The sequence below is a fragment of the Selaginella moellendorffii genome, unplaced genomic scaffold (genome assembly GCF_000143415.4).
Source record: "Selaginella moellendorffii unplaced genomic scaffold, v1.0 SELMOscaffold_6, whole genome shotgun sequence".
In the NCBI taxonomy this organism is placed as follows: domain Eukaryota; kingdom Viridiplantae; phylum Streptophyta; class Lycopodiopsida; order Selaginellales; family Selaginellaceae; genus Selaginella; species Selaginella moellendorffii.
Window position 1 is genome coordinate 2543969 of NW_003314267.1, and position 66733 is coordinate 2610701.

General features: G+C 47.0%; 12 protein-coding genes and 1 pseudogene across 17 annotated transcripts; 10 read left to right on the top strand and 3 right to left on the bottom strand.

The window, feature by feature from the left end:
- Window positions 1-362: 362 nt before the first annotated feature.
- LOC9636040 lies at window positions 363-2478 on the top strand. The gene is made up of 2 exons (XM_024670872.1): window positions 363-1073; window positions 1131-2478. Exons 1-2 carry the CDS (start codon window positions 363-365, stop codon window positions 2469-2471), a joined length of 2052 nt encoding a protein of 683 aa, XP_024526640.1. The 3' UTR covers window positions 2472-2478.
- A 762-nt stretch (window positions 2479-3240) lies between these two features.
- Window positions 3241-4668, bottom strand: LOC9634904 (probable tocopherol O-methyltransferase, chloroplastic). Its single transcript, XM_002965927.2, has 7 exons — window positions 4365-4668; window positions 4146-4315; window positions 3993-4097; window positions 3823-3933; window positions 3667-3759; window positions 3497-3599; window positions 3241-3438 (listed from the first exon to the last, which is right to left on the bottom strand). The coding sequence occupies exons 1-7, from the start codon at window positions 4528-4530 to the stop codon at window positions 3323-3325; spliced, it is 864 nt and encodes a 287-aa protein (XP_002965973.1). The 5' UTR covers window positions 4531-4668; the 3' UTR covers window positions 3241-3322.
- A 1401-nt stretch (window positions 4669-6069) lies between these two features.
- On the top strand, window positions 6070-8123 carry LOC9636041 (pentatricopeptide repeat-containing protein At4g02750). The gene is made up of 2 exons (XM_002965581.2): window positions 6070-6145; window positions 6403-8123. Exons 1-2 carry the CDS (start codon window positions 6070-6072, stop codon window positions 8121-8123), a joined length of 1797 nt encoding a protein of 598 aa, XP_002965627.2.
- A 2329-nt stretch (window positions 8124-10452) lies between these two features.
- On the top strand, window positions 10453-11859 carry LOC9634906 (pentatricopeptide repeat-containing protein At4g14820). The gene has a single exon (XM_024670750.1). It carries the CDS (start codon window positions 10453-10455, stop codon window positions 11857-11859), a length of 1407 nt encoding a protein of 468 aa, XP_024526518.1.
- A 1675-nt stretch (window positions 11860-13534) lies between these two features.
- Window positions 13535-14984, top strand: LOC9634907 (bifunctional dTDP-4-dehydrorhamnose 3,5-epimerase/dTDP-4-dehydrorhamnose reductase). The gene is made up of 2 exons (XM_002965584.2): window positions 13535-14129; window positions 14353-14984. Exons 1-2 carry the CDS (start codon window positions 13653-13655, stop codon window positions 14800-14802), a joined length of 927 nt encoding a protein of 308 aa, XP_002965630.1. The 5' UTR covers window positions 13535-13652; the 3' UTR covers window positions 14803-14984.
- A 4507-nt stretch (window positions 14985-19491) lies between these two features.
- Window positions 19492-20857, top strand: LOC9636042 (phosphatidylinositol-glycan biosynthesis class F protein). 4 transcript variants are annotated; one of them, XM_024670207.1, is made up of 9 exons: window positions 19492-19602; window positions 19662-19712; window positions 19783-19825; window positions 19883-19937; window positions 19994-20042; window positions 20101-20168; window positions 20236-20344; window positions 20400-20533; window positions 20604-20857. In XM_024670207.1, exons 1-8 carry the CDS (start codon window positions 19504-19506, stop codon window positions 20499-20501), a joined length of 576 nt encoding a protein of 191 aa, XP_024525975.1. In that variant the 5' UTR covers window positions 19492-19503; the 3' UTR covers window positions 20502-20533; window positions 20604-20857. The 4 variants fall into 4 exon arrangements, with proteins under 4 accessions (XP_024525975.1, XP_024525974.1, XP_024525976.1 ...); XM_024670206.1 differs by having other exon boundaries at window positions 20619-20857; XM_024670208.1 differs by having other exon boundaries at window positions 20640-20857.
- On the bottom strand, window positions 20749-22594 carry LOC9634909 (histone-lysine N-methyltransferase family member SUVH9). 2 transcript variants are annotated; one of them, XM_024670204.1, is made up of 5 exons: window positions 22476-22594; window positions 22011-22398; window positions 21704-21955; window positions 20990-21501; window positions 20749-20937 (listed from the first exon to the last, which is right to left on the bottom strand). In XM_024670204.1, the coding sequence occupies exons 2-5, from the start codon at window positions 22011-22013 to the stop codon at window positions 20910-20912; spliced, it is 795 nt and encodes a 264-aa protein (XP_024525972.1). In that variant the 5' UTR covers window positions 22014-22398; window positions 22476-22594; the 3' UTR covers window positions 20749-20909. The 2 variants fall into 2 exon arrangements, with proteins under 2 accessions (XP_024525972.1, XP_002965975.2); XM_002965929.2 differs by having other exon boundaries at window positions 22011-22402.
- LOC9636043 (peamaclein) lies at window positions 22253-22987 on the top strand. The gene is made up of 2 exons (XM_002965586.2): window positions 22253-22349; window positions 22584-22987. Exons 1-2 carry the CDS (start codon window positions 22253-22255, stop codon window positions 22808-22810), a joined length of 324 nt encoding a protein of 107 aa, XP_002965632.2. The 3' UTR covers window positions 22811-22987.
- LOC9634910 (14-3-3-like protein 16R) lies at window positions 22888-24280 on the bottom strand. The gene is made up of 5 exons (XM_002965930.2): window positions 24167-24280; window positions 23563-24041; window positions 23319-23441; window positions 23127-23243; window positions 22888-23050 (listed from the first exon to the last, which is right to left on the bottom strand). The coding sequence occupies exons 2-5, from the start codon at window positions 24037-24039 to the stop codon at window positions 23012-23014; spliced, it is 756 nt and encodes a 251-aa protein (XP_002965976.1). The 5' UTR covers window positions 24040-24041; window positions 24167-24280; the 3' UTR covers window positions 22888-23011.
- Window positions 24281-24404: 124 nt separating this feature from the next.
- Window positions 24405-27458, top strand: LOC112344814 (pentatricopeptide repeat-containing protein At4g39530-like). Of its 2 annotated transcripts, none has more exons than XM_024670201.1 (2): window positions 24405-24512; window positions 24571-27458. In XM_024670201.1, exons 1-2 carry the CDS (start codon window positions 24471-24473, stop codon window positions 27436-27438), a joined length of 2910 nt encoding a protein of 969 aa, XP_024525969.1. In that variant the 5' UTR covers window positions 24405-24470; the 3' UTR covers window positions 27439-27458. The 2 variants fall into 2 exon arrangements, with proteins under 2 accessions (XP_024525969.1, XP_024525970.1); XM_024670202.1 differs by lacking the exon at window positions 24405-24512 and having other exon boundaries at window positions 24594-24671; window positions 24734-27458.
- LOC112344815 (pentatricopeptide repeat-containing protein At1g11290, chloroplastic-like) lies at window positions 27417-29825 on the top strand. Its single transcript, XM_024670203.1, has 2 exons — window positions 27417-27582; window positions 27644-29825. Exons 1-2 carry the CDS (start codon window positions 27503-27505, stop codon window positions 29706-29708), a joined length of 2145 nt encoding a protein of 714 aa, XP_024525971.1. The 5' UTR covers window positions 27417-27502; the 3' UTR covers window positions 29709-29825.
- Window positions 29826-63084: 33259 nt separating this feature from the next.
- Window positions 63085-64073, top strand: LOC9636044. Its single transcript, XM_024670639.1, has 2 exons — window positions 63085-63388; window positions 63435-64073. The coding sequence occupies exons 1-2, from the start codon at window positions 63115-63117 to the stop codon at window positions 64049-64051; spliced, it is 891 nt and encodes a 296-aa protein (XP_024526407.1). The 5' UTR covers window positions 63085-63114; the 3' UTR covers window positions 64052-64073.
- LOC112344951 lies at window positions 64036-64800 on the top strand (annotated as a pseudogene).
- The last annotated feature ends 1933 nt before the right edge of the window (window positions 64801-66733 follow it).

Consider the following 66733-nt stretch of genomic DNA (forward strand, 5'->3'; position numbering starts at 1 on the left):
TCGTCAATCCAGCCTCATCGGCCATACGCATGGATCAGCGCCGCGAAGCAATCCATGGCCTCGTCGAAATGCCCGTGGCGGGCAAATGCCGCGATGGCGCTGTTCTTGGCGGCTATGGCGGCCAAGCACGACACCATCCTCGAGGCTGCCGCATCTGGCGTACATTTCCAGTAGGAGATTGGCGATGAATGTGTTGGTGGTGTGGCCATCGTGATCTATTAGGGCGTGGAGCTTCCTGCCATCGCCAAGGCTTCACTAGGCAGCCATAGCCATAGATCCAGCAGGTGAAAATTTATAGAAGCTCAATATCTTTCTTTAGCTATAGGTTAGTATATAGTTTTTCAACGGTTGCCTTGTCGACAATGGCGGATGCGGCAGTGGTCGGAATCGTCACTTTTGGGGAAGGCCGAGTTGCGTACAAGACCCTGAAGTCGGCAGAATTCAAGTGTGAAGATTTGGTGAAGCCCGATGCTGTGACGGTAATCCCCTATCCTGGCATAGGTCCAGTAGGTTTGCGACCAGGAGGGGAGATCAAGTTCATTGGCAGGGAAGCAGTGAGGAAACTATTGGAGATGCATGAAGTGGGAGCGCCAATCTACGTGACCGGAGCCAAAGGCATTGGCAAGAGCTGCACACTGCGTGCGATAGCTGCCGCTCTCATTAACCAGAGCGAGGAGAACGAGAAGATCATCTGCATTTGGGACATGAAATGGGCGCTCTACAATCACATGGAAGCTCTGCGGAACGCGCTGTTATTTGCGTACTGTGAGGACGAGGCAGCGTGCAGGACGATTTCGCAGCTGACTTCTGTACAGGAGGTGTGTAATTTCCTTTCCGACAGGCGGCACCGCAGCGGGGAAGTTTTCTATTTCGTCATCGATCGTGCAGAGTCGCTTGATAGAGTGCGATCAAACGGCGAAGAAATGGAACACAGGAATCAAATGAAAGCACTGTTGTGTAGAGTTGTCAGGCTTGGACGTTGTTGCATATATGGTGTCTCTCCAGCTGCAACAGACATTGGTGACCGCTCCCTGCAGCAAAGCCAGTACCACATGTCGTTGGGGTTTAAAGATGTAAGTTCTGCTTGTGTTTCACAGTTTCTGTGGTTCTCTAAACTTTTGTGTATGTAGGCCTCTTATAAAGCCTTCATGGATCAGTCCGTCCTTGGCAGCCTCTGTCCCGAGTGGAAAGAAGAAGTTGATATCTACGGGGGCAACCATCCGCTCTTCCTTTCCACTCTGGACGAAGCATGCAAAAACTACGCTGCTCGTATCAATCCGCAACCGACGAAGAAAAGAAAATTGGGTGGCTTTCCGGATGCGGTGAAACCTCCAGATAATTCAGAGACCCTTGAGTGTCTCCGAGACCGAGAGGACTGGGATGCGGTTCTGCAGCTGTTCATGTGTTCAAGTTCTTTGTCAACCATTGCCAGTGACTGTGCAAGCGTGGTGCGTCGGTGCGGTTTAAGCGGAGTTTATAACTTGAGCCAAATGATGCAAGCGGATAGGAGATATGTGCTACTGGACAGCCAGCGGCACGTGAAGGACTACTGCACTCCGTATGTCAAGAGGTTGCACATCGAAGGTTTCAGGGAAGCCGAGCGAGGCAGTTTCAATGGTGGTGCATGGGTTCCATATTGCGACTATCTGCTGAGGAATCCCACGGGTATCAACTGGAACGAGATGGGCTGGCTATGTGAACATTTGTTCTCGGACGCGCTCACGCACTGTGGTGGTATGGTTGTAGACGACATCCATATCCAAGGCAACATCAGAGTCTTGCCATTTTCTTCTCCTCCGAACTATGCAGCTTGGATTGGCGACATTCAGAACAAGGTGGTGGATGGAATTTTCTTCCTTCCATTCCAGTGGAACTTGCATGCTATTGACGGGGCTCTTGGGTTCAGGGATTCACAAGGCAGGCTGCATTTCTTTGCTCTACAGGCTACAACGAATGACAAATCCCACAGGCGCAGTGTTGGGGAGTTCATGAATCTTGGAGTGGTGGAGAAATGGATAGCTTTTGAGGAGAAGTCATCGGCATGGGAGCCCAAGGACGACTGGACGTTGCATTTTACATTTGTCTGCTTGAACCAGTCCGCCCCAGTCTCCGTGGATCCAGTGATTAAGCGTCTTCCAAGTGGGAAATACTACGGCATGGCTGGACACACAGTTCATACAGTCACGTTTCAGGATGCTTTTCGCCACACCTTCCAAGACAGCCTCGGGGAAAAGCTCGAGCAACTCACAAGGATGCGAGAGCCTTTGGCACTCGCCACAGGAGGAGCAGTAGCAACCACTGTATCAGTTCCTAAGTCACTCTTGGAGGAAATCCTTGACTATTCAACAAGGGAGAAGTTGGAGACAATTGCGAAGGATTACGGGATGGATCCAGCGGTTCACAAAAAATTGAAGAAGGCTGAATTCATTGAAATACTTGCACCCTTTCTACATGACAAGGTTAAAATATGATAACATGTACCAGCCGTACATCATTTAGTACGAAAGTAACAATCAACACAATCGACCATGTCAGACGGAAGTAACAGGCAAAGATCATCGAGGCATTGGCCTTGAGTCGTATGGCCAAGAAGTGATTGTTCACGTCTCGGCAGAGGAGCTGTGCATCTGGTAGAGTAGTGTCCCTCGAGTATATTACCACACCCAGAGCCCCTCCCTTGCGGATCCTCTTCCTTGTGCCACGTAACCTTGGTATTGTGGCAGTCCATGGTGATCCGTTTCCCATGTTTCTGCTATACATATCACGTCGTGCATCTGATACATAAAAAAACCGAGACCGGAGTGAGTCGGGAATTCTGTTGCATTCCAGAACAAGATGCTTAGACGCGGTCGTTCCATGCTAGCAGTGAGCCCTGGAGAGTCCATTATGGTGTCCCATAATCATTGAGCGAGAGATGGGACAGAATTTTAAGTGATTTCTGATAGAACAAAGAACAAGGAGAAAGTCCACAAATGCAACACGCTCTAACTCTAAGCATCTTGTTCCATGTTTTCGCCGCCTAGCGCCTATTGGGACCTTCCTTGCTGCTTGAGAGTTGTGTCGTGGCGTTTTTGGTGCCTCGCGAGATGGTGGCGGCCCTGATTGGTCATCTCCCTCGTCGGTGTAGTCTAGAGATGGGTGGTCGAGCAGATTGTAAGATGGGCAGGCTGGTTGGATTGTAAACACAATCTAATTTCTACAAGGACTGCATACCTTCTTCATAAATTTGGATGAAAGATCTTTATAATATTAAATACCAGGAAATTTTTATTTAAAAAGAAAAACAGAACCAATGCTTATGGAATCCAATGCTCCCTTATGATCACAGCTCTTTCTGTCCCATCACCACAGCATACTTGAAAATGCCATTCTTGAATCCTTTGTCCATGTAGAAGAAGTGATAAGCCAATGACAGACTTGTCCGCATATGCGCCCACCCTGGAAAGCAAGAAATAAAAACAAGAAACCAAAGTTGCGTAACAAGATCTTTATGTACCTGATGTCAGGAGCTTGAATGCACCTCCCAATGTAAAGAGCTGGCCCGTGAGCATTCCCCAGAATGGAAGCATGTGTCGAGTCCAATCTTCCACCTTTACTTCCTACAGATAAGATAATACATAAGATCAGCCATAGAGTCGAAAAACATTGAAGAAACCGAACTCTTACTTGCAAGCCCGCATTGCGTGCTAATGTTTCGTACTCAGAAGTGGCGCACCAGGGTGGAAAGAAGTAAGCAGCACAGATCTTATCCAAGAGCGCCTGCAGCCATATGTTATGACAATCTTTTTAAGAGATCAAGAAATATCTAGGAACTTGGCTTACTTGCTCATGCTTCTTGAGTGAAGTTTCTCCAGGCTTCAGTTCTCTGTGGCACCAGCTCACAAGCACCACCCGACCTCCGGGCTTGGTCACGCGTGCCATCTCTTGCATAAGCTGCAATCGCGTGCGGGAATTTAAACAAACTCAGATGAAAAGATTATGAATTCTTCTACCTTGAGTTTGTCCTCAATGTGCACTGCGCATTCCATGCACCAGACGAGATCAAACTGGCCGTCTTCGAACGGTTGATTCAGTGCATTTGCTACTTGGAATGTCACCTGTTCTCAAGTGTTAGAAACCGCCCCAAACAACCGAGTGGAATCTACCTTGTCTGAAACTCCTTCCTCCCTCGCGATGGCTTTGGCTCTGGCGATCTCGTAATCGCTCAGTGCTATTCCTTTCACATTTGCCGAGTACTTCTTGAACAGATATCGAGAAGTTCCCCCAAAACCGCAGCCCACGTCCAGTATGTCTCGAGGACGGCTTTGCTCATCATCTAGGAGATTGTAATAGAATAGAGAGGGATACCATGACCAAAAGCTTACTTGGTACTCCGGCCCAAGAGAGGACCTCCTCGATCATTCGGACTTGTGCCACTCGAAAGTCCCCAGGCTTGCCCGCCTCAAAGTAGCCCGAGTGCATATGCTCGCCCCACACAGCCTCATACACCACGCATCCCTCGTCATAAAACTCTTCGATCTCGCCGGCCATTGCAGGAACAGAGACGCTGGCGCTTACTGAACACCCGCTGCTCAGCTAGGACTTAAAATTCCTTCTTACTGAGAAATCATGAATATTATTGATGATTAAAGTGATCGAAGGAGGCAAGTCTCCTGCTGCCATGACCACAGCATACTTGAAAACGCCAGTCTTGAATCCTTTGTCCATGTACGAGAAGTGATATACCAAGGATATACTTGTACGAAGATGTGTCTATCTTGTTTACTTTTGCAAAAGTTTTCTCATGTCAAAATCTTCAACGCGCCTCCCAAGGTAAAGATTTCTGCAGTGAGAAGACCCAAAACAGAAGTATATAATGTGTCCAATCTTCCATTTATACCTCCTGGCACACAGTAAATTCTGAGATTACAGCACAAATTTGCATCGATTGCTATAATTTTGTATTTAAATGTCTGGCAAGAAGATATGCTATCCTGATTCACTCTCTCTTCGCTTACCTGGCAGTGACGTGGCAGCGCTTTCATTTTGTTACTTGCACTTAGCAAAATCTTAATCAGCGCTCGCCCTAAATGTTTTAGTGGCCAAATTTCATGAGATGTTCCTCCAAATCCACATTGGCCGGCTTTGCTCGTCGTCTAGATTCACACACATTGTAAAAGGGTGTGTCTCGGAGCGATCGAAATGCTTACCCGGTCCTCCTGCCCAGCTCCTCGAGCATTCGGATTTATGCCGCTGGAAAGTAGCGAGTGTTGCCAGCATCGAAGTAACCCGAATGCATATGCTCACCACATAGTTCATACACCACACATCCTTCATAAGCTCCTGAGTCTCCACAGCCAAAATATACCTAGGTAGTAAAAGAAACTTGCGTTGTTTAGAAATTCCCCAATGTTCTTGTTGGAGGTTCGTTTGCGTGGCTCCACTTCGTTGTAGTTCTCCCTGAAGTTCCAGACGCGTTTGACTGCGGTGGACACATCTTCGTCGTTTGGAACGTTGAGGTTAGATAGTTTCATGGGGAAGAGGTTCCGCGAGTGGAGCTTGTATAGTTGCCACTCCGCACGTTACTCTCCGCCATTATCTCGCGAGTGGTGTCCGCATCCACCAGTTCCGTATCACCATCTTTGGATTGGGTGGACTCTTGGAGGCGAATTGGGAAGAAGTCTGCTTTGGTGCCATCCTTTAACTTTTCTCGACCCTTGTGAAACGAGCAGGTCACTTTCGTACCAGAAGCACACCAGAAATGTCCTGCCAGATGAATCTGGAATTTTTTGCAGTGAAATTGGGTGATTAGGAATTTGGCAAAGTCCTCTGAATCGATGTTTCCTGGGACGTCCACTTTGAGCAATAGTGCTCCCGGGTTCCTCCGGGGGAATGAATGAGTAGATCTGGGAAGCCTTGGAAGGCTCTACCTTGCAGCGGGACAGATCTAGGGGGACACGGCTGCTTCCAAAGGTTTTGCACCATTCTTCTCCAGTCATCGTGCTGGCAGCTTGTGCGAGCCAATTGGAGATCGTCATCACTGCCTCCTATCGACTCACCTTGGCCTTGTCGTCAGAACCTTGGTCGTGCATGGTTGGCTGTGGAGGCGAGCGGAAATGGTGGTGTCGGCGTGGCGGCGGTGAACGCGAGGGAGTGGTGGCTCCTGGTATCAGCACGTCGTGAAGCAGTATCAGTGGGGTGCCTCAGCCGATAGGGCAGGGATAGCCTCCCGTCCAGGCATCTCTTGGACGGGAGCGGGACGACGACACAGCAGAGTGAGGATGCCCTGGATACTGATGATACTGTGAATTGCTGCGGGAATATTGTCTGGGATGAAAGAATGAGAGAAAGAGTCAACTCAGTCAATGAAAGTCAATAATACTTCTATTGACATATCGACATGAGTTAAATTCATAAATTCAGCTATCCGGCTAATATCATGGATTATGAGAAGGCTACCTCAAAGTTTGGATGGATCTGTGAGGCAGCTGCTGGAGCTCCAAGATCAACCACAGACTTGCTCGATCTACAGCTCCATCCTGCGGCAATGCATCGATTCACGGGCACCGCTGGGTGTCGGCAGGGTTGTGCACGATCACATCGCCAGCCACGGGCTGGATCGGGGATGCTTTCTCGGGAATTTGCTGCTCCAGATGTATGCGGCTTGTGGTGGATCTGGCGCGGACGCCGAGTCAGTGCTGGCGAGACTTCTCGAGCCGGGTGTTTTCTCGTGGAACATGGTCATGGCAGCATATGCCAACAAGGGGCAACTGCAAGAGGCTCGGCGGATCTTTGAGCTCTCGCGGAGGAAGAATGTGGTGTCATGGACGATCGTCATGGCGGCGTTCTCTCAGAGTGGTCGGATCCGTGAGGCTGGGACGATGTTCCAGGCGATGCCGCAGCACAATCTCGTCTCCCGGACGGCGATGATCCGAGCTCTTGGCCAGAGAGGGGATTTTCGATCGGCTCGGAGACTGTTTGAGACGATGGAGGAGAGGAACTTGGTGTCCTGGAACACTGTAGTGGTGATCTACGCTCAGGTGGCGATGGTGGATGCTGCGATGGCCGTGCTAAGAAGAGCTCCCGGGTGGGATCTTATCTCCTGGACAACCATGCTCGCAGCCTTTGCCCAACGAGGAGATCTTTGTAAGGCGAGAGAGATCTTTCATTGGATGAAGCACCGGAGTGAGGCTCCCTGGAATGCGATGATCCAGGCGTACGCCGAGGCTGGCGAGATCGATCGCGCGAGTGAGATGTTTGAGGGGATTCCCATGCGAGACATCATCACCTCGACGACGATGGTGGACGCGTATGCTCAGCTCGGGGATCTTGCTGTTGCGCGAGCGATCTTCGACGAGATGCCCGAGAGGAATTCGGTGACTTGGTCGGTGTTGATCTCGGCCTACGGCAAGAACAACGGGAGAGAGTCGCTTCGTCTGTTCCTCCGGATGGATCTCGAGGGGTTTCGAGCCGAGGAGATGACCTACGTCGCGGTCCTGGATGCGTGCTCGAGCGCGGCCGCGGTTGCCGAGGGCAGGATCATCCACGAGAGCGTTTTGGATCGGGGGCTGAGCAGGGACTTGCGAATCGGGAGCGCTCTCGTCGATTTCTACGGCAAGTGTGGCCAGCTCGAGACCGCTCGGTTGATCTTCTCGGAGCTCCCGATCCAGGACGTGATACTCTGGACAGCGCTGATCACGTCGTATGCTCACAATGGCCATCTCCCGGAAGCTCTGGCGATCTTCCGCGAGATGCTGCTCGCCGGGATCCTCCCCGACTGCGTGACGATCGTGAGTGTTCTCTCGGCTTGCAGCCATGGCGGAGTGGAAGGCGATGGATGGATTCACGTCGTGCGAATGGCTTGGGACTACGATCTGGAGCTTTCGCTGGCTCACTACCTTTGCGTGATGGATCTTCTGGGACGATCGGGGAAGCTCGAGCTGCTGGAGGATCTGGTGACAAGCATGCCTTTCGAGCCGGATGTTGTGGCATGGACGACTTTGCTCAGCGCTTGCAAGGAGATTGGAGACGAGAGACGCGCTGCTCGAGCTGCTCGAAAGCTCCGGGAGATGGATTCCAACGCCATGGCTCCGTATGCTCTGCTCTCCAACATGCACGCTGGTGTGGCGAACGCGGAGGATTGATCGACCAAAGTTTTCTCGTTTGCTCGAAGCTACTCTTCAAACTATGCTTTCCAGCATGGATCCACGAGAGCGGCGACGGAGGGGCGGTCTTCGCAGAAGCGTAGAAACCTCACGACTTTTGCTCCGTTCTTGCTCTTGAAAACTTGCTTTGCGATGTAGTCGGATCCAATCTTCAAGCTTACACCCGGATTCCTGGACTAGCTTGAGGTGTTTGATCTCGTCCGCGAATACATCGCAACATACAGCAGAATCCGCCACCTCCGCCACTGCAGCTCGGACATGAGGCTTCAAATCTTTCACGCACGGCTTGACAACGAGGCCTGGCAAGCCACCACAGACTTTGAATCGAGCTCTCCTGTTCAATCCAAAACCCAGACCTCGGTTGCACTGCTCCAGTTCGTCCAGAGACCAAGCTTCCAAATGGCAGATTATACCAGTGTCCTTCGCGAAGCTATAGTACGCGTCTCGGTATGGAGGCGCCAGCTGAAGACTCCTGGGCTGCTTTCTCGATGATCCATCAGCCAGACTGTTCCCAGCTCGGGAAGCCGTAGCAATTGGCAATCCAAACTAGAGGGAGAAATCGAGATTACGAACGTCCATGGTGTCGCAAGAATAAGGTGGTCTACAGGATCAAGAGAGAACTGGTTCTACTACTTCGATGAAATCCTCCAGGAGCTTCGTCGATTTCTTTCTAAGATCCCGACCTTAGCAGGAAATGTCCAAATTCTTAACTACCAAATTTGAACAAAGTCCATATATGGCTCAGAAGCTGTGTCTATAAAAATTTAAGGTGTAAAATCCTTACCTAGGGATTAAGTAAGCATGGCCGCGATGAGTTTCCTCGATATGCACACGTCGCCTATGCAGATTATCATTGATTTGCTAGAGGTTTTAGCTATGAGATTAACTCACAGGATGCGGGTTGCTCTGGTTTGGTATGGGAAAAAAACGGGGAAGACTACCGATGAGATTTGGAGTGGTCTTAGGATGCAAACCGCACTCGAATTGCCGGCTGACAGCCAAGATTGGGATCTCATAACATATGAGCGTATCCTCACCAAGATTGGCAGTGATCCAGCTATGGGGAAGACTTTTATTTATGATCCTCTCGAAAGCAACAGGGATTGTTTGGCCCCTCGCCTGGAAGATCAGCCCAAAGTTGACGCATCTGATGAAGCTAGTTTTGTGGTTGTTGGTTCGACGGAGCCGCCCACTGTTGATTACCTGTGTTGTTTATCGGTGTATGAGAAGGCGAGGGATGCTTTTCTTTCGGCCAGGCTTGGGAGCTACAACTGGTTCATGGCGTTTATGGCGATGGCGGAAGCGGGTGTTCTCCTGGAGCACTTTAAGAATGCCCAGGATTCTTACGGATATAGCATCTCCAAGCTGCGGCGTGCAATGCTCTGGGAACTCAGTGAGGATGACGACGACGACGATGACGACAATAAACATCTGCTGTCTGGTTTCCTCAACAAGAACTTTGGCTGGGAGATGGAGATGTGTGATCATGGAATAGAAGATGAGCTGCCGTTCAAGCCAAGGTCTAGGGCTACCGCGGGTCCTTGTTGGAATTACAAGATGATGACTTGGGAACCACGGATTGCATCACCACAAGCTGACGACGACTTGCCACGTCCAATCGTTCTGCCGTATGTTCACCTTTGTTACAATGCAGTGGAGAGTGTTCTTGATCAACGAGAAGAATACATGCAAATGTTCTCCATTCCATTTGGGAAGATGGTGGTTGACCTGAGCGGGGCTTGGATGCTGAAAACGTTGGACTTTCTGCAGGAGGATATGGAGAAGAAGCACGAGGAGCACAGGGAATCTTTAGAAAATATGGAGGAGTGGGTCATGTTTGATGATTATGATCGAGATCACATAAAAACTCTCCGTTCAAGGTTTAACAAAGGAGTTTAATACACTGTTTTATTTTACTTTAAGTTTAATATATACTCATAAATAGGACTACGTAGATTTGTGTGAAGGCTCTGTATAAAATGGCAAAAAATGCGCAAAGCAGTTCTAATTAAATACCTTCTCAAATCCCTTTTAGGGCAATGTCATGCACGACGCCTTGATCTATGGCTATGGCTGCCTGGTGAAGCAGTGCCACAGCCTTGACGATGGCAGGAAGCTCCACGCCCTAATCGATCACGATGGCCACACCACCAACACATTCATCGCCAATCTCCTCGTGGAAATGTACGCCAGATGCGGCAGCCTCGAGGATGCGGTGTCGTGCTTCGCCGCCATAGCCGCCAAGAACATCTTCTCCTGGAACATCGCCATCGCGGCATTTGCCCGCCACGGGCATTTCGACGAGGCCATGGATTGCTTCCGGCGGATGCAGTTCCAAGGGATCTTGCCGGACGATTTCACCCTCAGCTCGGTTCTAGGTCCGTGCTCGCAGATCAAGAACGCGGCGAGCGAGATCCGGGGGATTCACGAAATATTTCTCCAGCGCGGCGGATGCGATGCAGTGGTGGCGGCAGCGCTGATCCATGCATATGGCCGATGCGGCCGGATTGACGAGGCGAGATCGCTCTTGTGCCAAGAGCAGGAGAGCGACAGCGATGTGTGGAATTCGCTCATGGCTGTGTGTTCTTGGAATGGGGAGGGGAGAAGGGGCTTGGAGATTTTCTGGAGGATGCATCAGATGGGAGTGAGGCCGGATGGATTTAGCTTCAGCACTGCGATTGGCGCGTGCACGGCGATCGGCGATTTCGCGCAGGGATGGAGCATTCTTGGCCAGATCCGTTGCCTGGAGCTGGATCGAGAGAATGAGATCCTCGCCGTGGCGCTGATCGAAATGCTTGCAAAGAGCGGGAAAATTCAAGAAGCCTGTAGCGTCTTCCAGCACGTGAGAATCCCAAGAACCCTAATCTTGTGGAACGCGACGATCGCGGCGCTAGCGCAGGGTAGAAGAATCGGTGCTGCGCTCCGGCTCTTCGAGATGATGCGCCGGGAGGGGGGTCTGGCTCCAGATGCCGTTTCCTGGACGACGCTCATCACGGCGCTGGAAGATCGCGAGGAGGAGGCGTTTCAGCTCTTGCGCAGGATGGATTTGGAAGGTGTGAAGCCAGACAGGGTCACATTCGTCGCGGTCGTGAATGCCTGCTCCAATTCCTTGAGTAGCGTCCGGGCAATCCACTCCAGGATTGTTGGATCGGGCTTTTCATCCTTCTTGGAGATCAAGAACGCTCTGCTCGCGAAATATTCTCAATGCGGTGGTCTCCAGGAGGCCAGGTCGATCTTCTCGAGCAGCGGCCAGCACAGGGACGTGATCTCATGGAGCTCCATGATAGAATCGTGCGCCCACCACGGCCGCGGCGAAGAATCCCTCGCTCTCTTCCGCCGGATGCAGCAAGAAGGCGTCGATCCAAACGCTATAACTTTCTTGAGCATTCTCTCTGCGTGCCGGCACTCTGGATTCCTGGACGAGGAGGCGCTGCGCTGCGTGGGAGCGATGGAGGCGGATTATGGGATCCAGCCAGGGCAAGAACACCGCGCTTGCGTCGTGGATCTTCTTGGAATAGCTGGGCGGTTGAAAGAGGCCGAGAATCTCATCACCGCTGATGATCGATCCCATGGGGAAGTGGCATGGACGAGCTTCCTGGGAGGTTGTCGCGTCCATCCGGACGAAGCTGGAGCGATCGAGAGAGCTCAAGAACAGGTCCAGCATTGCGAATCGTCGGGATTTCATATCCTACTTTCCAACGTCAAATCAGGATAAAGTTGGCAGGTTCTAGGGTTTAGCAAGAAGAGGATGAGATCTGGTTTTGTATGTGACTGGTGAACACTGCAGAGTTGAGTAGAGATTTCTGTGAGACTTGCCATGAAACATTATTTCTTCCCAGACGAGGTAATTGATGAGACTTGCGATCAAAACACGTTTGAAGATGAGCTATCCCTATAACACGTTACACTTGTCACTTGAACAGCTAAAAGATGGACATCGTGAGGAAGAAAGTCTTGAAGATATGCTTAGTTATTCTTATAATATGATAGACTTAGTCATTTAAACAGCTCATGTGAGGAAGAAAGTCTTGGAAGATATGCTTAGTTATCCCTATAACATGATAAACTTAGTCATTTGAACAGCTCATTGAAAAGATTGGACATCGTGAGGAAGAAAGGTTACAAATGTGTCTGTGAATGCCTTGCTATCGAAGGGCAATACGGGGAATGTGTACAGCAGTTATATTCAGTCTCTTCTGGTTTGGTTCTTTGCTGTCAATGGGGACACGACTTCAGACCGGATTATAAAGCCTTAGGAATTCTAAAGCAGCAATTCACCTGGACAATTCCATGTTAGATCCAGAACGGATCTAACTTTTGATCAGTGTAATATTAGAGTGATGTTGCTTTTCGAGGCGGAGGAAGCTGATAAGGAGATGTGTCTCAAGATGGAAGAGAAACTAATGGGAGAAGAATTTCCAAGAGAAGCTCTATTTATATTAAATACACACCTCAAATTGGACATGAAAGAAGCAAGTGAAATGAAAGCTATTGTAGCCAGGATGGATAGTTATGAACGAAGGTTTTAGTTTGAAATCAGGATTTAATTGTAATGTAGGTGATAGTGAACATTGCAGGTTGGATAGAGATCTCTGTGATGGGGTAGCCAAGTTCTGCATGACCCAGATGATGTAATTGATGCGCAGTAACATTCAAGTGCACATGGACTTTACCTAAGATGTTTAGGATGAGGCTTGGGGTCAAGCCATAGTGTTTGTCTAGTTGCCACAGACTTTGAATCGAGCTCTCACTTCATCCCAAAGCTCGGTTGCACTGCTCCAGTTCCTCCAAAGACCAAGCTTCCAAATGGTTCGCGAAGCTATAGTACGCGAAGCGCCAGCGGAAGACTCCTGCCTGGATGTGGTTGCTTTCTCAATGCTCCATCGACGATCAGCCAGACTTTTCTCATGTCCCATCTCGGCAAGCCCTCGTAGCAATTGGAAATCCAAACCAGAGGCTTCTCCAGCGAGAAATCGAAGTAGTAGAACCAGTTAACACCATCCGCTTTCTTGACCACCTTGTTCTTGCGCTATGCCTGCCGAAAGAGCCACCAATGCCCAAAGTAGGAGTTTCCCACCCCGGGAGTGGCAACAACATGGACGTTCCTTCACTCGGCAGTCTCAATGAAATCCTCCAGGAGCTCGTAATTTGGGTGAATCCACAGAGCTGTCTTCTCTCTCTCGCTGAAGAGCCCAGATGGAATTCGCAGCACCTTGGCCTGAGAGAGCTCCACGGCCTACTGGAAAATTGGGGAAGAAGCCATCCTCTGGGGTGCAAACGAAAGCACTGGACACCTCGAAGAACCCTAAACTTTTAGCGCGGGAAGTGAAGAACCCTAAACTTAAGAAAAAGATCCATGTCAACGGTCAACCCAAGCATATTCGCATGTTGGTCTCTTTTCCTTTTCTTGGGCAAAGATCTCATCACATTCCATTCTCCTCCGAGAGCTCAAGCGATTAGATCTCCGGGAGAGCGCGAGCGATCATCGCCTCGCGGCTCGCCGGCGCCATGGTTGTTCCTCTCAGCAGCGGCGCCGGCAATTCCAGCAATGGATCCAGCGGCGGCGGCGCCTTGAAATTCTTGATCTACGGCCGCACTGGGTGGATCGGCGGCCTCCTGGGGAAGCTCTGCCGCGAGCAGGGCATCGATTTCGTGTATGGATCGGGCAGGCTCGAGGATAGGGCTGGATTGGAGGCCGACATTGCGGCGGCCAAGCCCTCGCATGTGATGAATGCCGCGGGCGTCACCGGCCGCCCCAACGTGGATTGGTGCGAGGATCACAGGGTGGAGACGATCCGCGCCAATGTCGTCGGCACGCTCAATCTCGCGGATGTGTGCCGCGGCCATGGCCTCTTGCTCGTGAATTTCGCCACTGGATGCATCTTCGAGTACGATGGAGGCCACCAGATCGACAGCGGCGTGGGATTCACCGAGGAGGACGCCCCAAATTTCGTGGGATCCTTCTACTCCAAGACCAAAGCCATGGTGAGTGGAATTCTTTCTTTGGATCTTGCATTGCTGGCTGCCGCTAGGGTTTTCCATAGCATTCCATCCAGATCTAGCTCCCAGGCAACGAATCTTAGAGAAGTCCAACGGAAGAATCTATTGGGCTTCCACAAAATCTAGAATTTAGTGAAGCATTTTAAGCGATCATACTCGAGCATCCGTTTTCACGATCTATGATCTGACAATTCTTTCTTTTTTCCAGGTAGAGGAGCTCCTCAAGAACTACGAGAACGTCTGTACACTTCGCGTGCGAATGCCAATCTCCAGCGACCTCGCCAATCCTCGCAACTTCATCACCAAGATCACGCGCTACGAGAAAGTGGTGAACATCCCGAATTCCATGACGGTGCTGGACGAGCTGCTGCCAATCTCGATCGAGATGGCTAAGCGCAACCTCACGGGGATATGGAACTTCACCAATCCAGGGGTGGTGAGCCACAACGAGATATTGGAGATGTATCGCCAGTACGTGGATCCGAGCTTCAAGTGGAAGAACTTTAGCCTCGAGGAGCAAGCCAAGGTGATTGTGGCGCCGAGGAGCAACAACGAGCTGGACACCAAGAAGTTGAGCTCCGAATTCCCGCAGCTGCTGGGCATCAAGGATTCGCTGGTCAAGTACGTCTTCGAGGTGAACAGCAAATCGAAGAAGTGATAGATCGCAAGATAAGATGGATCGATTGGAAGGATTTTAAGGCGTTACATTCATATCCATCATAGCTGGGAGAAAACTCTCAAGAACTCTGATCATGGATCTTTCTTTCCTGTTCAAGGCCTAAAGTTCTGGCTATGATTAAGTGTTTGGTTTGTGTGTGCAAAGTTAAAATTTTGAACGAAGGTACTTGCAACTTTTATAGTATGTATAGTTCGATTAAAGATGAACATGATGCCAACCTTTACACGGTATCTTTGATTACTAAGTTGGTATTCTATACAGATTTCTGGGAAGATTTTAATGTGGCTTTACTTGGAGATCTGTGCATGTTAGCCAAAAGAACATATGATGACGCTGCAGTGGGCTCGAGATCGACGGTCGAGATGGCAGCAGCGGTTCCATGCAAGTGACGCTTGTGGCTTCGGCAAGCACTCAACAGGCATCTCCACTGGAGAGCATTTGGCACGAAAGGCATGCTCGTGATCAAGTCCCAGGCATCTTCAATCGCGCCCTCCCTCCCCAGCAGATCGATCATGCAGCAGAAATGCTGCTTGATCGGCTCTGTGTGAAAATCCTCGCGCATCGACACAAAGCAGCGCTGCCCCGAGCTCATCGTTCCCCCGTTGCTGCACGAGATGAGAAGGGGTATGAAACAGATGGCGTCGGGAGAGATACCGGTCCACGACATTGACTGGAAGAGGTCAAAGGCACGGTCAAGATGCCCATTCTGGGCATATGCTGTGAGCATAGTTGAGGAGGATACCAAGTTCTCCTCCGGGATCCTATGGAACCTCCGTCGAGCAAAAGTCAACTCACCGCCGCCATCGGTCATAATGTCAACGCACAGGATCGAGTTCCACGAGACAATGTCCCTCGCGGGCATTTGACTGAAGAGGTCAATGGCACGGTCAATGCGACCGGCCGCCACCCAAGCCGCCAGCATCGTGTTCCACGAGACGAGGTCGTGCTCGGGCATGTCCGAGAGGATATTCGCCGCCTCCTCCACACGCTCGTTCTGGGCATACGTTGATAGCATCGCATTCCAGCACACAAGGTTCCTCTCACGCATCGTGTCAAAGCTGCATTTGGCATCCTCCAGATGCCCTCGTTGGGAATAGGCAGACATGATGCTGGTCCACGATGCCATGTCGTGCTCAGGCATTTCTTCGTATACAGACTTTGCAGCTTTGAGCTGATTTCTCAAAACGTGAACGAACAACATTGCATTGTACGCCACCAAGTTCCTTTCTAACATTGATACAAACAGTCGCTTTGATTCGATCAAATTCCCGGTTTGGGCAGTTGCGACGAGCATAGTAGTTGTAGACACTATATTCCACTCCGGCATCTCATTGTAAATCCAAACACTGCAGTCCAGATTACGGATGTGAGCGTAGCCAGACAAGAGCGAATTCCAAGAAATCAAGTTTCGTTCTGGCATAGAATCAAATGTAGCCTTGGCACAATCCAAATGCCCGTTTTGGGCATAAGCAGAGATCATTGCATTCCATGAAACAATTGTCTTTTCCATAAGAGAATCAAAGATCCTTTTTGCATCCGAAAGCTTTTCATTGTGTGCATAGGCAGCCAGCATGGCATTCTGAGATTCCGAATTTTTACTTGGCATGGAAGCAAAAATACTCTCCGCCTCTTGCATTTGGCCATTTCTTGCATAGGCAGAGAGCATGAACACCCACGAGTGGGCGTCTTTTGTTGAAATACCATCAAAAACTTTACGAGCTTGGAGTGTGTCTCCACATTTACCATACATCTCAATGAGCTTGTTGTGAAGGAAAACATCTGTGGGGTGAATTGCACTGCTGATGTGGGCGTGGATTTTCCTAGCTATTGTCACTGTCTTGCTAGATTCAAGCCAAAGAATCCATTTGTTTCGATCCATAAAAAATTTATTCCCACAGGTAATTATCTAAAACAACTATGATATATTTTTTTCCTTAAACTTTAAAAATAATAAACTTTCAATTTCTTAAGTTTGATATAGTAAAATGAATTACAATTAGAAATATAAATTTGAGAATAAATTTTAAACCATGATATAATGTACCCGTCACTTACAGAAACATTTGCGTGGCTTACCTAGAGCGGGGTCAGGCGCAGCTAGCGCACATCTCCTCGTCAGGCCGTCGTCTTCATGATTTCTGCGCTTGCGGAACACAGGAGCAGTCCACCACAATGGTCCGGACCTCTGCGACCAAAAGAGTATCATTAACTGTACCGGAAGCAACTCAATACCTCGCAGAAGTTCAAAAAAGTTATCATTCTGTAGCTAGCAGGATGTCCGGGTCCAAGAGGCAAATGATCCGAAGTGATTGTATGTCGCGGGTGTCTGCAAGCCAGGAATGTCAATAGAAGAAACAAACGAAAGAGCATATGTACTTACGCTTTGAGGGTAGTCCGTCGCCTGCCTCAATGAGTTCTGGTTGCAAGTCATTTCTTCCGTCTTGGAGGCCACTAGCAGCATTTGAGAAAGTGGTGCCAGCCTACCGTGCTTGGTGAAAGTAATGCGGCCTCCTAGATGGTGTAGCCCAGTGCAGAAGGATCTCCTTCGGCTGCGCAAGGCTAGAAATATCTTGTATGCAGTATTGTCATCTCCAAGAAAACTAAAAAGGGAAAAAGAAACTTACCGGAATCGTCTTGCATGTCTGTGTCTCATCCAAGCCAAAATATCTCGGTCCATGCGCTCGTCATGCCTCCGGCCACCACTTTCACACTCTGTTCTTGCTCGTTCGCTCGAACAGGAATTTGCATCTTCGCGTCTTTTGGAGTAGCATGGCTTTATCCTGTGAGCGTCGGAGATTTCTTGCGAGCTCATCGAAGAAACTCTAGCTCGATTCTCGGGATCGATCTCCTGTTGCGACGGCGCCACATCCTTTTTGTGCGCGGCTGCGGCTTCCACCTCGAATCATCCATGGATTTCCTTTGAAATCGCCGAACAGCATCTCTCCCGCCTTCCAGAGGGCCCCAATGCTGTCTCCAATCCAATGCAAATGGATCAAAATCTAAAACCTGCGGCCATACTCTCCCAATTTGGCCCCATTGCCACTGGAATGGACATCACTGCTGTTAACCACAACGCACTCTTATACTTGTCATTGCTAAGAACAGAAAAGAAAAAAAACAAACTTTGAGACTATGACCTGTGGGCTGTGATACAAATCGTATGTTATCCTTTCTCTTTCGCTTCGAGCTCCTATTAACAGTTCTCCATTGCTTATTGCAATAGAAAATCAAGCGTTCCATTTAAAGTTCCTTGGTTTACTAAAAAGGTAAACCAAGCTCCACGAGAATTTCTTTTAAGAGGCTTTCCTTGTCACAAAGCTACAACATGCAAATCACCGTCATTCAAGAGCTGCTGCAACCTTGAGTTGAAGCTCCAATGTTTCAACACAGCTTCCATCAAGTCCCTCCCATCCTTTTCGTCCTGGAGCTTCCGGAACTTGATTGCTGCCAGTGCAGCTCCCTTCACCTTGTGGCCATGTTCTTCCGTTGCGCGAATAGCTCTCTCCAATTGTATCATCTAGAAAAAAAAAAACATTCCAAGCTTCACTTCCTTTCTAACTAGGATATTAAAACTACCTTGTAAAGTAGCTTTGTGCTTTCATCCCACGTAGGCTTAGTTGGATGAACATACTTTGAGCCTTTCCTACATACTGGAAATCTCGTAACCTCTGCCACAAACACTCCTCTGCATAGATGTGTTAGTAACTAAAAGCTTTAATCAGAATATCTTACCCATTCACTTTAAAGCCAGCATAACAATCGATTTCAGCGTACCGCGGAGTCCTCTCTTTCTCTTCGGAATACAAACACAAGCTTACCATCTCCTCCAATTTCCGAATTGGAGTATATGATAGCCGCCTTGCAAAAGGCACTTCCAACGATGCACCGTACTTGTTTTCGACAAATGCTTTGAGGAGAGTTCGCGCCCCTAGCTCACAGACCATAGAGACGTCGAGCCGCAAGACGTATAGTTTATTAAGGATGCCCTTGACGTCATTTCTCAGCTCTTGTACGCCCGTTTTCAGTTCTTGTACTCCCGTTTTCAGCTCTTGTATGCCCTGTCTCATCTCCTTTACCAGCTCTTGCACGTCCTGTCTCATCTCCTTCATGCTCTTGTACATTTCCACCAACAAAGTTTCCTCGTCCATCGCTTTCTTATTGGGCAGAACAATTTTGGACGGTTCCCTGTAAAAACTAATAGTAAATTACAATGGCATATAGTAACGAAAAAACTTACTCTGATTGTTCGAAAACAGCATCCTCGAATTCTTCATGAGGATCAAATGGAGTAGTTTCGATTTCGCTACAAACAAATGATTAGACATTCAATCATATGTATCTACAAAATTACTTACCAAGAACTTGCAGTGGGAGTTGGCTGTGTCACGCTGTACTGGCTGCTGTTCGTGAAAGGGAGTCCATCGGAGGCAAAGTGCGGCTTCAGCATGGAAGCGGCCGGAGGACTCGAGGAGGAAGGAGTTCCTTCCGGTTCCTTCGACGACGAAGACATCCAGGAACCAACAAGGTGTCAAGGGAGAAATCGCAAGTGTGAAAGTTGCTTCACTCGAAGAAACCTAATTCTTAAACTTTAAATTACTCTATTCTATTAATATGTAGTTTTTTCATCTGAGTTTTCGCAATGTGATGTCAGTCGGTCAAAAGCCCTAGTTCAACTCTTTTATGGGGGTTAGATCGGTGCTGGCAGGGTCCAGCGCGCTGGCTGTTGGAGCGGCGGTGGCATTGCTGCATTCTCCAGCGTTCATAGGTCGCTTCTATTCGGTGAGATCGACTGATCCATCAAAGCGTGCGCGAGGATTGACAGTTTTTTCCTCTCTCAGCTCATCCTCCTCCAGGTTCTTCTCTTTAGCACCATTGTTTGCGATTGTCCGGTAAGAGTTTTTTTCTCTCTCTCTCTTTTTGACGTCTTGGATTTTCTTTCACTTGCTCTTCTCGTGTCAGGCTTGGCAAGCGCTCATTCGAGGCCTTCTCTGCATTCCTTTAGGTGAGTTTTGTGATTTCTTTTGCTGGTTTCTAGGACTGAATGGATCTTCCACCCCAGGAGCTTCTGCCATTGCATTCTTCGCCATAACACTGGGTGCACCGTTTGGAAACGAGTCAGTGAAGAAAAAAGAATTAAAAACAGCAGTTTGTATTTGCTGGTTTCCTGCAGGTTTTTCTGGCCGACCTTCTATTGGAGCTTTTTCATGTCAACTTTGATGGTCTCTCGTGTTTTTTTGTTTGATTCCTCTAGTTTCTTATGCCGCTTTTGCAACGCAGATCGCTCCCGCTGGCATGGTTCTAGGCCCGTCATGGCGACGCTGGCAACAAGTTTTCGCGTTCACGAGGTTCAAGCTTCGTCGAATACTTCTCTCTTGTCAGCTTCTCAAGTAAAGTTTGCTCTCGACTTTGCAGGCCAAGCGGTTCTCTGGAGCTGCTAGTTTGCGTGCCCGCTCATGGTGCTGCTGTGGGAGCCTGGATTGGTGCCTGGCCAATGCCCCTGGACTGGGAACGCGAATGGCAGGTCCGATACATCCCTCTCTTTTTTCCACTGTAGTTTTCTACTCGCTCTTTTTCAGCAATGGCCGATCTCATGCACTTATGGAGCAACCGGTGGCTACTTGCTGGGGTCGCTTGTGACATTCATCCTGTTCGTGCACAAGAGCGGGAAAAAAAAGTAAATCAAATCGAAAGAATGACGAACTTCAGAAAGGTTCGATCTATCTAGTGTTTTCCTAGATCACCACTTCCAGAACAAATTAGGATCTGGAACTATTTCTCAGGTTAGCTGTTTGCAGACGTATCCTTTGTTTCTGCAGGTAATTTTCCATTAAGCTGGAGGTCGGCTCTAGCTTTGAACATTTGTGGAGCATGAAACTCAACTCATGGACATGTTGGCAAGTTAAAAGTTTTTTGTGAGATCATTGGTTGCTTGGAGAGTTTTTCTTGGAGATTGCAAACTTCACAGCAATGCTGCTGTTGGAGTGGATGCAAAACTTACACAATGTGCTTTTGCGAAATCGTGATCACTTGTGTTTACGAAGAGCAAAACTTTGAGATACTTCCGGGATGGGTTTTTGTTCAATTTCCTAGCTAGTGCGATACTTCCTCAGATTCCTGAGAGGCATGAAAAGATCAAGCAAGGAACACCAAAACAAAACCAACTTACTTCGCCACTTCGTTCTTGTCGAAACTCATCCCCTTCCGCTCCACCAGGAACTTGTAAACCGTCCATCCATCTCCATCAACCTCGTCCCAGTAGCGAGTCACTCTAAACAGACCATCGTAGCGATAGCTCTTCTTCTTGAACCCAGACTCGATTCCCCGAATCACCCGGATTGGAACCTGGAAGAGAAAAGCGTTGGCGAGAGCAAGATTTCCCCGATCCAGGCTCTGGTCCTGGGCATAACACCCGGGCCGGGCGGTGTTTTGGTGATTGCCCCCAGCACCGTGGTAGACAAAGCGCTCGCCCGAGTCGTCGTCTTCGTAGCCACCAGAGAGAACGATGCTGTTTGCGACTGGCTCGCCCCACTTGTTGTCGTCGCCACCAATCCACGAGATGCCGCCTTGGATGTGGCCGTGGAGCCCCACGATGCAAAGCTCAACGCGGAAGTGGAAGACGTCGCCAACTTCCACACCCGGGACGTGGCCAAAGTATTTTACACGGTTTAGCCACATACCCTGCAAAATAGATCATACACGAACTTATAAAGAGTTTCTAAAGGAAGACCCAAGATCCGATCTTTGAGAAGTCCAAGAACTCATAGGTTGAAATAAAGAGACAGAGCACAGAAGCAAAAGGAACAAAACCATCGAACCAAGAAACGAAAAGTCCCAAAAGCGAACCCAGCGAGAGAAGGAAAGAAAGTGGAGAGATGCTTGCCTGTTGACGCATGGCTTTGCCGGCGTTGAGGTCCGCACGGCCTGCCTTGTCCGCGGAGCGCAGCATCTCAAAATGTTGGAGAGCTCTGCGGACGGCAACTCGATCGACGCTGCAAGTCGAGGAGGAACTGGGCGAAGAAGGAGCTTCGGACGAGCAGCTGGTGCTCAGACTGATGCAAAGTTCGGCCTCCATTTTTCCATCGCCCCCCTCCATTTCTTGCTCCGCCTCCTCGCGATCATACAGCACAAGGGCCTACACAAAAAGAAGAAAAGGAGAAAAAAATGCCGGACACAAAAGCGCACTGTACCATTCCTCCTAGAACAGAACGCTAAAACCCTACTTGTTCGATTGTTGGTCAACTTGGTCAACTCATTTCATAGTCGTTCCAAAGTCAAGATTGTTTCCAGGTAGTAAAGTTAAAAGTGATCTTTTGTCGGCCGGCTCAGAATTGTAAATCTCGTTATCATGGTGGACTTACCAACATAGTTTGTAGTTTTGTGCTGGGAATAAAAAACACACTCTCCCCTCCATGATCAAAGAAGCATGGACATGAGGATTTCTTCACTGATCTTTCTGGCATTCCTGTTATGGATCTCTGTTGAGGTGATTTCATCTTACTCTGTTAGCAACACCATTTTGGTTCCAGGTAGACAGCAGTTTGGAGTCACAACATGATGTGGATGAGCTCCTACCAGCTATCTACATACCACCAGTGAGTACCAAAATAATGCAAAAGAAGAAAAAAAACACACAATAAACTTGTTTTGTTTACCAGGTGGAAGTGACTTCATCCACCTCTACCCCTGCTCCAGGACCCTCCTCACCAGCACCAATTGGTAAAGTGTTTATAAAGCTTCCTTCACTTGGCTGTGCTGATGAGATGTCTCAATTTCCCTGTCCTGTGATCCACAACAAAACAAAACAGACTGTTCCAAAGAATGCAACAGGAGGTGCTCCAAAGCAGGCAGACCAAAGAGATGCCTCAAGTGCTGTAACATCTGCTGTGCAAAGTGCCACTGTGTTCCTCCTGGAACCTATGGCAACAGAGAGACATGCCCCTGCTATGCAACCATGACCAACCACAGGGGAGGCTTGAAATGTCCATAGAGAATCAAAAAAGAGGTATAGTGGAGTTCCAGGGCTCAATCAACCACAAGTTCTAGACAAGCAACATAGAGATGGAGTTAGTGCAAGCCAAATAATGTATTCAGGAACCAAAAAAAATCAACAGTACCAAGGCAGGAAAGAGAGAGGTGTCTAACAGCTAGCTAGCAGCATAGAAAACGAAATTCGAACGTATTATTTTACTCACGGCTTTTCGTCCTTTCCCTCGCCGGCACCTTCCTCCTGCAGCAAGGCAACAAAAGATCTCGCTGAGTAAACAATGCCACGAGAAAAGAACCAAAAGAAACTCGGCAGTTACCTGCATGTCTGAGGTCCACAGCGTTAGATTATCGCGCAGCAGCTGCATAATCAGAGTACTATCCTTGTAAGATTCCTCTCCCAAAGTGTCCAGCTCGGCAATTGCCTCGTCAAATGCCTGGAAATGGATAAACAGTGAGTGAGGTGAGTGGAAAGAAAAAAAAACGCAACGAAACACGACACACCCACAGACCTGTTTGGCAAGAGTACAAGCACGATCCGGGGAATTTAAAATCTCGTAGTAAAAGACCGAAAAATTGAGAGCGAGTCCAAGTCGAATCGGGTGCGTAGGAGGCAGCTGCGCAAGAGCGATGTCCTGCAAAGCACAGCTTCGAGTGAGCAAACCAAGAACTTTCGAAAACAAACGAAAAGAATCAATAAAAAAAAGGAAGCTTTGCAAAGGAAAAGAGAGCTCCACCACTCTGGCCTTTGCTTACCTGCGCGGATTTGTACGCGAGGAGAGTGTTCTCGGCAGCCTCTTTCCTCTCGGCACCGGTCTTAAACTCGGCCAAGTATCGGTGATAGTCGCCCTTCATCTTCAAGTAGAAAACCTTGGACTCGCCACTCGCGGAAGAGGAGATGAGATGGCTATCCAGGAGCTTGAGAATGCTGTCGCAGATAGTGCTAAGCTCCGCCTCCACCTTAGCGCGGTACTCCTTGATCATGGACACATGATCCTCATTGCCTTTGCTCTCCTCCTTCTGCTCGATGGAGGAGATTATCCGCCAGGAAGCCCTGCGAGCGCCGATGACGTTCTTGTACGCCACCGACAGGAGATTGCGCTCCTCGACTGTGAGCTCCTCCACATCCACGGCCTTGACGACATTCTTCATGAACTCCACCATTTCGTCGTAGCGCTCGGCCTGCTCGGCGAGCTTGGCCATGTAGACGCTCTCCTCCCGCGGGCTCGTCATTCCTGGATTGGACAGGGCGGGAGTGAGAGAGGATCTCGAGGGATTTGGGAGAGATTTCAAGCGCGCCGGCAAGCGGTCACAAGAAATTTCAGCGCCGAGAGGATAGATCCAATCCACGAGCACTCACCTGTTCCTCGCCGTGCGCGCTCCTCCTAGGGTTTGGGAGAGCGCAAAAGAGAGCTTTTCTCGTGGAGCTAGAGGCCGGCGGTTCGATTCTCCGGCACACTTAGATTCTCTTTTAGTACGGACCTCTCGTACGAATATTTAGGGCTCTAGCAGAGCTTCTAGGGTTCTAGGCTCGCGATACGATCACGATCAGGCGATGGACGATCAGGTTGCTGCGATTGGAGCTCTAAAATGTGATTAGGTTTCATCGTACCGGCATTCGTCGAGAGCTTTGAGCGAGTATTTCGGCTCGCTGGCAATGGATTATGATGCGGCTCTGCGATCGGACTCGATCGTCGCTCAAGAATGTGAGGCATTTCTTCGTGCAATCCAGCAGGATTGATCGATCTTTAATCTTTGATGTAGTTCGTGAAGCAGCGAGCGGGAGCCGTGGAGAAGATTTCCAAATTGGAGGCATGGCTGTCGAGCGGCGTTCTTGCGGCTCTCAAGGCGTGCGGGAGCTTGAGGTACTTGGAAGCAGGCCAGAGAATCCATACTGACGCCCGTGAGAGCGCGGGGATCTTTGCAGATGCTTTCGTCGCGACCGCGGTGGTGGACATGTATGCTAAGTGTGGGAAAATGGCCGACGCTCGCAAGGTGTTCGATGAGATGCCGGCTCGAGACGTGGTGTCCTGGAACGCGCTACTGCTCGGTTACGCAGTGAATGGCCAGGAGGATTTGGCTTTGGAGCTGCTCAGGGGAATGGAAAGAAGTGGCTGCTGTCCAAACGACCGGAGTTTCGTGGCTGGACTGATGGCCTGTGTCAACTTGGCCGAGAAGGAAGTGGGACAGGAAGTTTGCGGCAAGGTCGTCAAGCTCGGATGCTTGGGGGAAGGGACGGAGCTCCATCACCGGGTTGCCAAGTATGGCTACGAGTCCGACGAGTTCGTGGAGAACATCCTGATCAGTCTCTACGCCAAGTGTGGGAGCCTGGTGGATGCTCGAGCGGTGTTTGAGAAGATTCGAAGTCCCAACGTCGTGTCGTGGACAACTTTGATCATGGGATACGCGGAGACTGGTGACGGGAACTTGGCTTTGGAGATGTTCTCACAAATGGTTTCTCGGGGATGCGTACCAAACTCTCGGACTTTCGTCGCTGCGCTCAAGGCTTGTGCTACTTTGGCGTCTTCGGAGCCGGGCGAGCTGGTTGACGGCAGAGTTCTCAAGCTCGGAAGCTTAAGGAAGGGCTCAGCTATTCACTCTCAGGCTGCAAAACGTGGATTGGACAAGGATATCTTTGTGGCGAGCACTCTCGTCGATATGTACTGCAAGGGCGGCAGCTTGGCCGATGCTACGTCGGTTTTCAGGGGAATGGCTCGCCGCGACGTCGTATGCTGGACCTCTCTCATACTCGGCTGTGCTGAAAACGGGGAGGAGGAGCTGGCTCTAGAGATGTTTTACTCCATGCAGTCGGAGGGCTGTTCGCCGAATTCACGCACTTACGTTGCAGTCCTCGCAGCCTGTGCTGGGGTAGCACAGAAAGAAGAGGCGAAGCTCGTTGCCGGACAGTATTTGAAAGAGGTGACTCTAGAAGTTGGGAAGAAGATCCATCTGGACGCCACCAAGGGCGGTTTTCAAAGTGATACTTTCGTCGGCAACAGCTTAATTGGTATGTATGCAAAATGTGGAAGCCTGGCTGATGCTCACAAGGTTTTTGACAGGATGCCTGAGCGGGACGTGGTCTCTTGGACTGCTCTCATGCTGGGCTATGTGGAATGTGGCGAGGCCGAGGTGGCGTTTTCCTTGTTTGAGAGCATGGTCTCTGGAGGTTGCGTCCCCGATGGCAGAAGTTTCGTTGCGGCGTTGATGTCCTGTACAAGCTTGGCTGAGCAAGAAGAAGGTGACAAGCTTGCCAAAGTCAAGAGCGGGGCTTTGAAAAGAGGCATGGACATTCACTCGCTAGCCGCAAGGAACAGGTGGGACGCAGACATTTTTGTGGCTACGGCGCTGGTGGACATGTACGCGAACTCCGGGAGCATGGACAATGCCCGGACAGTGTTTGAAAAAGTGCTTCATCGGGATGTGGTTTTGTGGAACTCGCTCATGCTGGGATACGTTCGTAATGGTGAAGCGGAGCTAGTTTTCGAGCTGTTTACCAAGATGAGAAGCCAGGGATGTCCGCCAGACTCGCAGAGCTTTGTTGCTGTTCTGACGGCATGCGGTAATCTAGCTGAACGAGACGAAGGCAAGCACGTCAGTGGCAAAGTGGTGAAGGTGGAGTGCTTGGAAAAGGTTATGGCCGTGCACTCCGAAGCTGGTAAAACAGGAAAACTGGGCGATATGTTCGTGGCCAACACGTTGGTGGACGTGTACGCAAAATGCGGAAGCTTGCTGGATTGCCGAGCCGCATTTGACCGGATGCTTCATCACGACGTGGTGTCCTGGAACGCTCTCATGTCAGCACTCGTTGAAAACAGCGAGGGACAGCTGGCTTTAGATCTCTTCACCAGCATGCAACAGCAAAGTGGTTTTCTTCCGGATTCTCGGACGCTAGTTGCGGCTCTTTCGGCCTGTGGTTGTGTGGTGGCACTGCAAACTGGAAAGCAAATTCAAGCTGACATCTGTAGGTGGGGACTAGAGGACAACGTTTTGGTGGCCAACTCGCTGGTCGATTTCTACGGCAGGTGCGGCAGGATCTCAGTCTCTCAACAGCTGTTTGAAGCAGTCACAGACCCGAGAAGTGTTTCGGCATGGACGTCTCTGATAGCGGGATACAGTCGTCAAGGGGACGCACAGAAGACGATTGAACTGTTTGAAGAAATGCAGAGACAAGGGATGAAAGGAGACAGAATCACGTATCTCTCAGTTCTAGCAGCTTGCAGTCATACTGGGCTTGTCGAGAAGGGAAAGACGTACTTCGAGGCAATGCGAGCAGACCGGGACATCACTGTGGATGCCGTGCATTACGCCTGCATGGTGGATCTTCTGGGACGTGCCAATTATCTGGATGAGGCCATTGTGGTGCTGAAGAGCAATATACCATCGAACGTAGTAGCATGGACAGCGTTCCTGGGCGCGTGTGGAAAGTGGGGGAATCTAGAGCTGGGAAGGCTGGCTTTTGAAACGATTGTGGGGCTGGACGAGAGAACTTACTCCGCTTATACGCTGATGGGAAATCTCTTTGCGAGCTTAGGAATGTGGGAGGAGCAAGCTCGGGTATTGGAGGAATGCAAGAGGATACAAACAGAGGCAGTTTTGCAAAAGATGATAAAGGTTTGCTCGTGTCAAGCATGATCAACGACTCTGCCTTTCAAGATATGCTCTCAAGGTAGGTCTTGTAACACATTCATCGTGTTTTATGTTTTCCAGTTGTTGGCGCTCGAGGGTTCTTGTTTCTTCAGTGGGTCGTCACCAACCGCTATTCGGATCCTTCGTATGGTTTGTGCTCTAAAGTTCACCTTATTTCATGGTCTCTAACTCACTGTTTGTTTTCCCTCAGTCTTCGAGAGCATGACATCGAACCCTCTTTCTCTGCTGCGTTGAAGTCGTGCACGGTCTTGAGAGATTGCGAGATCGGTAAGAGAATCCACTCCAATACAAATGCTGACAACACCGACGTCTTTCTCGCAACTGCCTTGGTGACCATGTACGCAAAATGCGGCAGCATGGCGAATGCCTGCATGGTTTTCGAGGGCATGCCTCACCGCGACGTGGTATCCTGGAACGCCTTGATGATGGGACACATCTCGAACGGACAGGCCGAGCTAGCTCTGGAGCAGTTTGCGCGAATGCAGACGTCCTGCCAGCCCAACGCAAGAAGTTTCGTGGCGGCACTTGCGGCGTGTGCTACAATGGCAGAAAAAGAAGACGGCCAAGGAAAGCAGACTTGGTTGGAGAAAGGGGTGTCTATCAGTTCCTCGGCAGCAGCGAGCAACTTGGTCTCCAACCTCTACGTGGCCAGCAGCCTGGTTGAACTGTACTCGAAATGCGGGGCGATGGTGGATGCTCGGAGGGTGTTTGATCGAATAGAATCGCCTGACGTCGTGACATGGACTACGTTGATGGTCGGCTACGCAGACTCGGGTGACAGCGAGATGGCGCTTGTTTTGTTTCAAGCCATGCAGTCCCGAGGGGTGGCTCCAGATGCTCAGGCTTGTGTAGCTGCACTGAGGGCGTGCTCGAATCTGTCGGCGAGAGAAGATGGCAGGGAAGTTGATGGCAAGCTCGTGAAGATGGAGTACCTCGAGAGAGGCATGGCACTTCACTCGCTAGCGGCGAGAAATGGCTATCAGAAGGATATATTCGTGGCTAGCTCGTTGATCGACATGTACTCCAAGTGTGGAAGCCTGGAAGACGCCTGGATGGCTTTCAGCAGGATGCTCCGGCACGACGTAGTGTCACTTACTGCTATGGTGCTGGGCTGCGAGATCAATGGCGAGCCAGAGCTAGCACTGGAGCTGTTCGAAAGAATGGTGGCTCGAGGACTCTCTCCGAACCTGAGAAGCTACGTCGCTGCGCTGATGGCCTGCGCGAGCTCGGCTGCCAAGAAACAAAGTGGAGGAGCAAAAGATGCTGGAAGAAGGAAAGAGTGCCTGGAAAAAGGCCGAGCTATCCATCTCCAATGCGTAAGCACTGGTTGTGACACAAACGTATTCGTTGCCAACACGCTCATCGACATGTATGCCAAGTGCGGCAGCCTGGAGGACGCCCGAGCGGTGTTTGACAGCATTCCAGACAGGAACGTGATATCCTGGAACGCTCTCCTGGCAGGATATGTGGAGAACGGCGAGAGTAGACTGGCACTGGAGCTCTTTAGTCGCATGGAGGCTGATCAAGCACAGGGATACGCGTTACTGGACGCTCGGACTCTCACAGCGGCTGTGAAAGCAAGTTCCATCCTCGTCGCTGTGGAATCTGGGAAGAGAGCTCACGGCATAGCCTGCAGGACAGGAGTGGAGGACGACACCGGGGTGGCAGTCTCTCTTGTTCACTTCTACGGCAAGTGTGGGATCACGGTAATAGCTCAGCAGCTTTTCGACTCTCTCAGTGGCTACAAGGACACTACGCTATGGAACGCACTGATGACAGGCTACAGCAACCAAGGCGACGCTGAGAGAGTCTTCTCATCATTCGCGAGGATGAGAAACGAAGGCCTGCGAGGCGATGGTATCACGAGCCTGTTGCTCCTCGCGGCTTGCAGCCACGCCGGCCTGGTGGACAAGGGACGAGAGATCTTTGAGAGCTTGCCGCTGGCGAGTAGAGCTCTGGGACACTACACTTGCATGGTGGACTTGCTGGGAAGATCGAACCAACTGGAGGCCGCGATGGGATTGATCGCGTCTATGCCGTGGCAGCCGGATCTGGTGACTTGGATGACGCTGCTAGGCTCGTGCAAGAAGTGGAGCAACATGGAGGTGGCCAGAGTCGCGTTCCAGGAGCTGGTGAGAATCGATAGCCGGGAGGAGTCATCGTACTTGGTGATGGCCAACATCTACGCCAGCCATGGTCTGCTCGATGAGAGCTCCAAAGTTCTAGAGCTCAGGGACGAGTTGTTAGCACGGTGATACAGACGAAAAGAGATTAAGCACGGGAAATCTGATCGTAATGCCACCACCTTTCTGTAGCTAAGGTGGTAAAGCTTCTTAAGAAAGAGTTTGTAAGTTGAAGTTGTTTTATGTCTAGGGTGTGACTTGGAAATGTGTGGATATTCTTTAGGAATCATGGGAGGAGAATTTGCACTGGAGATATAGAAGAAATTTGCATGAGAACTAAAAGAGGGCAATTACAAAGAAGGCTTAGGCTATGATTCACAAAATGTTTTAACAACATTTAAAAGTGTTTTTAGAATGATTTTAGTGAACAATGAAGATGCTACTGAGATTAATGAATTTTAGAGTGTTTTGAAGAGTTTTGATTGTAACTTACAGTCAGCTATTGGCAACAAGGTGAATTTTGTTAAATAATCCTTGTTTATTTCTTTTGTAACTCACTAAATTCTTGCTTAGACACATTGCAATGAAATTTATATGGCATACTGCCTCTTAGCCTCAGTTTTGGTAGAAACTCTATTGGATCGAAGTGGCCAAAGCATAATTGCAAACTTGTTTGGATTTTGCAAAATTAGGAACAAAGTGCCATCTTTTTCTTGGCTGGGGAAAAGTTTTCAATGAGCAAAGTTTTCTGAATTTTACTGTGGGGAGACTAGTGGCTGGGAATTGTATGTGTTTGATTGATGTTAAAACATGCCTTTAACTATTTTAGAGTTTAGATAGTACAAGTTGAGGCCTTGCCACTAAAATAAAGGGTGGATTATCTAAGGTTAATCTCATTCATTGAGTTCTTGGATTTATAAGCGCATTTCAAGATGGGAATCCTTTTTGCACATTGTCATTCTAGAGCACACTAACAATGTAAGCCATTTGAAATAAATTCACTTCTTTCTTTTGTTCTTCTATAACTACAGTATGTGGATGCTTAGAAACTTCACATTGAAGGTTGAAATTTCTATCTTGAAATAAAGGTAAAAAATGAGAAAGAACTCATTTATGTAAATAAGTTTATTTGATATTGTGAGTGCTTGGAATATGGAAAGGGAATACAGAAACTGTGTATATCAATTAGCCCCAAAACCCTAATTTATACATAGGAGTGAGTGGTCCGGATTGAAATCAATTGGACAGCTACCAAAATCCCACTATGCTAATATTAGTATACGGCATCCTTGGCATACACCATCATTCCCTCCTCTTAGAATAATGGAAAACCATTAAGGTTCTCTTGTAGATGGGCCGGGATCTAAAGGAACATCAGAAGGAGGCATTAGCAGATTTGTAAGTGGTATTAACTACTCTTGATCCCTTTGTATAAAGCGTTTCAACTGCTGCATATGCACAACCTCTGGAGGATTGGCCTCCTGGATGTCATGCCGAACCTCATAAACTTGTGGTCCCACTTGTCGCAACACCTGATATGGTCCTTTCCACTGAATAAGGAGCCCCTTAGATAAACCACATACTGTAAGATGGGGAAAACGAACTAACACTAAGTCATCCACTTTGTACTCCATAGGTGGGAGTTGTAGCACTGTTGTTGTCCCACTTATACACAACCTAAGTGTTTGGCAGACTCTGCTCAAATAAGTGGAAGAATGTTTGTCAAATATTGATCCCACGACCTAGCATCGACAGCTTGTGGCAATTGCGAAGGTAAACCCAGTTCCATTAGTAATATTGGATCATGACTATATAAGAGTTTATATGGTGAAGCACCAATAGAACTTGCACCCCTATGACATATGCATACCAAAGAGACAGAAAATAACCATCCCAATCCAAATGCTGAAAGTTCATATATTTCACGATCATCCCTTTGAACATTCGAATGAGCCATTCCACTAGTCTGTCTGATTGTGGATGATAAGAACTTATAAAAGTGTGGCATATCCCCAACTGAGACGTCAAAACATGAAATGCCTCAGCTATAAATGCGGGACCATTATCCGAAAGAATCCACTCTAGACAAGAATGCTAGAACACCACTTAATTGAGGAGGAAGTATCCAATAGTAGTTGCAGAGGTGCTAGCAAGAGCACCAACTTCCACTCAACAAATCAAGTAGTCAAAAGCAATAATAATATACTCATTGCCAACAATCGACCATGGAAAAGGTCTCATAAGATCAAATGCCACCAATTCAAACGGACGGGAAATTATAATTGACTCCAACTGTCCTTCCGTGGTACAAGGGGGAGTATTACAAGCTTGGCACCAAACACAACTACGCACATAACGGATAATATCACGTTGCATCTCTGGCCAATAGAAAGACCTGCTAGTCACACGACGATGTCCCATATGCCCACCTCATAGTAGGCATGGAGAAACTATGGAATAAAGACAAAAGGCACCACCAGCCATAAATAATCATTAGAATCCGTCCCCACAAAATAAAGAAGGCCATTTTCAAGGCGATATTGAGAATGTAAATGCCGGAAAGGCAAGTCATTAGCAAGTGATGTAGGATTCTCAAACCCATCTTGAAGACTTCAAATCCATGGCTCAATCTTTTGAGCCTCGCGAACCTCATCAAGAGAAGGTAGATTTTGCTCTGTGCCTTGTGGACACTAAACATCAAGTACAACAACTATCGACGACACATAATCCTTGTCTAGAAAATCCACAGATGTTGGAACAACAATAATGAAGTAATGGTAGCATGGTCACCTTCAAGTAACGTCCAAGAACTATGTAAATATGCATGAAGTTTCTTGAAACCCCAGACTGTTGCTAAGCACTCCTTCTCTTTCATGGAGTAGTTCACCTACGTTAGTTGTAATGTAAAGCTTATATATGCAATGGGATGACGCTGACCAGGCACACTTGGGCTCTTTTGCATCAACACACCTCCAAGACCAATATGTAAGCAACCAAAGGGAACGACTCGAGAGACGATCCGTTGGGGTTCAAATATAGAGGGAAAGGGCCCATGAACAAGAGTGCACCCCCTTTTCCAATCGATTAAGGGTCTTGGGATATTTGGGGTTAAGCGTCCTTGGGTTTGAATAGTACTGGGCTGGGTGACCTCCTGGGAAGTCTAAACTCAGGAGCTTACACAATATCAAAAGCATCCACGCGCAAAATAAAATGTCATGTGGTCAGGATATGCCAAAATTGGAGGAGTTGTCAATACCTCTTTGAGATCTATAAATGCATACTCACAATCTGAAGACCAAATGAAAGATGATGTTGATGACTTCAACAATGCTTGTAATGGTGCAGTGCAATCAAAAAGATGATCAATAAAACAACTGAGATACTACACCTTGCCCAAGAAGCACTACACATTATTCACACACTTCAGAGTAGGGAACTTTAGAACAACCACAAGCTTGTCAGGATCAACTTGCAAACCCTCATGACAAATATGGTACCCAAGATAAGTTGTGTCCTTGAACTCAAACACACACTTCGACCGCTTCAACTTTAAACCAACGTCTTGTAGTTGATCCAACACTTTACAAACATCACAAACGTACTCCTCCCATGTCCCTTCCAAGTGGATCAAAACATCATCAATGAAGTTAGTAGTCACCTCCGGCATATCACAAAGAACCTCATCTATCATCTGCTAGAAAGTTGCTAAAGCATTATTCAAATCAAACAGCATCACCAAGAACTTGTACAAACCAAATAGTGTATAAAAAGCAGTCTTAGGAATATCTTCTTTGGCCATGGGTATTTGCCAATACCCAGAAGCAAGATCTAACTTGGTGAACTAATGACTTCACCCCACACGATCTAAGAGATTAGTAGTGTGAGGAAGAGGGTACACATCTGAGATCGTCACTTCGTTTAATGGATGATAGTCGATGCAGAAATGAATACTCCTATCAAGCTTCATCACAAGATGAGGTTCACATGCCCAAGGACTCCACTGTGAGACACAAATCCCTAAGCCCCAAAGTGGAGCCAAAAGGGTGCCACGTGGTAGTGGCCGAAGCAAAAGCCAAATGAGCGTAACACGTTTGGACTAAAAGGCTCCGACTTGAAAGGTCGAGAGCGGGAGTGGAACTCCCAACAAAGTGCTCAAGGAACAAGCATAAAGCGAGCAATAAGCGAGGCTCCAAAAAGGGACCCAAGTTGGAGTCCGAGGTGGAGTTCGAGATGGAGTCCGAGATGGACCAAGATGGAGTCCAAGATGGAGTCCGAGATGGACCCGAGTTGGAGTCCGAGGTGGAGTCTGAGATGGACCCGAGATGGAGTCCGAGATGGACCCGAGATGGAGTCCGAGATGGACCGAGATGGAGTCCGAGATGGACATGAGATGGAATCCGAGAAGGACCCGAGATGGAGTCTGAGGTCAAGACTGAGACCGGGACCGAGACCGAGACTGAGACCGAGACTTGGACCGAGACTGGGACCGAGACCGAGACCGAGGCCGAGGTCGAGACCGAGCCCGAGCCCGAGTCCGAGTTCGAGTCCGAGTCCGAGTCCGAGTCTGAGTTCGAGTCTGAGAGGGTGAAAGCCCAAAGCATTTGTCTCCCAGACCTTGGGGGGTTTGGTGAGCTCCAAAAGTATAGTAAAGGGGAGGACTATAGTGGAGCCAATTTGGCCAGGAAAGGCCAGTTTGGCCCAGGAAGGCCAAACCCAGTGTTGGGTGATGAACTGACCACTAGGAAGTCCAAGACTAGAGTGAATACGGACCGACAAACGGGGTAGCTTGGTGAAGTGTTCAAGAGCCGGCTTTAGTTCCCCCGGGAGATCGACTGGCCAATGCTCCCAGTCCAAGTGTGGGTGGCACTACCTACTTGGATACCTGGTGTGGCTCAATGGAACCTCGCTCTAAGCCCATGGCTAGAGCATTTAAAGGCGGAAGGTGGGGAGAGTACCCACGGGGCTTGCGTAGGGCCATGGTATTCCGAAATGTTGTCCCGAAGTCCCAAATGGGGGAAAGGAGGAGGAGTAGTCCTCTAGTGTAGTGACTACGGATACGGTCACATGGTGAGGAAGTCCTAGAGGACAGTGGGACTTAGTGGCCGGGCTTGTAAGCCTTGATCTAGTGGCAGTGTTGGTGAATATAGCCATGGACGGAAAAGGGACTTGGCAAGAACTGACAAAGGGATGTTGGGGAAGGCTATTCCCCATGTTTGTGGGCATCCTAAGGATGCTAAGGAGTGGATTTGGGATGACCACTCGTGGACGGACGGCCCAGTCTTGGAGAGACGGGATTGTGATGCAAGTGGTATTGGACCACTAGTGCAGCAAAGGTGAATGGGTATGGCCTTAGCGTAACAGGCTGATCTGTCAGTGGTACCTTTGGGTGTCGGTCTTGGGATTGGACACGTGGAGCACTTGGACCAAGTGTAAGGGTTGAGTGGCATGGATGCCATTCTCGAGACTAGCAAGTCCCAAGTCCTGAATTGGACTTAAGGAGGTTGTGAATGAGACTCTGCCAAGTGGTCAGAGGTGTGGTTAAGTGACTAAAGTAGAATGGAAAATTTAGTCTTTTACAATTTGGTATTAGAGTTGTTCCTTAGTCTGATTTTATTGGTGTTGAAGTATATCACCGTTAGTGTTGGCATCGGAAGGTCCTAGGAATGGGCTTGTCCTTGAAGAGTAGCAAGTCGGGAAGACATGGCTCTCCACTATAGTTCATGTGTGAACTTGTAAGCAAGGTGGTGGATAGAAAAGGGCTAATGATGGAACGACTTTGGGATCTTGGGAACAGTGTAAGGCTTTCCTTATTGATTGAGGATGTGATCCAGATGAGCGTTTGATGCAGCAAACGGGCTAACATAGTTGTGGTAAACAACTATAGTTGGGATCACGGGAAAGATGCAAACTCCAAAACAATAAAGGAGTCACAAGATTATCCTCATATAGTTGAGGTTGGTGCTCATGAATGTGAGACCAGAAGTAATAACCGCAAGAGGTCAAATATGGAAAAGGACACGAGTCCTTGAAATGGTAGCCGGAGCTACATCTAATAAATGCTGGAACAACCCAAAGAGTTGGGGGTGTACTCAGAGGATGAGTTGGTATTCTCATCACATGGAGAAGTGGTCCTAAGGGGCAAAAGGTTGCCCCAAGAAAATCATCAAGTGTCAGAGTAACACTTGCAAAGATGATCCTTGTGATTAGGACCTGAATACAAGAAGTTGTATTCCAGTGAGTTAGCACCTCAAAGGTAGGATCTCACGGGTTGTCGAATTATAAAGTCCAAAAAGCTAGATGACACAAATAAGAGTCAAGGTATAATCTTAAGGGATTGGTTGAAGCATTTGGACTGAGGTGTACGGTGCCCTATGAGGTATGGGGAGGATCATAAGATCCAAGTATGAAAACAATAGGTATCTCATTGATGGCAGAACGTGCCATACTAAAGTTGTGGGAAAGATGTTCCCAGAAGAGAACAACTTTGGCCCAGAGTTGGGTGCAAACACTATGGTGCGGTGCTAACGGATAATTAGCATGAGGAACAGCCATATTGGTCTTGGCAAAGACTTAGACACTAATAAGTAGTGTTATAAGGATAGGCTTGTGGGGCCAATGGTGTGGAGACACCAAATGTGCCAAGGTGTGATACCTTGAGGTTATGTTGGTGGGTTCATAAGAACACCTTGCCAAAGGGAATCCCAACGGAAATGGGAATGGCATAGCCTAAGCTAGAAGGCATGTGGTAGAGTGTGGTGACCAAAACAATGATGGAGGTGTGGAAGCACCAGCAATGAGCTGTAGAACTTGACAACTATAAGGCCACTAAGCAAAGATGTAAAATAATTGGTTAAACTGGTAGAAGGTAGCTACCCAAGACTTCTTAATGGCATAAGGAAGTTAGATATACCCTTATAAGGGATAAATTGCTTATGTTGTAATATAGTAAGTCAATGTTGAAAAGGGGAATGCTCATTGTCAAAGAGGCCATCATTGAGACACCTTAACACTCTAGAACACCTGGTGATGGTGTTTGATGTCGCGAGGGCAATAGATAAGGCCCAAGGGACTAAGTCCCTAGTGAATGATGGATAGAAGGTGCTATCTAAATGTCCAAAGTTGTAAAGACGGAAGAAGTCCGTCTATCCGAATCGGATAAAGCCAAAAATGGAATTTTGGCAAGGTTAGTGATGGGCATATAAAGGCCCATATGTAGCAACATTAATCCTGGTGTGTGGGATTATGGTGAGCATACCCAGATTGAGGAACCACTCCCTAGGCCGTTGGGTAGGTTCATCCCCAAGAATATTTGCTAAGGTAGATTGAGATAAGATATTCACCAGTAAGTTCTAAAGATGGTAAAAAGTGCAAAGCTATCCTCCTAGTTTAGTGGCGAATAACCAAAGGAAATATATGAGGCCAAAAGCAAGTAGTAAGGGGATAGAACCAAACCATAAGAATCAAAGAGCATAACCAAAGGTGGTTATGTCAGTTGGAAGTGGAGAATCAAGTGGGCGCTCGAGTATGTTGTTATTAACAACCGTGGTGTCATGAAGAGTCTAAAACATGGAATTGTCCATGCTAAACCATATGGCAATTGGAAAGCTTGCAAAAGGAGAGGCCTTAGCAAGCTAAGGGACAGAGTTCCTTCAAGTTCCCAAAGACGATTCTAGATAGCTTAGTACCTAGAAAGGCCAAGTGTAAATGGTTCCTAGAGCACACAAAATTAGAGTGGCACAACAGAAGCATGGTCTTGAAGTTGGCCATGAGGAGAGGCTATCAAGGTTGGGGAAGTAGTTCCCGAGTGTTCAAAGAGAAGGCTTTGAATGAAAGTCGATGATTAAGAACTTTCACGTTTATGCATGAACCATGTTACGGTGGCTGGATGACTTGCTAAGTGAGATTGGCAAGTCAAGGGGACAAATCCCCTAGTTGAAGGTGCTAACTTCAAAAGGGGTGGCCCATGGGGCCGAGCATGGAGGAGTCCATGCATGATCCCAGGCTTGTCAAGTGAGAGGACTTGGCAATGCGGGGGAACTAGGTTCCTAAGTTGTGATCTATAGCGCACTTTAAGTATAAGTTGGTGCACCGGCGTGGGGAGTCATGCCAGGCATTTAGGGTGATGCCGTCCGTAGATGCATATACGAAGGTTGGGTTCGAGTCCCGACCCTCTAGTGCTTGGGTTTGAGTCAGGGCATGGTGATGGTTTGGAATATGAGGACACTCATATTTCGGTGGTCATAGACTCTCAATGAGGAGATTGGCTTGGGCACACCGCCAAGCGGGGGATGCCCTGGAGTCATGATGCACAGTTAGATTGCTTAGAGTGAAAGCTCGGCATATCTAACTTGAACACTTTAGTGCAAAGGGCACCAAGGACGTGGTGAATAAGATGGGAACACCCAGTCTCAGTTGCTATGGGTCCCTGGCCGGAAGGGCTAGCTTGGGCCCACCACCAAGTGTGGGGGATGCCCCTGGGGTCATAGTCAACAACTTAGAAGGGTCTGGAAGACCTAGTTCCTATTGGTAGACCTATTAAGGGGTCAAGATGAGATCACTAAGTGATCTTGTGGCTAAACAAGGACAAAGTCTTTGTTTGGGTTAAAGAATATGATTCCTAGTTCAAAGTGTTGATTTGAACTATTGATAATGGTGTGGCTTGGTCAAGGGGACCAAGTGGGAAGAACACCTAAAGAAAATGAGCTATGTCAATGCTATGGCATAGCAAGTCCGAGGAAAGTAGTCTCTATAAGAGATCCAAGGGAGGGTCTCAAAAGTTAGGCCGTGAATAGAGCCCACAGCAGAAAATGTTAAAGAGACATATTAGGGGTGAACACCCTCTAGACCTGGCAAAGCAAAGTGTTTGCTTGGAACTGAAAGGAAACCTCGAAAATGGAGGTAGCAATTCTATGTTGCTGGGTGCAACAATCAAGGATAGGAGCAAAAGACTAGTGGCTAAGAAAAGAGCCATGGGAATCATGAGAAAGAATCCAAATGGCAAAGTTAGGCCGAGAACACTAATGTGTTGGGTGCTAACGGATTGTGGGAAAGGCAATGTTTCCCCAAGGGTGGATTCCCAACCGCTCCGATTTGGCGAAAGTGGATGCTCCAAAGGGGGGAGTGGTAAGGTAGCCAAATAATAGGGCCGTAGGCAGCCCTAGCACCAATTATGATAACTGGAACTTAGTGCCAAAGGTGGCACGATATCGAAGAGAGGATGATGGTACCCTCAAGTAAAGCACTTCCTAGGATAGGGAAGTGGAGTTGCACCATGTGCAACGTAAGGTGTTGGAGACACCTAGGAAATTGACTCTGAGAAGTCAAAAATTTAGGTCAATGGAATCTTAGACTACTCAAGAATGAGTAGTGGAATTGAGTTAGAGAGGGTGTTTCTAACGGGTTTCGCAAGAACTAAACCAATAAAAGGGAGCAAACCACCCCAAGTGGTCGAGTGAGTTTCTAGGTTGGAGAGACTATAATCCTTAGAGGATGGACAAGGCATGGTGAGCCTTCGGGGTTAAACCATAGACAAATATTGGCTGGGTGCCAAGGATGGAAATGGTAATACCTGCGGGTGTTACTTTATAAAAGGGGATGAGGACATCAAGCTTCGTCTATGGGTGGTGGAGTTGTGAGACACAAATCCCTAAGCCCCAAAGTGGAGCTGAAAGGGTGCCATGTGGTAGTGGCCGAAGCAAAAGCCAAATGAGTGTAACACGTTTGGATTAAAAGGCTCCAACTTGAAAGGTTGAGAGTGGGAGTGGAACTCCCGATAGAGTGCTCAAGGAACAAGCATAAAGCGAGCAATAAGCGAGGCTCTAAAAAGGGACCCGAGTTGGAGTCCGAGGTGGAGTCCAAGATGGAGTCCGAGATGGACCGAGATGGAGTCCAAGATGGAGTCCGAGATGGACCGAGATGGAGTCCAAGATGGAGTCCGAGATGGACCCGAGTAGGAGTCCGAGATGGACTCGAGTTGGAGTCCAAGGTGCAGTCCGAGATGGACCGAGATGGAGTTCGAGATGGACCTGAGATGGAGTCCGAGATGGACCTAAGATGGAGTCCGAGATGGACCGAGATGGAGTCCGAGATGGACCGAGACGGAGTGCGAGATGGAGTCTGAGATGGACCCGAGATGGAATCTGAGAAGGACCCGAGATGGAGTCTAAGGTCGAGACCGAAACTGGGATTGGGACCGAGACCGAGACCAAGACCGAGACCGAGACTGGGACCGAGACTGGGACCGGGACCGAGACCGAGGCCAAGGCCGAGACCGAGCCCGAGCCTGAGTCCGAGTCCGAGTTCGGAATAAAAGTAATGGAAGAAAAGGTAGAAGTAGAGGGACGAAGAAGTACAAAAGTGAGGAATGAATGAAATATAAGGAAGTATGAGACAAGGGGGAGAAGCCTCAAAGTCACACTTAGCATGATTGCACTGCAACCAATCCATACCAAGGATGAGGTCAAAAGCTTGGCTCGGCACCACCCACAATAATTGCAACTCAAGCTTGAGATTGCCCACACGCACAACTAGGTCCACCTCATCCCATGCACATACATGTGTACGGCCGTTGCCATAAAGAATGAAAACTGGTTCCACCGCACGACGCAAGTGTAGACGGCAATGTGTGGCAACAAGTCAAGCAATAGAAAATAAACTCGAGCCTGTATCAACCATCACAGAGAGAATAATAGGAAACCTCATGTTATAAAAATGTGTTTGGAAAGTAAACATTGGATGAACCGGTGCCAAGTGAACCCCTTGATGATACTCCCGAAAGAAAGATGAGAGGTCACTAACTTATTCGAGCAAGGTCCCTCCATTACTCACGTGACTCCTTATTTCCTGAATGCATCTCAGTGTCCAAACCTTCCACTGCAGCAGCACCAACAGGACGTTGTTGACGCCAAGGTCTCCACCCAAGAAATGGAGGTCGCCAATCTAGAAAACGCCCATAATGCCGATAAGTGTGACCAACTTCATCACATGCTCAACAGCGAACATCATAGCCATAACCACGTCCTCACCCTTGTCCTTGGACTCGAGCAATAGTAGCATCAGCCTCCATTGGAATAGGACCATCGCAAACAAAAAGTGGAGCTGAAGGACGGGCATTGAAAAGTGGAAGAGGCAACGTCTCATAACGTTGTGCTAAGCAAAGAACATGGTGAAGGGTGGCGAGAATAAGTGCATGCACCAATCTGACAAGATCTTGATGAAGTGCTAGCCACAACATTCCTAGCTTGATCCGCTCCGACATATTTAACTCCGCACGAGGCAAAAGACTTCGGAAACGAATGCCAAATTACATCACAGACTCAAATGGCCCTTGGTGAAGATGATGCAATTGTTAGAAGGCATCATCACAATCATTGGCATGTCTGAATGCACATTTGAAGACGTTTGGGAGAACACTCTAATCCCCATGAGTGGTTACGCTCAAATCATTGTACGATTGCAATGCTGTCCTTTGGAGACATATGGGAAACTCATGCAAACGTCTAGCATCATCCCAAGAATGATATGTGGCAATCACCGTGAAGTGATCGAACCAATGGTACACATCATCCCCAGGATTCCCACGAAAGAACTCTGGTCGAACGTGAGGATTGGCACCAAGAGCAGGAGGATTTGTACCACATGCTGTGAATGCTGCCATCAATTGAGTTTTGTTGTTCAATTGCAAGCGCATAGCATCAAGCAATTGTACCAACTGTTGCTCTAGAGTCAAAAGAAGAAACTGTTAATCTGCCATGAACATGAATGAAAAGGAAAGAACAAAAGAAGAGAAATGATAAAAAGCTAGAAGGAAATGGAGATCTAGACAATACAAAAAACTAGATCTAAATCAAAATTCTGAAAGGAAAGAATAAAAGAAAGGAAATGGAAAAAGCTAGATCTAACCCAAAATCCTGAAAGGAAAGAATAAAAGAAAAGAAATGGAAAAAGCTAGATCTAGACAATGCAAAAGCTAGATCTAAACCAAAATCCTAAATCTAAGCACTCTTTAGGGACAATCAAAAGTGCCCCTCACCTCCACTAATGTGAGTGTTTAGAATATGGAAAAAGAATACAGAAAATGTGTATATCAATTAGCCCAAAAACCCTAGCTTATAGAAGCAAGTGGTCCGGATTGAAACTAATCTGACAGCTACCAAATTCCCACTATGCTAATATTAGTATATGGCATCCTTGGCGTACATTTGGCCCTCATAATATTAAACATTGATTATAAATTTTTTAGAAAAGTTTAAATAATTTGTTGTGCTTTGCAGCACATTTGATTTGCTTTGGATATTCATGAATTCATAATATATTTTAATATACAAGACCAATACATATATCCCATCTGTATATATAAAGTAATATGTTAATTATAATAGTATAGCATATAAAATGTCTATTGAACTGAATTTGATCCATCCATTTCTATATATAAGAAAAGGTGTAAACCCCCAACTTATTTCTATATTCCAAACACTCACACTAGTGGAGTTGAGGGGTAATGCAAATTGTCCCTAAAGGGCAAATGGCAATACTTTACTTAGTATTTAGTTCTTATTCCTTTGTTCCTTTTAGATTTAGATCTATGTTCTTTTCTTGCTAGATCTAGGATTGTAGCAATTCACTAGGAGGAGGTAAAAATACTAGGTATATGAATAAAACACTTGCATACATATTAGTTTTTTAATTTTAAAACTATTTTAATATACAAAACTCACATTGTGAGTGCATGGAATATGGGAAGGGAATGTAGAAAATGTGCATCTCAATTAGCCCAAAAACCCTAGCTTATATACAGAAGCAAGTGGTCTAGATTGAAACTAATCCGACGGCTACCAAAATCTCACTACACTAATATTAATATACAGCATTGTAGCCATACACTTGGCCCTCACATCATTCCCTCCTCTTGGAATAATGGAAGACTATTAAGGTTCTCTTGTAGATGGGCCGGGATTTGGAGGAATGTCAGGAGGAGGCATTGGCAGATTTGTAGGTGGTATTAACTGCTCCTGATCCCTTTGTATGAAGTGTTTCATCTGTTGCACATGCACAATCTTTGGAGGATCGCTCTGCTGGATGTCATGCTGAACCTCATAAACCTGTGGTCCAACTTGAAGCTCTATTTCGTTAAAGTGGGAACTTGTAAAATAAGGTTTCCAAACCTTTATATAGTATATAAATATAACAAAATTCAACTGCATTGAGGCACATGCCATTTTATTTTAAACAAGGAAATGTCTACTCAATCACTTCTCCTCCCCCTGCCATTGCTTCACCTCTCTCTTCTCCTTGTCATCGTCGTTCAATTTCTTTCCATCCTTTTAATATTGGCTCAGTTGCTCCGAGTCTAGGTGGAGCCCAAGTCCCCATTCAATCTTTACTTTCCCCTTATTAATAAAACAACTTCGTAGACTTCCAATAACATGCTGTAACACTTCTAGTATAATGCAAATCCTCTCAAAGAATTGTCTTTTAATATTAATACAATGGCATGGAACCCCATGCCATAATAAGTTACATTTTTAAATAAATACATGCCATCTCAGACTGTTATTTTTTGCCTCCAACGCCTATACAATAATCTTGGAATTTCATCACTCTCCACACTATCAGGATTTAAACCCAATAGTAATGCCATCTCTTCTCTAATACGTCCACGCTCATGTTCAGTGGTCAAAGAACCCATCCGGTTGAGCAGATTATGGAGATGCGGATAGTGCTTGGCTAGACAATATACATGCCATAAATGATGATTGGTGTCTGTCCGATCAAATGGCTTCTGATATACCGTTCCATCTGCCATTTGGTTGATTTCTGCAACCACCTCCTGGACTGGCCGGTTCTCTATCACCATCGCTCCAAGCCGTTTTGCAAGGTCCCCCAGAACATACAGTTTTTTCTCCCTAGTTTCCATACTGCAAGAGATGGGGTGCACTGCATATGTGTGCGTGTTCGCTGTAGTTTTAATCGGCGAGTCATCGATGATGAGGATTTCACTTGACCTAGCAGTCCGGTTCATCACTACAGCCTCTAGCTTGACAAAGATGGGCTTGCTACCCCTCACATGGACCATAGTCAAGCAATCCTCCTGCGTTAGGAGAAAGTCAAATGGTAATATTACTCGCGTCTGATCGTGCATCATCTGTAGCAACGTTAATGCCTTGTGGTGCATCATGGATGTCCAAACTCCCAATTGCAAATTGAACTCGGCCCTCTGTTTTAAGTGTCGCATGGTCATTATTAGATCCCGCAGTTTCTCCCATGTGATTAATGTGAATCTGTCTCTTTTGACCAAATTGTGACCGCAGGCTTTGGAGGGTGCAGTGACATTCGAGGACGAGCCACGCTCATGGGAGAAAAGGACACCGTTCAGATCAAAAACGATACAGTACCTTCGCCGTGACTCTGAAATGAAATGCGTCAGCATAAAAAATGGTACAAGTCAATTTTGCCATCTACAATATTAGCGAATGGTGCTCCCGTTGGTCGTTGAGAGGGTTTTGGTCGAGGAAACGTGAAGGGCGGAAATACTCTCCTCTGCAATGTGGGGTCATTCGCATCCGATGGCGTGTGGGCACATGCCATTTCAGCTGTAGACTCTGGTACAACTGGCTCAACAGTGGCATGGGGTGGTTCCGATGGCGTGTGATCACACGCCATTTCAGCTGGTGCCTCTGTTGGCAAATTGGACATGACCGAACAGGCAGCAGGGGCGGTGTAGGGAGGTTCCAACGGCGCGTAGTCAGACGATTGGGCACACGTTGAATCCGTTGGAAATGAGGATACGACCGGCTTGGCGGCTGGGGCAGCCTCATGCGGGTCCAATGGCGCCTGGTCACCGTCAGTTGGATACGTGGACAAGATTGACTCAGTGGTATGGGCAGCATCAAGTGGAGCGTGGTCAGCTTGCTTGGCATTGATATGGATAGTAGCCTCCACCAGCTCTAATGACTCTTGCAAGCAAGTAGAGTCCACTGGCGGATCCATATGCATGTCCAAATATCTTCATTCGATTGAGATGGTATCCTCCCGTGCTACTAAAAACAAACTCATTAGCACATTGAATCGACTATACTGTATTTACCATCAACTGCTATTGAGGAACTAGGATCGATATCACTTGGGTGCACTGCTGATTCTAAGGGATTGGACATACGTTTCGACCCTTGCTTGGCACTATCCTTCCTCGACACTAAAGGCTAGAGTTTGTAAATTCAACTGCATAATCTCTACTTACCATTTGCTCTGCGACCTACATGGACAATGTTAAAAATGGTAAAAGGTTAGGAATGGATGTACTATTATTTACCTGATGGTTTGTCTTGTATGACCTTCCTCCGCTGCTCTTTGGCCACCTCAGGCTGGCCATCGTCGTCATCATCGTCGTCGTCGTTATTGTGATCCAAGTCCTCTTCGTCCTCCTCTTCTTCGTCCTCCTCTTCTTTGTCCTCCTCTTCGTCCTTCTGCTCTTCCTACTCATTATCTTTCTCTGGCTCTTCATCCCCCTCCTGCATTTCTTCCATAGGCTGCTCAGGCTGGATGGCTTGTTCTTCCAGGACCATCTTGGGAAAATCATCTGGCCGAGTCTCCATCTCAAAATACAAGACATCCATAGTCTGTTTTAGTGCGTGACCTAGGACCGTATCCTCACCCGACTGTCTTAACATGGTTTCTACACGTTCTTGCACCCTTCGAAGACGACGAGATGAGAAAAACGTGGCCCTGACTTGAAAAGCATCCCTCATCCATTGTACCTCTCCATTGAGATTGGGGAAGGGGAGTCTGCCATAGGAATCTGAGTCAGGAGGTGGTGACTGGCTGCTTTCACTCAGCCCTTGATCTGCAATGAATGGCATGAGCACACACGCCATAACCGCGAGGCATTACCTATCATCTTTTCGTTGCCCTTCTTCCTTTTCGAATCAAACGCCTCTGATCCTGACAACTATCCAACGTGCTTTCGCTTTTTATGACCACTGTCAGTTTGAGCTTGGCTGGTGCTTGCCTGTTTTGCCTTTGAAGAAGTGTCTCCTGCAAGGAATGGTATGAAACCACACGCCATTGCAAATATAATTTGTACCTCCTTTTTTCCTATTGCTTGTCTGTTTGTCCTTCTTCGATGCGCCACTAGCCTCGTCTCGCCCTTCATTGTTCGGTAGTAGGGGATCACGTCTGTGATGTCGGGTGTTACTGGACTTGCCAGCATCTTCTGCTTCAGTTTCTCCACCCACTCATCAGATACTAGCTTGTGGTTGTATTTGCTTTGGATGTCGATACAGCTCACGTCGATTGTATATACTTTGTTGGAATAGTAACAAGTACTATTATTTGCGACGATTTTTGCTGCCTCTTCTTGCTCTTTCTGCTCTTTGTGGCTCTTCTTTTTGGTGGGTGTAGTGTTCGAACCCGAGGCAATGGCATCACCGAGTAGCTTCTTTTTTGGAGCAGGAGAGTCAGACGTCGGCTTGAGCTTGACCACCCTTTTCTGCTTCGGGGTAGTTTCCAGATCGACCCCCTTCCCCTTCGCTTCGTGAACTGGAGGCACTCTCAACGGCTCAATGTTGGAATATAGTTTTTCAACATCGCCGTAGGTGAGGTCCGTGGATTCCATGTGATCTTCATAGACCCGCAGCATCTTTGAAATTGTGGGCCTCCTGGACAACCTCTCCCTAGCTCCCTCTAGGAATTCCTCATAGCCGCTGCCCCCCTCCGGGAAGCCGCTAGGATGTGCAAGGTGGATCTTGAAGGCGGACGCTGTCTCTACCACAAGTGCCAGTCCATATTCTTGCATGGAACTGCATGGAGTGTCTGTCACTTGGATGACGATCCCCATGCATTATTTTCTCCCACCATCTGTGTTGTACAGCCTCAGATCCTCGCCTTCCATCCCGAAAGTCCAACTGGTGAGCTCCTCCCCCTTCTCTGCATCCACATTGATAGTGGCTGGAAGAAGAACACAATTCCTCGCCTGATCAGAAATGCACAACAATTAAAGCTGACAGATGAAAAGCTAGCAGCTGGAAATAACGTGAGGCCACACGCCATTCACCATTGCATCAGATGTCTTGAGGCTGCATCCTAAGATGGCGTGAGGCTACACGCCATCTGTAACCGGACTGCACTCGAGAGCCCAATCGGTGCATGCCAATGTTGCTACTGAATGGCATGTGGCCTCATGCCATTTTCTACTTGGCCTAAAAGACTTACCATTTGAAGCCGAATGGAGGCATGACAATCGAGGCCGGACTCGCTGGCGAATGTGCACTGTGTGTGCAGCGGATTGTAGCAGCAAGGCTACTCTGCCACTTACAGTTGGAGAGTGGCACTGAAATCTCCCGGGATGCCAAGTGGGCTGCGTATGGGTGGCGGAGTGGGCGGCAAAGTTGGCGGCGAAGTTACAAACTGGGTGTGTCTTGAAGTGGACGCCGATGCACACGAGCGCGATGCGAGCGCAAGTGTGATGCAAGCGCGAGTGGACGCCGATGCACACGAGAAACCTGTAGAGAAGGTAGATGAGCGCAAATGTGAGCGTGATCGCGAGTGGGAGCGCGATGCGAGCGCGAGTACGAAGCAAAATGCAAAACCTAACCTCACACGCGCGAAATGTCACGACGGTTGGTAATCCCGCCACGTCATCATTCCTCGGACTTAGGCGCCACCATTAATTTCTGGATCGCCGCGCACATGCATGCACGTGAAATCCAAAAGAAATCCACAACGTCATCATTCCTCGGACTGCATGCACGTGAAATCCAAAAGAAAGATCATGATTGGGATATCATTTAATACCCTTGCTATATTTATACCATGCATGATTGGATATTCCAAAGCATCTTGTATTTCCAAAAATGCCAAATGTTCAGCTAAATAAAGAATGGTATACAATGTCCTTCTTGATGAGATCTGGTATAAGATCTGGTTTATCAGAGGATTTGATGTGACGTTCAAGCGTGTGGGCTCATGCAATTTTGATTCCAAAAAATGCACCAAAAAATGCTCGGTGTCATCTGGCTTTATCTCTTGAATGGCGTGGGGCCGCATGCCATTTTCAGGGGCACATAGGAGTATATTCCTAGAATATTCTGACATGCACGAGATTTTTTTGAGTTTTCTGGAGATCCAACCGTTAGATCGCAACTAGATTTTACAGAATGGTATACAATGTCTTTCTTGATGACCCTGCAAAGAAGCATCTCGATCGGACACCACATGAGACCACACGAGCCTTACAATGTTTCAGGGGCATTTGCCATAGATCCGACCGTTATTTTGCTCCAAGATTTTACAGTTTGGTGTGCATTGACCTTTCCATCGACACTGCAAAGGGATATCACAATCAGATGCGGGATCACAACAAACTAACTTCACTAACTCTGGTTTCACCAAGATCTACGTAAGGAGTTGTAGCGCACCTGAATTTGGAGCTGAACTCCAAGCCCGTTGTGCTACGAAACGAGGGTCCGGTACAATCCCACGAGCACCAGCTCCCTGTATCCAGCACCTGCATGCAAAATGGTGTCAGACGGAGTCTGGCACAATTTTGGCATACTGGTGGCCTAACGCGAGAAGGAGGGTACTCCACCGACTAGAGCAGCGTGGAGCTTGGGCTTAGACCCAAGCCGGACGCAAAACAAGGAGTGACACAGCCCAGCGGGAGCCAAACTAATGTCTCAGGTGGTCAGACATGCATTCCAACCACTATCCCTACTATACATTTGGAACCCCCCACAGCCCCCCCCCCCTTGAGGGACACACGCTTTGGGCTTTCACCCCAAGCCTCCCTTAGTACCAGGAGTTAGTCTCTGGGACAAGTCCGAAACTTACTAAATATGGAATGGCGCTAGATTGCGAATTTGGACATGGGACGAACACCATTGTGTTCAGGCCGATCTCTACATTCTGTAGATATGCCAAATGAGCGAATCTAGACACTTCCCATAAATAGCATATGGGACCGAAATGAGACCAACACTAAGGGCATGATAGCAAGGGTGTTTGGCAGACACGGTAAGCTATCATCAATCGAATATTGAGGGACTAGTCTCAATATCACGGGGGTTCCCAACACTAGCAAGTGCAAGTCAGCGAATGAGTTTCTCTAACCAGGTCAAGTATGCTTGACAAATAGCATGTAGGAATTCCGTCCTTATGCTCATCTGGTCAAGTGCACATGCGATGACCAGTTTCTCAACTAGCTTGAGTGGAGACTATAAAAGGGACCAGCAGTACCGACCTCCTGCCGTCGTGGCAGTAAGGAAAGAGTGCCCGTAAGGATTGGCCGACAAGTATCTTTCGATACCCGAAGTCACATTCGCGACACTCTCCCCCCCTTGGGGAAGATCGGGGAGCTGGTGCTCGTGGGATTGTACCGGACCCTCGTTTCATAGCGCAATGGGCTTGGAGTTCGGCTCCAAATTCATGTGCGCTATAGGAGTTATGAAATGAAAGGACCCTCTCTATTGAAATGTGTTTATGGTCCTAGGGGCATTGTGACATATCAAAGGATTTTGCATCAAGTTCTGTATTTGCATGTTTATCAAGCTACTGAATTGCTAAACCCTAAACCCTAAACCCTAAACATGTGGCAAATGCTGCATGAAGAAAGATGCCCTTTCTGGGCAAATGCTGTAAGAGGTAGATGCCGAGCAGATGTATCTCATGCTAACGAAGGGGACAAACGAAAGCTAGCTATAAACACGACGGGATGCAAATAGATTACTAGGCTGGTCCTGCGAAAATCAAAAACCATAATTGAAAACATTGAAAATGCAAAAAGAAAGGTTTATAATATTTTTGAATTTTAAGCAACCAAAGGAATGTAAGTAGGGCATGTGTTTGTAAGTTTAAAAATGCCTCAACCACTTAAATTCCCAAGTAAATAAAGCTGTTTCTATTTTTGGTACAGGTAAACTTTATAGCGTGTGGGCTCATGCAATTTTGAACCAAAAAATGCACCAAAAAATGCTCGACTAGCATTATTCTTTGAATGGCGTGTGGCCTTATATTGCCATAAATGGACGTACACACACAGCATAATTATTCCTTTACACGGCAAATAATCTTAGCGCAGATCGCTGACACGGCATGGCAAAGTTCGAATCACTGACATGGCACAGCTGGATCGAGGCAAGGACATGATGTGACAAAGTTCAACCTTCGACAGCAAAGTCTAGAAGCTACTCAGTTTGAAATTTGTCAGAGGAATCATAAGATCTGGTTTGTCAGAGGATTTGATATAACGTTCAAGCGTGTGTTATTTTTGAATTCTCGAACTCATTCCTAGGTCTATCATTTTTGTGCGCCGTGTTCTTGGTTCCGCTGAGCGTAGTGAGCGCTGCTTGTGTAAGCGGCGTTGTGAGCTGTGGTTTATGCGTCTACAAGCGGTTGCGGCATTGCGAGCGCCATTGCAAGCGGCAGTTTATGCGAGTGGCAGTTTGTGCAAGCGGCGCTACGAGCAGTTGCGGTGTTGCGAGCGGCGCTACGAGTAGTTGCAGTGTTGTGAGCGGCACTGTCTTTGGTGTGGCTACCGCTTCCTCTTGATATTCGGCACTTGTGCTTCCTGGTATGTTCACCATGGAATGGCTTAGGACCACATTTAGAAATGGCATGAGGCCACATGCCATCTTGGGCCCTTGCAATTTCATGGCTAGCGTATTGTCATGTATGTTTTTACTTGCCTGCAGCTGTGTGTATATCAAGATGGCATGAGGCCTCATACCATCTTTGGCCCCTGCTAGCCTATTGCCATATTCCTTTTGCCTTGCTGCAACTGTATATATTTTTGTATGGGTGACTAGTCACACACACAAAAATATATATAGTTGCAGCAAGGCAAAAAGAATATAGCAACAGGCTAGTAGGGGCCAAAGATAGCGTGAGGCCTCATGCCATTAGTGGTACCACTAATGGCATGAGGGCTCATGCCAATTTTGTGAATGCGAAATTTCACGTGGGTGTCAATAGCATGTTTGAATAATGGCATGTGGCCTCATGCTATTGAGGTTGTTTGGTATGTTATGATTTAAGCCATTCTCCAATCATTTTTTGTATGGTCTTAACTTCTTTTCTGCACTTTCAGAATGGCCTTCAGGGTTGGGGAAAAGGTTTACATTTTGAATGGTGGGAAGAGAGTTGCAAAAGGGACCTTGTGTCTATGGATCGAAACTTTCTTATACACTGTCAAAGGCTTGGGGAAGGCAATGCTGGTGTATCAGTAGAGACTGTCTTCGATGGGAATGTGGTCGCTATTGAACGAGGAGAGATGGTCGTCGGGGTAAATGTTGTTGTTGCCTTGAAAAATCTTCAGAAGAAAGCAGATGTTAGGGACAGCGCAAGTGCGACGCATGTTCCCTCCGTGGATCTTAAGAACCGTGCTACATGGATTCAGGCAAAGGTGTTTCTAAACAACCCCGAGGGGGAGGTGGTAGCTGAGGGCTTAGCCACAGTTGTCGATCCAAGAGATGCGGTTGCTAATCAAGAATTGGGCTGGGATGATATTGGAGTTGCGATTTTAGAGGTTGTTGACACAGAAGAAAACAGTCTGATTATTGGAAACATTGTGCGGTGGAAATTGAGGCACTTAGTGTTTGAGAATGTGAAGGATTCACAATCAAACACCACTACAACTGATGACAGAACATCTCTTCATGGGAAAAGAAAGTACACCTTCCTAAAGCGCAGCCAAAGGGATCTGAGCAACGAACCGAAAAGGCAGAAAATGGCGATGGAGGTTCGAATGGTCTCGACAGTTGCTTGTTGCAAGAGGAGGTGCTGTCAACATGCTGATTGGGATGCTATTGAAGAGGAGAGAGCAAGATACAAGACATTGTCCTGGAAGGCAGCTCGCAATTTTGTGTATGAGGCATTACGGTCATCTGTTGATGCTTCAGAACATCAAGTGGGGGGCATGGTCTTCCAGAGGGGTTTGGTCTGCATGAAGGCATGGAGAATCATTTATGGAGTCCCTCGAACCACATTCTACAGAATCAAAATTGAGTTCGAGGAACAAAGGGTTCAATAGGCAGTCCATGGGAACGACGGTACACACAAAACCAGGGGTCATGTTGTATATGGAGAGGCAATCTTCAAGAGGTTTGTCGAGACATGTAGCGAGCAGCAACCACATAAAACCCGCCTCTTGGAAGATGGAACACGAGACACCCAACGAGTTCTCCCTTCCATGTATACCAAGGGGGCCATATTGGAAGATGTGAATCGGGAACTCCAGAGTAATGGCTACAGGAAGCTGAGCCAATCTAGATTTAGTAGATTGTGGAGCAACAGATTCAGGGATGTGAGTATAGGAAAGTACTCCAGCTTTTCAAAGTGTGACGAGTGCACTGCTATCAAAATGGCTTTGTCGAAGAATTCTTGTAGCGCTCAAGAGCGAGAGACGTTGGTTACAAGGTGGTTCGACCACAATATCGAGCAGAGAAGCTGCAGGACTGCATATTATCATAACAGGATTCTCTCAATGGAGAGACCTGACTCTTACCTCTGCATCATCCACGACAAAATGGACCAGAAAAAGACGTGCTTACCTCGACTCAATCCTGCCCCCAAGGCAATCTCTTCATCCATGCAGCTGCCTGTGTCTCTGTTTGGCATAATCGCTCATGGGCATGGTGCCCAGAACTATGGGAACTTCTTTGTACCTCTATGGGGTGGCGGGGGTGCAAACATGATGATTGCGTCCCTAGCAAAACACTTAAGGTCTCTGCAAAGTGCACAGACTGAGCTGAACGGCCAACCCTTGCATAAGGCCCTTATCGATCGAACCCCATACAGGGTTCAGCTGGAGGAGGAGCAAAGGCTTGTAGTATCGCGTGGGGCCCCATGCCATCCCAGTGAATATGTTGGCCGTCAGATTGTAGGGTTATCACGTGAGGCCTCATGCCATTCCGACGAGGCTGGTCGCCCGGTGAATGCACAGCCTCATCCAAACGAAGTAGAATCTCAAGGAAGTTCTTGCGGCCGATGTGGCCTTCCACCCCATCTTCTGCTCCAAACAGACAATGCTGGCAGTGAGAACAAAAACATGTACATCTTCGCGTACTTGGCGATGCTTGTTGCCAAAGGCATATTTGAAACAGTTACACTTGGCTTTCTCATGGTTGCAAACATGATGATTGCGTCCCTAGCAAAACACTTAAGGTCTCTGCAAAGTGCGCAAACTGAGCTGAACGGCCAACCCTTGCATAAGGCCCTTATCGATCGAACCCCATACAGGGTTCATCTGGAGGAGGAGCAAAGGCTTGCAGTATCGCGTGGGGCCCCATGCCATCCCAGTGAATATGTTGGCCGTCAGATTGTAGGGTTATCACGTGAGGCCTCATGCCATTCCGACGAGGCTAGTCGCCCGGTGAATGCACAGCCTCATCCAAACGAAGTAGAATCTCAAGGAAGTTCTTGCGGCCGATGTGGCCTTCCACCCCATCTGCTCCAAACAGACAATGCTAGCAGTGAGAACAAAAACATGTACGTCTTCGCGTACTTGGCGATACTTGTTGCCAAAGGCATATTTGAAACGGTTACACTTGGCTTTCTCATGGTTAGGCACACTCATGAAGACGTCGATGCCATGTTCAGTCACCTGGCAGAGTCCCTCCGGCGATCCAATGTCCTCACCCTCCCACAACTCTACGATGAATTCCAAAATTGCATCAAAGGCACTGTTGAAGCTGCACTTGTGACAGAGGTTCCAGACTTTAAGGGGTTTGTAAGAGGCTACATCAGGGACGGATCCGAAACGCTGATTGGCCACTCCAAGCCTCTTCAATTTCATTTCAGCATGCGTGACGGTGCTCCAGTGATGAGGTACAAGATGAGAGAATGGGACACAGTGTGGCTGCCAGTGGACGGCATTGAACTCTTCAAGAGAGATCCCATAATTGGGGAACCTATGATTCCTTAGGGTTCCCCACGGCCGATGCACCCGGATGGACTCAAAGACCAGGAAAGTATAGTGGCCGGGATTAGACAGCATATTGCCTTCTGGAAGAGGGGGTTGGTGTTTGGTGGAGAATCCTATTTTAAGAGGTGCAAGCCTTTGCTCGAATACTGGGAGAAGATTATATCTGCTATCCAAAATGGGCCGGTTGTATATGAAGAATTGGAAGAGTCCTTTTGGCCAGAACCCAGAGCACCAGATAGTAGCGGAACAATGTCCTCTGGAAATGCAGTGACAGATAACGATGTTGAGGATCACTATTGTGGGCCGAGGAACAAGAAGCCGGATTCAACATTCAATCCAGTACAGGTCTGCAAAGGAATGGTCGTGCTTGTCAGACCCAGTAATAAAAAACAAATGATATGGGTGGGGCGCTGCATCACTGATGCAGAGGAGGACGCGGAAACTAATTCCTTCAATGTAACTGTGGAGTGGTTCAAGCCAAGTTCCGGATATACGAAGGATTGCCTAGAAAAGAGATGGGTGCTGAATCCAAGGGATCCCAGCATGAGCATATCGGTGGATAATGTTGTGCATGGTTGGATGCGGAAGCATAGTGCCACCATCACCTTGCCAGACCATGCAAGAGATGCAGCAAGAGCATTCATAACCCGGGTTCAAGGTGAGATTCATTAATATTCCTTTACTAAGTTTCTAATGTATTTTATTTCAAGGTGAACAATCCAAATCTGAATCAGAGGAGGCGTGATGGCATGGCGTGATGGCGTGAGGCGTGACACCAAAAAGGAGGTGTCCACTAGCGCTTAGGCTTATAATGGCGTGTGCCCTCATGCCATTTACTTGATCACCAAATACCTTTTTCCCTTTGCACTAGTATATCTTAATACCGGTTTGAGAAATAGAATGGCATGTGCCCTCAGGCCTTTTACTAAATCACCTTTGAAAGAAATGCAAGCCTCTATGTCATAAAAAAAAGGTACTAGAGAAATTCCTTAATAATATGAATGTTATTTAGTTTCATGAAAATACACTAAGGGTCAAATGAGTTAAATGACTTCTCTAGACTAGCAATGCCTCTTGCTACACCTTCACAATTAGAATCGTTAGAAAAAGATAACATTGAATAATATCTAAATGTTCTCACCATTAAGTTATATGTCTAGCTAATAGGAATGACGTTCATCTTGGAAAGCTCACCACATGCTCAATGAACAAACAAATAGTGTGTGTGCGCATGCCATCGCTCTTCTTTAGCTTCAGATTTGGCTTGTTCACCTTGACAATGAGATTTATTATACAACCAGATGGACTCAGTCTGGACACAAAGTCACCGCGCTAGTCACCATGCCCCAGATATGTCTAGCCCCTGGACAAAAAATATATAATTTCATGTCATTTTCAAATACTTGAAAATTTGTACCTAGTCCCATTTTACTGAATAAATCCCACTTTAACGAAATAGAGCTTCTTGCTGCAATACCTGATACAATCCTTTCCACTAAGCAAGGAGCCCCTTAGAGAAACCACGTATCGTAAGATGGGGAAAACGGACTAACACCAAGTTATCCACTTTGTACTCCACAGGTGGAGGATGATGGGAGTTGTAGCACCGTTGTTGTCCCACTTGTATACGACCCAAGTGTTCGGCAGACTCTACTTAGACAAGTGGAAGAATGCTCGTCAAATATTGATCCCACGACCTAGCATCGGCAGCTTGTGGCAATTGCGAAGGTAAACCCAGCTCCGTTGGTAATATTGGATCATGACTATATAAGAGTTTATATGGTGAAGCATCAACAGAACTCTGCACCCCTATGACATATGCATACCAAAGAAACGGCAAATAACCATTCCAATCTAAATGCTGAAAATTCACATATTTCACGATCATCCCTTTGAACATTCGAATGAGCCATTCCACTAATCTGTCTGATTGTGGATGATAAGCACTTGTAAAAGTGTGGCATATCCCCAACCAAGATGTCAAAACATGAAATGCCTCAGCCATAAATGCGGGACCATTATCCGAAAGAATCCACTCTTGACAAGAATGCTGGAACACCACTTGATTGAGGAGGAAGTATCCAACAGTAGTTGCAGAGGCACTAGCAAGAGCACCAACCTCCACCCAACAAATCAAGTAATTAGAAGCAATAATAACATACTCATTGCCAGCAATCGACCATGGAAAAGGTCCCATAAGATCAAACGCCACCAATTCAAACGGATGGGAAATTATAATTGACTCCAACCGTCCTTCCGCGGTACGAGGGGGAGTATTACGAGCTTGGCACCAAACACAACTACGCACATAACGGATAATATCACGTTGCATCTCCGGCCAATAGAAAGACCTACGCAGCTTCTTAGTCACACGACGATGTCCCATATGCCCACCTAGAACAGAAGAATAATAGTAGGCATGGAGAAACTGCGGAATAAAGACAAAAGGCACCACCAACCGTAAATGATCATCAGAATCTATCCCCACAAAATAAAGAAGGCCAATTTTAAGGCAATATTGAGAATGTAAATGCCGGAAAGGCAAGTCATTCGCAAGTGATGCAGGATTCTCAAACCCATCTTGAAGCCTCTGAATCCATGGCTCAATCTTTTGAGCCTTGCGAACCTCATCAAGAGAAGGTAGATTTTGCTTTGCGCCTTGTGAACACTGAACATCAAATACAGCAACCACTAACGGCACATAAACCTTGTCTAGAAAATCCACAGATGCTAGAACAACAAACTCATCAGAAACCTGAGAAGAGAGTGGAGAAGGAAGAGGAGCTCAAGAAAGGGCATCAGCCATAGCACTCCTTGGGTGATGAACAACATCAAAAAATCATATATATGAAGTTTCAAAGCCTACTGAGCAGTATGACCAACTAAGTTCTTCCGCTTCAATAATGAAGTAACGGTAGCATGGTCACCTTCAAGTAATGTCCAAGAACCATGTAGATATACATGAAGTTTCTCGAAACCCCAGACTGCTGCTAAACACTCTTTCTTTATTGTGGAGTAGTTCACCTTCATTGGTTGTAATATACAGCTTATATATGCAATGGGATGGTGCTAATCAGGCACACTCGGGCTCTTTTGCATCAACACACCTCCAAGACCAATGTTAGAAACATCCACACGCAAAACAAATGGTTGAATATAGTCAGGATACGCTAAAACCGGAGGAGTTGTCAATAGCTCTTTGAGATCCACAAATGCTTGCTCACAATCACGAGACCAGATGAAAGATGATGTTGATGACTTTAGCAACGCTCACAACTCACATCATTCACACACTTCGGAGTAGGGAACTTTATAACAGCCACAAATTTGTCAGGATCAACTTGCAAATCCTCACGAGAAATAATCCAAGGACGTGTTTGTGTCCTTGGACCCAAACATGCACTTCAATCACTTCAGCTTTAAACCAACGTCCCGTAGCTTATCCAACACTTTACAAATATCACAAATGTGCTCCTCCCATATCCCCTCTGAGTGGATCAAGACATTATTAATGAAGTCAGCAGTCACCTCCGGCATATTGCAAAGAACCTCGTCCATCATCTGCTGGAAAGTTGCTGAAGCATTGTTCAAACCAAACGGCATCACCAAGAACTCGTACAAACCAAATGGTGTACGAAAAGCAGTCTTAAGAATATCTTCTTCGGCCATCGGTACTTGCCAGTACCCAAAAGCAAGATCTAGCTTAGTGAACTAATGAATTCACCCCACACGATCCAAGAGATCAGCAACGTGAGGAAGAGGGTACACATCCAGGATCATCACTTTATTTAATGGACAATAGTAAATGAAGAAATAAATATTCCCATTAGGCTTCGTCACAAGATGAGGTTTACATGCCCAAGGACTCCATGACTTTTGAATAACACCCTTCTCTAACATCTCCTTGACATTTTCCCGTAAAATCTTGATTTCTTTGGGTGACCGACAATGAACAGGAATGTTGATTAGACAAGCATCCAGGGTTGGAATCGGATGATGTGTGGCAATCTTGGCCCCAGACGATAGGTCAAATTCAAAGAGATCAGAATACTCCTTCATAAGCCGATCAATTGCTACAACACAAAGATTGTCAGAGGGATTGAAAAAGGGAAGAGCAGAACAAGACAAAAACATAGAAGGAAATAGTGGGGGAACAAAAGTAATAGAAGCAGAGGTGGAAGTAAAAGGACAAAGAGGTACAGAAGTGAGAGGAATGGATGAAATATAAAGAAGTATGAGACAAAGGGGAGAAGCCTCAAAGTCACACTTGGCATGATTGTGCTGCAACTAATCCATACCAAGGATGAGGTCAAAAGCTTGACTCGACACCACCCACAATAATTGCAACTCAAGCTTGAGATCGCCCACACGCACAACTAGGTCCACCTCATGCCGTGCATATGCATGTGTATGGCCATTGCCATAAAGAATGAAAATTGGTTCTGCCGCACGACGCAAGTGTAGACGGCAATGTGTGGCAACAAGTCAAGCAATAGAAATAAACTCGAGCCTATATCAACCATCACAGAGAGAATAATAGGAAACCTCATGTTATAAAAATGTGTTTGGAAAGTAAACACTGGATGAACCAGTGCCAAGTGAACCCCTTGATGATACTCCCAAAAGAAAGATGAGAGGTCACTAACTTATTCGAGCAAGGTCCCTCCGTTACTCACGCAACTCCTTATTTCTTAAATGCATCTCAGTGTCCAAACCTTCCATTGCAGCAGCACCAACATGACATTGTTGACGCAAAGGTCTCCACCCAGGAAATGGAGGTCGCCAATCTAGAGAACACCCATAATGCCGATAAGTATGATCAACTTCATCACATACCCAGTAGTGAATATCACAGCCATGACCACGTCCTCACCCTTGTCCTTGGACTCGAGCAACAGTAGCATCAACCTCCATTGGAACAGGACCATCGCAAATAGGAAGGGGAGCGGAAGGACGTGCAGCGAAAAGTGGAAGAGGCAACGTCTCATAACATTGTTCCAAGCGAAGAGTATCGTCAAAGGTGGCAGGAGAAAGTGCATGCCCAAGTTCGACAAGATCTTGACAAAGTGTTGGCCACAACATTTTTAGCTTGATCCACTCCAACATATTTGGCTCTACATGAAGCAAAAAACTTCGGAAACGAATACTAAATTGCCTCACCGACTCAGATGGCCCTTGGCAAAAATGATGCAATTGTTAGAAGGCATAATCACAATTGTCGGCATATCCAAATGTGTGTTTGAAGACATCTGGGAGAACACTTCAATCCCCACGAGTGGCTATGCTCAAACCATTGTACGATTGCAATGTTGTCCCTTGGAGACATGTGGGAAACTCATGCAAATGTCAAGCATCATCCCAAGAATGATATATGGCAATCACCGTGAAGTGATCGAACCAATGGTACACATCATCCCCAGGATTCCCACAAAAGAACTCCAGCCGAATGCGAGGATTGGCACCAAGAGCAGGAGGAGTTGTACCATATGCCGTGAACGCTGCTATTAATTGAGTTTGGTTGTTCAATTGCAAGTGCATAACATCAAGCAATTGTACCAACTGTTGCTCCAAAGTCAAAGGAGGAGATTCCTGATCTGCCATGAAGATGAATGAAAAGGAAAGAGCAAAATAAGAGAAATGATAAAAAAAATAAGCTAGAAGGAAATGGAGATCTAGATAATGCAAAAAGCTAAATCTAAACCAAAATCCTGAAAGGAAAGAACAAAAGAAAGGAAATGGAAAAACTAGATCTAGACGATGCAAAAGCTAAATCTAAACCAAAATCTCAAATCCAATCACTCCTCAGGGACAATCAACAGTGCCCTTCATCTCCACCAATATGAGTGTATAGAATATGGAAAGGGAATACAGAAAATGTGCATCTCAATTAGCCTAAAATCCTTAGCTTATATATAGGAGTGAGTGGTCCGGATTGAAACTAATTCAATGGCTACTAAAATCCCATTACGTTAATATTAATATACAGACAATAGTATAAATAGAAAACTTATATGCTTAGATTATATAAGTAATGTTGGTGAATAGTTTCCCTTTAAGAAATGATAATTTAGGGAAAGAAGTATATTGTAGCTGTACACTTGGCCCTCACAACATGGAACACAATTTTATATACTATATATTAGTTCATTCTTTAAAAGATTCACAAACTCTTAGTTTAGATTTAGTAGAACTTAATTTAAAATTAACTACTTAAAGTCCTTTAAGAATATTTATTATAATTTAGAAAATATAAATTTCACATTTCTAAGTTTTATTAAAATGTTAAATAAATAAATAGAAATATTAAATCCATCTCTAAAAATATAGCAATCAGTCTTGACATGATATAAAGTGTTATAAATATTTATATACAAATATTTAGATAATTTTTTTTTCATAAAACTCATATTGTGAGTGCATGTCGCAAATGTAACTTTGGGTATCAAAAATTATTTGTTGGCTAGTCCTTTCAGATATTTTGTCTTTACTGTCATAACGGCAAAAAGTCAATATTGCTTGTCCCTTTTTTAGTCTCTTCAGAAGCTAGTTCAGAAACTAGCTTAGGCAGAGACTAAAAATGGGATAAGCAATAACTTGTGATACCCAAAGTTACATTTGTGACATGCACTCACAGTATGAGTTTTATGAAAAAAATAAAATTATCTAAATATGTGTATATAAAAATTTATAACACTTTATATCATGTCAAGGCTGATTGCTATATTTTTAGTGATGGATTTAATATTTCTGTTTATTTATTTTACATTTTAATAAAACTTAGAAATATGAAATTTATATTTCTAAATTATAATAAATATTCATTGACTTGCACTTGCTAGTGTTAGGAACCCTTACAATATTGAGTTTAGTCCCTCAATATTCGTCAAATGATAGCTTACTATGTCTAACAAACACCCTCACTATTATATATCTTGTATTAATCCTATTTGGTCCCAATTACTATTTATAGAAAGTGTCTAGATTTGTTAATTTGGCATATTGACAGAATGTAGAGATTGTCTTGAACATAATAGTGTTCGTCCCGTGTCCAAATTCACAATCTAGTGCCATTCCATAATTAATAAGTTTTAAATTAGTCCCAGAGACTAACTCCTGGTACTAAAAAAGGCTAAGGGTGAAAGCCCAAAGCATGCATTCTTGAAAGCCCTCATGCAAGATGATCTGATGTTGAATTCTTGTTCTTCTTGAGATTGGACTTTTTTGAGGAACACTGCCAGCTGTGTGGGGAAGAGGAACCAAGGGGGACTTTCATCCAGTTCAGCAGTTGAAGAGGCTTTGGAGGATATTAACACTATAGACACCCCCAAGAAAGTTTGTCTCCTTGCCAAAAGGTTCCAACAGCTCTAGAGAAATTCCCTTGCTTGCTAAAAGCTGAAAAACTTACCGCCCTAGCACTATTTTCTTCACTTTTCCCTGGTAGCCAACATCTTTACTTTCTTCAAAGAAGGCTTCTTTTCCCTTGCTAATGTCTCCTGCTACTTACCCAAGCTTAGAGGTCATGGTTCTGTTTGGAACTTCTTTTCTTCCATCTGGAGGGGCATGGTCACTACTTTCTTCATGCAAGACTTCTTTTCTCCTGATTAACGACCTCCTCCACCAACGACACTCCAGCAGTAGACTCAGTCTCTTTATGTTTCTGGGAGTTGCTTTCTTAATTGATGACCTCTTTTTCATGATTCCCTGGCTCAAAATGTGGCAACAAGGACCCTATTTCTTGATCATAACACCATGACATGGCTCCCTTAGTGATGGTAGCAGACAAGAGTGGACAACGTGCCTGGGTGCCTGTCCATTTGTATATTCAGCAATTCTTCTCAAATGAGAGGTGTTGCTCCCCAAAGTCGATGGAGTTATTGCCTAATTGCTCCAATGTCTCTACTCATCTATGGCTCCCATGTCTAGCACCAAAAATATTCTGCTGATTGTGTACCCTCCAGACACAAATGAGCAATGAGCTCTCTATGTGGCCTTGATCAGCCCCCCTGTTAGCAATTTCCACTTATAACAGCTGGTCCATATCCTTGGCTGACAACTTCAATTTCCCCAGGGATTTTTTGTGGATAAAAGTATGTGTGAGGTCAATGAGCACAAATGCCAGTCACTGGCCCACACTCCTTTGTATTCAGACACAATCTAGTCCTGCTTTTTCCCATATAAGCCAACAAGAAAACTATCCCACGTTGGTAGGCTGAAGTTAAGATTGCCATTTCTGATTGAGGCTCTGAGAGCTCTTTTAGTGGTTGTTGGACCTCCATGATAAATACCTCCCACTCATCATCAACCTCGTCCAACTCACAAGGGGAAAGATCTCCTTATTCATTAACTTGGAGTTGTCACCCTAGCCCTTGGGTTGGTGGGTGATTGCAAATCTCTTTATAGCCCTGGCCACCATAGACAATTTTCCAAGGTGTAAATCTTGGCTCGATCACCCTAGGGAACAAACTTCAATTGCTTGGTTTGCATTGTTGGACGAGCTGGAGGAGCCGCTGCTAGTGTTGGCTTAAACTGAGAGTCTCCACCATCTCATCTAGCCCAGTCAGACCTAGTCTCCAAATCACATAACTTCATGTCTATATGCAGAGCATATGACATAGCTTGATGGACTGACATTGGGCTCATCTGAGCAATATCCACCACCATTGATGTCAGGAGGGAAGCTATGTATTTCTGTGTAACTGTTTCCTCAGGAATGTTGTTGACTGCATAGTGAGCTTGCAACCACTGTTTGTTGAATTCTTGCAACATTTGAGCTTTGGTCAGTACGTGATGTTGCAAACCTTGTTAAAAGGTAACTCACCCACAATGACAATAATGAACTCCTTCCCAATCTGGAAAAGTGTTTGCTCTTTCCAAGCTAAAGAACCATTCTGAAGCTAGTCCCTTGAGATGCAAAGCCACAAATGGAACATTATATTCCCCTGGATGTCCCCTATAGTTGAACTAGCACTTGAATCTCTACAGCCAATCAGTTCCAAGCATTGACACATGGGACTGGGACAAAGGTGGCACCATTGCAGCCGAAATTGCTACCACTGAGAACTAAACAGAGCCGGTGAGAATAGCCCATTCCACTATGGTAAAGTTGTCATAAATGTTCCTAAGGTGGTTGGCAGAAGTGTCCATTGGGATGAGGTGGCTGATGATGGAGGAGGCTACAATGGTATTCTTGAAGTCACAGACACAGGAATTCCCCATGACTCCATAAGCAAGACCTTCCTGGTTCTGTGTAGGGCTCCAGTGGTGAATGAGGATCTTGGTTTTATATGGCATTGCGTTTGGGTGGTTTTATACATGTGTATGTGGCGACTCTTGACGGTTGATGAGGATGGGTGATGTGGCTTTAGTGATGTGGACCTTGTTCTTCCCGACAAGGCTGACACTCTATCCCCGCTTGATAAAAGAGTTTGAATATTAGCCTTCAAATAAGAAACAAAACCATGGCAACTGTGGCCCACTCAACCGACAGCCTCCTCTTGCAAATTACTTACGAGTCGCCTTTGGAGGATGGCGCTCTTCTTTTTTCTCTGTCGTCGTCTTGGAGATTTAGGGCAAACATGGCAGCAGAAGCAATGGTGCTCCATAGGGTTAGGGCTCGAGGCAATGGATGATGTGTTTTCGACTCCCGTGCGCATTGTGTACGTGCATCCGGCGGAGGAGCGTGGTAGGAATGTGGACGATCTGCGTGCCAAGGTAGCATTCCGGGCCGTGCCATCCGACATCAAGAATTTGGGCGACCTTGTAAACTGGCTCAAGACAGTTCTTAAAGTGGACGCGGTCCTTAGCTCCAAGGGATGGATGGAAATTCCTACGCCAGATCCTGGCGCACACCTGCCCCCAACATTCGAGCTTCATCTCCGCAAGGCGCTCTTCACAGGTTTGATGTTGTTTGGCATGCTACTGTTCTCATACATTTCAAATAGATGCTTCTGATAACAGCAAGGAATGGGCTCGCACAGTGTTACAACCATTTCCGTTTGCTGTTCTCGACGTTGCTGGCTTGCGGAGAGCATTGGAGGAGCCACTCCCTTTGCCGCTTCCTGTTGGTCCTGCTACATATGCAACTCTGGACCCGAGCTATGCTACTCAGTTCATTCCGACCAACCAGTACCCCGCCGAGAGAATATCCGGTTGCGTAACAAACTTCATGAACTCGAGAGTGGCGCTTGGCATGTCCGAGAATCTGCTGCAAAGTATCTGGGACTCGGCATTTTGCAACTTGTGGATGGAGCTGCTGTATCTGTCGGAGATTACGAGCATTCAGTTCAACCGGAACGTCACCGACCATTCTGGTGCTTCAACGACAAACGTCCGTCCTGATTTGCTGCTTTGGATCTTGAACAGGCTGTGCGTCACGTTCGAGGAGAAACGGGTAACTTTGGAAGAGGCGTACCAGGACCTGATAAATAAGCTTGGCGTACTTCCACCACAGTACTATGGACCCGTCCAGTGGATAGTTGGGGTCGCATTAGCAGGTCCGGAGATGGCGGGGTGGGCTATGAGACAGGGGCAGACACTAGATGATCTGTTTGGGCGCTAAAACATGGGGTCACTCAGGGACAAGACAACATGCTTACGGCTCTCCATCAACTTCCTTCGGATTGCCTTGACAATTTCAAGCATCTACTCCAAGCTGAATTTTCTGCCGAGGCCATTCAACGTGCTTCCTCCCGCCTTTTACGGTTCTCTCAGTCAGATAACCAGGACTCTGCGGATCGTCTATCCTAAGGTGATCAAGGAGATTCGCCCCTGGTCGCAGCACGTTGCGGAGGGATTCACTACGACGGCTTTTGTGACGCAAGCGTACGGGCTTGGCGCTGTGGGGCTGGTGTCAGGGGTCGTCAAAGTGAGGGCTGAACGATACAATGTGGTCATTCAGTCGGTGGGATACGAGCAGATGATTTCCAGCGAAGAGGACTTGTGGCCGGCCATTCAGAGTGCACTTCACGGCCTACATGCGTTGCACCAGGCAGGCTTGGTTCATAGGGACATCAGATGGAAAAAACATCCTCAAGCTTCCTGCTAGTAATGGGAGCTGGATGCTTATCGATCTTGAGACAGTGTGGAAGACAGACTGTACGCCCAGTTGCTGGCTTCGCGCCTGGGACGACAACACATTGGTCGATGGCGTCTACACGCGGTCCTCCGATCTGTATCTTGTTGGAAGGCTTATGGAGAGCTTTCGTGACCTGTCACCCGAGGCCAAGGAGTTTCAGGCTAAGCTTTTACGGCACGAGTTCCTGAGTGCTCAGGAAGCGCTCCATTACTTGTCGCGTTGATGGAAATGGGAAGTACCGGTTTTAGGGTTCTAAACCCTAAACCCTAAACCCTAAACCGCGGTTTCACACCTTTGCCGCGGGAGAAGCTAAGCCCTAGGAGGACGTGCGCGAGGAGCCCTAAAGCGGAGAGGTAAAAACTCAGCTTTGTATCTGGTTTGGGTTTATTAATTTTTCTGTTTGCTTTGAGTTATACTTAGAATATACCATCTATTTGTTGTTATTCATTCCGATGGCCCTATTATTTAGCTACCTTACCGCTCCCCTCTTTGGAGCATCCACTTTCACCAAATCAGAGTGGTTAGGAATCCACCCTTGGGGAAACATTGCCTTTCCCACAATCTAACACATTAGTGTTTTTGGCCTAACTTTGCCATTTGGATTCTTTCTCATGATTCCCATGGCTCTTTTCTTAGCCACTAGTCTTTTGCTCTTATCCTTGATTGTTGCACCCAGCAACATAGGATCGCTACCTCCACTTTCGAGGTTTCCTTTTAGTTTCAAGCAAACACTTTGCTTTTGCCAGGTCCAGAGGGTGTTCACCCCTAATACGTCTCTTTAGCATTTTCTACTATGGGCTTTATCCACGGCCCAACTTTTGAGACCCTCCCTTGGATCTCTTATAGAGACTACTTTCTTCGGACTTACTATGCCATAGTAGTGACATAGCTCATTTTCCATAGGTGCTCTACCCACTTGGTCACCTTGACCAAGCCACACCATTATCAATAGTTCAAATCAACACTTTGAACTAGGAATCATATCCCTTAACCCAAACAAAGACTTTGTCCTTGTTTAGCCACAAGATCACCTAGTGATCTCATCTTGACCCCTTAATAGGTCTACCAATAGGAACTAGGTCTTCCAGACCCTTCTAAGTTGTTGACTATGACCCCGGGGGCATCCCCCACACTTGGCGGTGCGCCCAAGCCAGCCCTTCCGGCCAAGGATCCATAGCAACTGAGACTGGGTGTCCCCATCTTATTCACCACGTCCTTGGTGCCCTTTGCACCAAAGTGTTCAAGTTAGATATGCCGAGCTTTCACTCTAAGTAATCTAACTGTGCATCACGACTCCGAGACATCCCCCGCTTGGCGGTGTGCCCAAGCCAATCTCCTCACTGAGAGTCCATGACCACCGAAATATGAGTGTCCTCATATTCCAAACCATCACCACGCCTTAGTGATTTGGGACTCGAACCCAAGCACTAGAGGGTTGGGACTCGAACCCAACCTTCGTATATGCATCTACGGACAGCATCACCCTAGATGCCTGGCGTGACTCCCCACGCCGGTGCACCAACTTATACTTAAAGAGCGCTATAAATCACAGCTTAGGAACCTAGTTCCCCCACACTGCCAAGTCCTCTCACTTGACACGTCTGTGATTATGCATGGACTCCTCCATGTTTGGCCCCCTGGCCCACCCTTTTGAAGTTATCACCTTCAACTAGGGTATTTGTTCCCCCGTCTTGCCAATCTCGCTTGGTAAGTCCTCCAACCACCGTAACATGGTTCCTGCATAAGCGTGAAAGTCCTTGACCATCGACTTTTGTTCAAAACCCTCTCTTTGAACACTCGGGAACTACTTCCCTAACCTTGATAGTCTTGCCTCATGGCAAGTTTCAAGACCACGCTTCTTGCTGTGCCACTCTGGTTTCGCACGTTCCATGAACCATTTACACTTGGCCTTTCTAGGTACTAAGCTACCTAGAATCGTCTTTGGGAACCTTGAAGGAACTTTGTCCCTTAGCTTGTTAAAGCCTTTCTTTTCGCAAGCTTTCTAGTTGCCATATAGTCTAGTATGGACAATTCCATATTTTAGACTCTCCATGGCATCACGGTTACTAGCAATAACACCCTCGAGCCCCCATTTGATTCTCCACTCCCAACTGGCATAACCACCCTTGGTTATGCCTTTCAATTTCTATAGTTTGGTTCTATCCC

Coding starts and splice junctions, on each gene's coding strand:
- LOC112344814 (XM_024670201.1), top strand. CDS start 24,471: ATGATGCGGCTCTGCGATCGGACTCGATCGTCGCTCAAGAAT. Junction 24,513..24,570: donor CTCGATCGTCGCTCAAGAAT/GTGAGGCATTTC, acceptor TCTTTGATGTAG/TTCGTGAAGCAGCGAGCGGG.
- LOC9634906 (XM_024670750.1), top strand. CDS start 10,453: ATGGATTGCTTCCGGCGGATGCAGTTCCAAGGGATCTTGCCGGACGAT.
- LOC9634909 (XM_024670204.1), bottom strand. Junction 21,502..21,703: donor GCAAAGCCATGCGTCAACAG/GCAAGCATCTCT, acceptor TCTATTTTGCAG/GGTATGTGGCTAAACCGTGT. Junction 20,938..20,989: donor GACAAGAACGAAGTGGCGAA/GTAAGTTGGTTT, acceptor CATGCCTCTCAG/GAATCTGAGGAAGTATCGCA.
- LOC9634910 (XM_002965930.2), bottom strand. CDS start 24,039: ATGACGAGCCCGCGGGAGGAGAGCGTCTACATGGCCAAGCTCGCCGAG. Junction 23,244..23,318: donor CTTGTACTCTTGCCAAACAG/GTCTGTGGGTGT, acceptor ATCCATTTCCAG/GCATTTGACGAGGCAATTGC. Junction 23,051..23,126: donor TGTGGACCTCAGACATGCAG/GTAACTGCCGAG, acceptor GCCTTGCTGCAG/GAGGAAGGTGCCGGCGAGGG.
- LOC9636042 (XM_024670207.1), top strand. CDS start 19,504: ATGGGGGTTAGATCGGTGCTGGCAGGGTCCAGCGCGCTGGCTGTTGGA. Junction 19,713..19,782: donor CCATTGTTTGCGATTGTCCG/GTAAGAGTTTTT, acceptor TTCTCGTGTCAG/GCTTGGCAAGCGCTCATTCG. Junction 20,345..20,399: donor ACTGGGAACGCGAATGGCAG/GTCCGATACATC, acceptor GCTCTTTTTCAG/CAATGGCCGATCTCATGCAC.
- LOC112344815 (XM_024670203.1), top strand. CDS start 27,503: ATGTTTTCCAGTTGTTGGCGCTCGAGGGTTCTTGTTTCTTCAGTGGGT. Junction 27,583..27,643: donor CTATTCGGATCCTTCGTATG/GTTTGTGCTCTA, acceptor GTTTTCCCTCAG/TCTTCGAGAGCATGACATCG.
- LOC9636040 (XM_024670872.1), top strand. CDS start 363: ATGGCGGATGCGGCAGTGGTCGGAATCGTCACTTTTGGGGAAGGCCGA. Junction 1,074..1,130: donor TGTCGTTGGGGTTTAAAGAT/GTAAGTTCTGCT, acceptor TTGTGTATGTAG/GCCTCTTATAAAGCCTTCAT.
- LOC9634904 (XM_002965927.2), bottom strand. CDS start 4,530: ATGGCCGGCGAGATCGAAGAGTTTTATGACGAGGGATGCGTGGTGTAT. Junction 3,760..3,822: donor CACTCAAGAAGCATGAGCAA/GTAAGCCAAGTT, acceptor ATATGGCTGCAG/GCGCTCTTGGATAAGATCTG. Junction 3,439..3,496: donor ATTCAAGCTCCTGACATCAG/GTACATAAAGAT, acceptor CTTGCTTTCCAG/GGTGGGCGCATATGCGGACA.
- LOC9636041 (XM_002965581.2), top strand. CDS start 6,070: ATGGTTGGCTGTGGAGGCGAGCGGAAATGGTGGTGTCGGCGTGGCGGC. Junction 6,146..6,402: donor CGAGGGAGTGGTGGCTCCTG/GTATCAGCACGT, acceptor TCATAAATTCAG/CTATCCGGCTAATATCATGG.
- LOC9634907 (XM_002965584.2), top strand. CDS start 13,653: ATGGTTGTTCCTCTCAGCAGCGGCGCCGGCAATTCCAGCAATGGATCC. Junction 14,130..14,352: donor ACTCCAAGACCAAAGCCATG/GTGAGTGGAATT, acceptor TCTTTTTTCCAG/GTAGAGGAGCTCCTCAAGAA.
- LOC9636043 (XM_002965586.2), top strand. CDS start 22,253: ATGAGGATTTCTTCACTGATCTTTCTGGCATTCCTGTTATGGATCTCT. Junction 22,350..22,583: donor CAACACCATTTTGGTTCCAG/GTAGACAGCAGT, acceptor TGTGCTGATGAG/ATGTCTCAATTTCCCTGTCC.
- LOC9636044 (XM_024670639.1), top strand. CDS start 63,115: ATGGATGATGTGTTTTCGACTCCCGTGCGCATTGTGTACGTGCATCCG. Junction 63,389..63,434: donor CCGCAAGGCGCTCTTCACAG/GTTTGATGTTGT, acceptor CATTTCAAATAG/ATGCTTCTGATAACAGCAAG.